Source organism: Rosa chinensis, chromosome 5, assembly GCF_002994745.2.
Source record: "Rosa chinensis cultivar Old Blush chromosome 5, RchiOBHm-V2, whole genome shotgun sequence".
In the NCBI taxonomy this organism is placed as follows: Eukaryota; Viridiplantae; Streptophyta; class Magnoliopsida; order Rosales; family Rosaceae; genus Rosa; species Rosa chinensis.
Genome location: NC_037092.1, coordinates 36,647,978 through 36,720,066, shown reverse-complemented (window position 1 = coordinate 36,720,066; position 72,089 = coordinate 36,647,978). Strand labels below are relative to the sequence as shown.

Genomic DNA, 72,089 nt, shown 5'->3' with positions numbered 1-72,089 from the left:
GCAGATGCACTCAGTAGGAAACCCTTCGTGACGTTGTCTTATTTAAGAACTGCTCGAGTGCCGTTATTGTCTGAGTTGAGAACTATCGAGATTGATTTGTCCATGGATAAAGTTGGTACCTTGGTAGCTAGTTTTCATGTGAGGCCAGTTAAGTGCATGAGGCACAATCTCATGACCCAGCAATTAAGCGGATTAAAGGAGGTATTCATAGCGGCTCGCAGCCCAGTTTCTCTATTAGAAGAGATGTGACTCTGGTGTTCGGAAAAAGACTTTGTGTTCCTAATGATGAAGCACTTAATTAAACAAGAAATACTTGAAGAAGTTCATAATTCTGCGTATGCCTTGCACCCTAGTGGCACAAAGATGTACTGAACTCTCAAGGAATACTATTGGTAGCCGAACATGAAAAGAGAAATTGCACCCTTCGTGAGTAGAAGCTTGGAGTGTCAACAAGTAAAAGAGGAAAGATAGAAAACATCGGGTTTGTTGCAACCCTTATCAATTCCGGAATGGAAATATGAGCATCTCACCATGGACTTTATTTACAAGTCACCTCGTACTCAAGATGGTAATGATGGTATTTGGGTGATTGTGGATCGACTCACCAAATCCGCTCATTTCTTGGCGGTTAAGGAAACATTTAGTGTAGATAAGTTAGCAAAACTATATATGGATGAGATTGTGAGGCTTCATGGTATACTTGTGTTCGTTGTCTTTGATCATGATGCCCACTTCATATCAAAATTTTGGGGTAAAGTACACAAATTTATGGGAATTGAACGGCAATTTAGCATCGCCTTCCACCCTCAAACTGATGGGCAATCTGAGAGGACTATTCAAACTCTGGAGGACATGTTAAGGGCTTGTGTTCTACAATTTAAGGGAAGTTGGATAAGTACCTAATTTTAATGGAGTTTGCATATAACAACAGTTATCACTCGAGTATTGGTATGGCTCCCTATGAAGCTTTATATGGGAAACAGTGTAGAACGCCCTTATGTTAGGATAAAGTGGGAGAAAGGCAACATGTTGGCCTTGAAATTATTGATATCACAACTGATAAAATCAAGGTGATCAGGGAGAGACTCAAGACAACTCAAAGTAGACAAAAGAGCTATGCTGACAATAGCAGGAAGCATCTTGAATTTCAAGTTGATGATTGGGTATTCTTGAAGTTATCTCCCTGGAAGGGTGTTGTAAGGTTTGGTAAGCGTGGGAAACTAGTCCAAGGTACATTGGTCCTTATGAAATTGTGGAACGAGTTGGTCTTGTTGCCTATCGCTTGGCATTACCTCTACAATTATCTGGAATACATGATGTCAATTCAATTGCTCTTGGATTGGACTTCAGGTAAAACTAAGTATGTTAAGCTCTAACCACTCACCATTGTTGCTCCCAAGTCCTACATGTTTATATGTTGTGTATATATTTTATTTAACTCTCTCAAAAAATACATGATTAATTCTTAGTTGAGTGCTATTCTTGGTGACATGTAAGTATGAAATTTCTTAGACAAATATGTTGAAGGGCACTAGCGTAATTAGAGTCATTAACCTTGTAGACGTTTTGAGTCTGTTTTTGTTTTTCGTTGGTTTTGTTTTGTGTTTTTATATTTTCGTTTTAGGTTTTCCATACTTAGTTGTTTTTGTTAGTTCTTGTGTCTTGTAATTTTCATTTATTTTAAGTCTTAATTTTATTTTGTTTTGTGTTGATTTTGCTAAGGGACTAGTAATGGCTAAGTGAGGGGGTATTAAGGTATTTGATGAGACTAATATTGACTATATTTTTAGTGCATTTCTCTCTACATTTTGCTTAGTTATTTCTTTAACATTATCATTTCTAACTTAGTTTTATGTTTTTATGTAGTTTTGAGTCTAGAAATGGAAGGCAAGGAGGAAATGACGCAAAAATGATAAAGAAATGGAGAAATGAAGTTTTCCTAGTTCTACTAGGAAAAGGAATCCTAGTTGAAGTAGGAATCCTAACTCGACTAGAAGTGAGCTCGGAAAAATGATGTTCGGAAATGAAGAAATGACAAAGTTCCAGTTGGACTAGGAAACCTGATCACACTAGGAGTCCTGATACTGCTAGGAGACCTGGTGAGACTAGGAGATGCTATGTCTTCAAGATGACTCAAGATTGTTCAAGAATTTCTAGAATGCACAAGAATTTCTACATATGTGAAGAATAGGTTTTGAAAATGCCCAATTGAAGAAGCCTGGCCTGAAGATTGAAGCATATGACTTGCACATGAGTCTCTAGAATAATCCATGACATCTTGAGAAATTCTTGGCCCATTAATATTTGATTTTTCCGTGAGAATTAAAGAAAATAAAAGAAGATTTGGAAAACACCAAAAAGGGAGAGTTTTGGAGAAAATCTATATAACGTCCCGAACCTTAATTTACGGTTTTACTGGACATTTGGACTGTAAACGACTTTTACTTTTACTTTTATTGTCGTTTTGGTACTTTTAGTGACCCTAAAGTTGACTTTTTTCTTGGGCCAAAATTTGAGAAAATATTCTTCATGAAAGTCGTAGGGGACGTTAAACCAAGCGCGTGCATATGTGGTACGCTAAAATCGGAGTTCGTACGTGAAAGTTATAAGCGAAAGATTAAAGTTACTGTTTATGGTTACTGTTTACGGTAACTTTCTATAAATAGCTGAGTTACTGTGGTAGATTTCCATTTTCGGAAATCTACCGAATTTTCTCTCTCCTCTTCCCCGATTTTCCTTCCCCTTCTGCCGTTTTCTTCCACCGGTGAATTCTTCCGTTTCCGGCCACCCCACGACTGAATCCGGGCACCGGCAAGCTCGCCTCCTCATCCTTGTCACGCCTGTGGTGGTGTTTTGTGGTGGCTCGGCCGGTGGAGCTCAGAATTGAGCGGTGAAGTTCACTGTAGCAGTTTGGGAGTTTTGTCGATTTCCGGCGATTCCGGCCTTCTCCGGCCACCAAACCGGCGTCAAAGGTGCGGTTTTTGCCAATGATCATTTCCCCTCTAGCCTTGAGCCACGATTTGCAGTGTAGAGGGAGAATTGATCAAAACCCGATCCTAGGGTTCTTGAGTTTTCTGGGTTTTTCTTCACCGGCCGGATTCGACTGTTTAAAGGTAAAATTGGGATGTGTTGTAGTTGAGAAAAATGATCAGTGTGTTGAGTAGGTGCTGTTGTCAAAATTTGGTGACCATTGGAGGTGGTGGCCACCGGCGCATGAGCCCCACGCGCCGCCACTGTGGGTGGCGCGTGGAGGCGTGAAGGGCAGTGCTTTGACTCCGGTTTTTAGCCCATTAAATCCTATAAATTGTGTAGAGATTGTATGTGAAGTTTGGTAATTTTTGGAGAAACTTGGAATTAATTATGAATTTTTGAAGTTTAGGGTTTCGATTATCGAATTACGAGAATCCGACCGTCGGATATCTCCCGATTTTGTCTTGGAACCTTTAAATTAACGAATTGGTATTAGTGGTATAATTTGGGCTGAATCCGAGGAGAATGGGAGATGTAATTTATGAGGAATTGAGTTTAGGAATCATATTAAATTGTTGAAGAATTATTCACGGAATATAATTGTGTACAGGACGACGTACCGAGCTATTGCTCGATGACGAAACTCGAATGCGTGACCGTCGGAATAGTACTATGAGTGGACTTTTGTTTTTAAGTAAATGATGCATGCATTTATTTCTTGATTATGCTCTATTTATTTATCAATTTACTTTTTCGAGCATATGGTTATTTTCGAAAATGGATTTGGATTTATGATTATTTAAAGATTTTATGGCGTGCGGGGTCACGTCATTGGAATGCTTATTTCCCTCCTATTTATTTTATTAATGAGATTTTTTAGAAAGATTTTCGAAATGGGATTTCGATGAAGTTAATGCTTATTTATTTATCGACTTCGGTTTTGGCATTGGGAATGCCTTGTTGATGATTTTGGAAATTGATTTTGTTCCGGTTTACGAGTAATATTATTTCTCTCCTATTTATTTTGGAATTTGAGATTATCTTGGCGTGTGGGACACGTCGTTGGAAATTCATTTACGAGAGATGGGGAAGCTTTATGTACTTATGGATTTACTTGGTTTTCGGGTTTCTTTTGCCATACTTTGGGTGACTTATCATTGCTAGCATTGATTTTCCGCCTTTGTGGCGCGGTGATGGGATCACCGTAGCCCTCCGCCTTTGTGGCGCAGGTTACTGTCTCTGTGACAGTAATTCTGTAGCCCGGTATCCTATCGCTACACTTAGTGGCGTAAGGGTATATTACGGGAGTAATGGGAGTATTTTAGCCTGGGAAGCTATCACCCGAGCCTGGGAGGCTCACTCGTATGTCTATCGTCTTCCCCTACTCATTATACTATTTTCGACTAGCGGGGCTAGTCCGATTTATTTTAGCCAGCGGGGCTGGTTTTATTTCCTTGAGTATCAGAGTTTCAACCTTTTCTTTTAATCGTTTGAGACTAGCGGGGCTAGTCGGTTTTTACGAGCGGAACTCCTCTTGTTTTATTTTCGTTAATCATTGCATGCATCGGGAATTTTTAAAGAAATAAATGTGGGAAAGTATAAAATCCCTTTTGTTTAAAATTGTTTATTTTTGTCCACTCACATTAACGTGTTTTTATGTACTTTCCCCTGGGCCCTTCGGTTTCAAATGCCCAGTGTGCAGGTGAAATTAGTTGAGGTCGGGCGTACATGGAGTTGAGGCATAGTCAACAGCATGGCTTCCGCGTTTGCCTTTGAATTAGGTTTTCCTTATTTACCTTTCTATTAGAATTGCTCTGATTACCTGAGGAATTAATGTTATTAAGTTGAGATTTGTGTGTTGTGAATTTGGTTGATGTTGATTTGGGGAGCAGGGTGGCTCCAGGAGAATCAAGATGGATGATTTAGAAGTGTAAATATGCTTTCTACAGGTTTTGGGTAGTCCATTTTAGGGGAAGTTCCGCTAAATTTTTGGCAGAATTTCTTTTAAGGTGGGCCCCGCAGGGCCACCTCAGATTTCGGGGTGAAATCTGGGGCGGGTTATGTCAATCTACTTCGTGTGAATTATGGAAAGGAAAATTAAGAGAATAAATATTGGATTAGGTATCCTGATTCCATGGAGGCCGAAATATGGTCTAGATACATGAAGAATTCGGCAAAAAGAAAGGTGACTTGCTCTATACTTCTCATGGAATATTTTCATTGGCCGAATGATGCAGAAGAAGAGAAATCCTTGGAAACCCTAGCCCTTGCTGTGCACTATATATAGGGAGGTTTGTGAAGACATTCTACACACCACAAAATTCAGAATCAAAAGCCACAGACACTTCCCATTCTTCTCTAAAGTTTCGGCAACTTCATCAATATCCAAAGTTCAGTGCCGTGAGCATCCATTCTTCCATTCAAGCATCCTTGCCATGACCCTCATCCATTCCATCACCTTTTGAAGGTTCTTGCGTCCTTAAAGATCAAAAAGTGTAACCATGAACACCTTATTTTGTTTTATGTTTTTGAATGTAAAACAATTTCGGTTTCTATGTGATTTGCAATTTTGTTTTCTATTTTGGTTTTATGTTTTGCGATTTCTATGGTGGATGAAGTATTGATTTTAGATATATAGCTTTCGAATACTATGAAGCATGCTTTAGGTTTTTAAAGTGAAATTTGCGATTTCTTATGTGTTATGCATGATTGTTAATTTTGAAACAGGGGAAGACCATGAAAGGGACATTTATTTTTTAGGTTTTGACTTTACCTCGTTTTAATGTGGCTTATGTCTCTTTTCAGCCCTTTTATCTCCCTGGATCTTGATCTATCGGTATGGATGACTAGCAAATGGACCAATGAAATGAGAGGCCACCTCAACTCTCTTTGGGGACTTGATTGTTTGCCTAAATTCAAGGCCATAGCTCAAGAGCAAGGTCACATTTCTATATCAGAAGGGTTTTGGGAAGAAAGCCATTTTGAAATTGAAGATCATTTGATAGGTAATCATGACCAATATGGTGAAACTTTCATGTTCACTAGTGGTCATCATGGACAATCCCTTGGTTATGATTTTGATGATGGAGAAGTTGCAGCAGAGGGACATAAAGAGAGATCCTCTCACAGTAGGGTCGGAACTACTGTTCGGCCTAAAGGGGTCCAGACCCCCCCTAGCTTTTCGACTGACACATATAATTATATATATATATATATATATTATTAGTTAAACAAGTATGTTGTAATCAATGCAACCTACAGGACCCCCCCCCCCCCCCCCCTCCCAAAAAAAAATCAAATGTATCAATTATATATATAATAATGCTGACCCCTCCCACTACCCAAACCATACCGTCAATCTCTACTTAAAACAAATAAAAAAAAATAATATTTATTCTATAAAGATTAAAGAAGTAATAAGATAAGAGATAGAAGTCAAAGTTATTATTTCCTAGGTCATTAGGATTTGAACGGAAATTGCTTTGATCAAGGAATTTTGGTAGTTGTCTATATATTTTGCAATCCGTGCTTTGTATTCCATACTGGTAACTTGTTTTTTTTTTTAACTCTCTTAATCTGCACCAAGCCACCAAGCCTGCGAAAGGTATTAAGGTATTTTGTGGTACTTTTTTCTTTTTGCTGTATCATATTTTTGTTACTTTCTTATATAAATGTACTATTTCATCGATCAAACCCTCGACAAGATTCTTGTACCATTCTTTTTTATGCTTTGTTCTACTGATTTTGGTTTTTGATGCAGCTTTGAGCAAGCGCATAATTTAACCCTGAAATGTTACCGTTAGTATATAGTAAATAGGGATCGTTCTATTCCGGGGATTGATGGTACACCTGTAATTGCAAAAACAAATTAATAAAAGTAAAAAGTATTATTTACAAAAATAAAACAAAGAATAAAAATATATACAAATGAACACAAAAGGGGGTTTTAGGATTATTAAATTAAAAACTAAAATAAATAAAATAAAGAAAATGTAAAAACATATATACACAGGTGGAATGAGAGAACAAAGATCAAAACCGAAACTATGATCAAATTCGATTAAACCCTAATATTGTTCATCTAAGTCATGAGAAGAGAGTTGATCATGTGAAATATTCGAAAGCAAATAATTTCCCATTTTTTACTTTTCAGTGCTAATTAACTTAAGTGAAAGCACAAAGATTAATCCTATCAAACATGTAATCAAGCCCTAGAAAGCTAGTCAATCATGACATGTTTAACGCATTAAGAACAAAGAAAGGCTATCAACTCAAGTGTGCAACTTAGTATGAAAAAGTCCACCTAATTGCAATCCTCTTTAATTAAATTTGGTTTTTGTCCAAAACCTTTACTACTTCGATTCAAGTTACACAAAACAAAAAGTTGATTTCATGTTCTTAAACCTAGCACCATTCATATCAAAACCCTAAGTGTTTCGAACCACATAAGATTAAAATACAAAAGATATCTATAAAGCAAATTTAATTAAACAAACTCACATAAGCAACTCTCGAATTACAATATAAGAGTCGAAATTCTCATTTAATCATAAAAATTCCAGAAATAATAATTTTGTTCAATCATGAATGTCAACTAAAACAAAACCAACGAAATTCAAACAAAGGTTACAAAGTAGAGGTCGAATTACACCGTGGATGGAAGATGAGGATGGATGATTTTCGTTGTGATCCTTGAAGCTTGAAAACAAGTCTTCAATGGTGGATGGTGGAGGAATAGGTCACGGCTCCTTCTTCTCCCTTCGGCCTTGCTTGAACTCCGTGGCTTGCTTTAGAGGATGGAGAGAAGATGGGAGAAGCTCACGGCAACAATATAATTTTTCTGAATTTTTCTAAGGTGTGTGGAACCCTTCTCAACGTCAAAGAGGTGGGTATATATAGGAGCACGGCTAGGGTTCACAAAGCAATCAGAATTTTCCACATAGCTTCAACCAATGATAATTCGCCAAGTAAGCTTGTGATGTGATCCAACCAATCATAGAATGCCAAGTAAGCCTTGTGATGTGTTCCAACCAATCAAAATTCTCTAAAATAACTCCCTAATATTTAATTGCCAAATTTCCTTGAAATTATTCTGATTTTCTTCATGAATTTCGGCTAACATTCCTTTAGGGAATTTAGGGATGAATCTAGACGCCTTTTTAGCTTTTCCTTGGTGCACACATATTTTCCTTCCATAAATATCTCCCTTAAATCTCTCTTGGCGTCATCTCCTTGATTATTTCTGATTTTCACGTTGGCAATCACACCAAATTATTCCTCCAACAATATTTCTTTCCATAAAAGTCTCCCAAGAAAATCTCTCCTTGAAATCCTCAATCAATCATCTTTAATTCCCACGTTGTCACCTTGTTTTTCCTTAAGTATTACACGGCAAATTTAATCCCCAAGGAAAATATATTTTCCTTTTTTTTATAAAAACTCTTCCTTGATTCTCTCCTTACCATGTCATCTTCATGAAGCTTCTCGTTCCATTTATGAACTCAATTCAGCTTCTTTATTCCAAAAACCTGAAAATAGAAGCTTTCTAAAATAAGAAATGGAAACTTTCTTAAACTAAAATGGAAACTTTCTAAAAATGGAAAATAGAAACTACAAAACGGAAACTTTCTACAATTAGGAACTTTCCCATTCGAAAAATGGAAACTTTCCTAAACAGAGTTTTATTAAGGAAATAACGCAGAAAATATACGGAAATAACAGTTAAAACGTCGCATTAAAATGCTCCTATCAGTTTTTTAGATTATTTTTTTCAATTGAATTTTTTTGAATACTCATTGTTTATATGTGATTTTTTTTTATTTGTAGATGTCCACGTTGAGTTATGTTTTGAGTCGATCGAATTATTGTTTTATTTTTTCTTGATTGTTGGCTTATTGCTTACGAATTCTATTGAATGAGATTTTTAAATTATTGTTATACTGTTGTTTTTTTTTTTTTTACTTCAAACTTAATAATTCGGTTATATGATCGTTACTTTATGTATGGACCCTGGTTCCACCCCTGTCTCAAAGTGGTAACAAAGAGAAGTTATGATCTTAGTCTTCTTGGCCACTGGAATAACCAGGTTCATGAGACTTGAGGATGGTTGCAATGTGGTGACATAAAAGAGCATGCAAGGGAAATGATTGAATTGTCACTCAACAAATGGAAAGGCTTTTGTTGTCACTCAACAAATGGAAAGGCTTTTGGTAGTTGAGATGTAAAAGGAAAGCATGGACACATCTAGCTGTGGGTTGGCACCACAAAAATTAGAATTGCTTCGGGATCTAGTATGCATAATAGAATTGCTTATAGGATTGGTAGCTTGGCCAACACTAAGATGATAACGTTACAAACTTTCTCATGGGTGGTGATAGGCCTTCGTGGGAGTCATCGATGGTCTGTCGGTGCTGCAGAGTTTGGAGCAACTGTAATGAGGAACAACATAGAGAATCAGATACTAAAATAGTCCTTGTGTGGTATTACTTGGTGTAATAACACTCATCCTCACTGATTGTAGTAATAGTCTTAAATAATTATCCATTCTAAAAATCAGTATCAGCTGTCGCCTGTCGGTGTAATAAGCCTTGCACCGGATTGCAAGATGAGTGTACATATTGGAAGTTTTGTAGTGCTTGGTTACATTTCGTCTTTGGTATTTAATTTTCATGAGTAATTTGTTGATATTGTTTGTCTATGATTATTTTATAGTTGTTAGGATTTAAAGATAAACAAATTATTCTATCCATTGTTTTTCTATATATAATATGATTAAGATACTGTTTTCTATAAAAGGTGATGGCTGCTTCACTCCTTGTATGTTTCAAAACAATTTTTCTGAAGGAAATATAGCGTCAACAATGATGACACCCTTATAATTTAATATTAGGGTGTCCAAAGCAATTTGGGTGCCCCAAATAGGCTAGGGCGCTTCTTGGATGTGGGTTCAAGTTTGGACTAGTGTGATGGGCCCTTATTTTCGAGGGTTTCGTATTTGAGATAACGGGGAATTGTTTCATGATAATTTGTTCCGTTTAAAGTAGATTTTGCGAGTTTGCAGATTATGGGATTGTTTTTACACCAAGTAAATGAATTTGCTAGAGTACCACAATTGAGTGCATCGATGAAGGGAAATTCAAGTTTTTTTTTTTTATATATATTTTGTGTGGAATAACTTTACGAAGTCATGCAGCCTCTTGAAATAATTGAGCTTCCTTGTCCTAGTTGGCGGTACTAATTTTCCCTTACCTACTTGGCCACTACTTTAGGCACAAGCACATTGAGGTGTTGTATGCATCATTCTAGCCTTGAGACTAATGAAATCTCTATTTTGATGTTGAAAAAAAAAATCACGGGTATAAAATCCTCAACGTGAAGGAAGAAATTGGCGCGCATGATTATGTAAATTTATTTAGAAATGCTTTTACTAATTTTAACGCTTTACTTTTTACCATTCTTAAAAGCAAATCCCAAACGAAACATCCTTACTAAAAAAATAATTTTCTTATTAGCATATTAATAAGGATATAATAAAGACATGGTTCTCCGCCTCTCCCTATCTTTGATAAACCCTAGTCACCATGGTCGGGGACTCTATCAATGGTGCACAACGCCAACACCACACAGATCGGCCCTCTCTGCCCCTCGCTGCCTCCTCGCGTCAATCCAACGGCGACTTTGTTCGACGAATTTTCATTCGATTATTCTCTCCATTGAGAATTGTCAAAATGAATTCGGAACCAAGTATGGGGGTACCGCTGCTCTCTCGAGCAAGACGGCGGAAGATCAGATTCGATCCAGGCCAGGTAGGAAGTGACTGAAGGAGGAGATTCAGGCGATCCAATCGGGGTACAACCATGGCCTTTGTACTTGGAGAAGAGTGGCGGCGGACCTTGCAGAGGGGATGGCGCTGACCAAAGCACCCCATGGTGTGAAGATGGAGGCTTACCGCCTAGTTGGAGTGACGATCCGATCGGAGCCCTGATCGAGGGATGTTTTGGAGAGCATCATTGACCACCGATCTGTTGGTCGAATGAAGGTGAGGAGGTTGGTGATGGTCTGGAAAGTGGATCCGGCCAGAGAGGAGTTTCGATCTGCGAGCTCGTTGGAGTGGTCTGCTAGTCGCATGCCAGCGATGGTGGTCGCGATCGGGACAAACGCCGGTGACGGAAAGGGCGTGGTGCCTAGTTCTTGTTGGGTGCCAAAATCACTTTTGGGGCCCATATCAGATTGGGAGCCCAAAGAGAGTTGGAGGCCAAGGCCAAGGGCCGGGAGGTGGGCTCAAAGCTGGAGCTGGGCTCTTTCATGGGTCAATTTGATGGATTCCTATTCTCTAGGATTTCGAATATGGGATCCGGGTGGTGTCGATCCAGCAAAATTTGTTTACCTTAATATTTTTGGTACTAGCGAATTTTCTGGAGTAGTACTAAAAGAGGATTCAAGCTATTTAGTATTGGCGGAGCACTGGTTGTTCAATGAGTGGACATATTTCTATGTACCATCGTGCTACCACATCTTTTTGTCTTATCCTTAGATGATAGTGGAATGGTATGTAATGACTACTTTGGCTTGAGGCTAGCACAAATTTCAAATCATTTGTTAATACTCCTAGAACTTTTCTGGATGTATTACAATACGATTGTAATCGACTCTTTGAGTCTTTCTATTATATGAAGATAATTCCCTTATTCAAAAAAAAAATAATATAATAAAGACTTTTTTGTGTTTTGCTATTAATGTTTGAAAAAAAAAAAAAAAAAATTTGTCACCATGTCCTTTCCCCGACGGTGTCAGTAACCCAATAAAAAGTAAAAATCGGTCGGATGGGTATAAAACCCTGCTAGTGCATATCAAGTTTCTAAGTTTAATTACCGGCTCCCCTTCGCCGTTCATCGATCAACAATATACCAAGCCTTCAGGTAAAGATTCCTTGTTTCCTTCGTAATCCTTTGTTCGCAAACTTCAATTTTCCCAGAATCGAAACCCTAGGCTTTCCCTATCTTAGGTGCTTTAATTTCCGGCGATTTTCCGGTGCTCTTGTCGAGTTACTGGTTTTACTAGAGAGCTCCCTCTTTCAATTTTGTTTCGGAAGAAAATCCCTATCTTTGGTGGTTTAATTTCCGGTGATTTTATAGTGACTTGGTCCGGTTGTGGTTTTACTAGAAAGCTCGTTCTTTGAATTTTGATTTTAGGGGTGAAAGAAGTGTTTGAATTCAAGGAGGAGATGGAATCGTCAGATGATGAGGCTGAGGCAATGCAGCTTTCGGTTTCGAATTACTACTTTGTAGATGGCAAGGAAGATCCTATCTCCTTTCATGTACTGCCCATTCAATGGAGTGAGGGTGATAGGCAGGATGGGAAGGAAGCAGTGTTGTTTCTGCATGGCAGTGCCGACAATGGGCTCGAGAAGATTTACAAACCTGTTGTTGCTTGGAAGTTTGATCTTTCGAATGTGAAGCCCGAGATTGCAGTGCTTTCCAAGGAGAATGATTGGATTCTGCTCCAGAAGCCGAGGAGGAGCTATGAGGGGATCGTAAGGACTGTCTTGATAACTGTGCAGTGCCTTAGTTATGCAATGTGGAATGCTGAGGCGTCCGGAAAAGCTGTGTGGGATCACTTGTCTAAAGCGTTCAGGTATATCTTCGCAATCTAAACAGCTTTTGCTTCTAGTTTGGTAGTTTTGTCGGGTGAAAGTCTGACAGAAAAAGTGAAATGTCGCAGCATGTATGAGAACAGGCCTTCGCAGCATGATTTGGGTGATCACAGGAGTCTGATTAGTGAAGCTCTAAAGCGAGATGATGCCTTGGCAAAGTCGAAGGTTTGTCTGCTTGTTTTCTTGTCATTGTAATCAAGTGTTTGGTTCTACTTCCTAATGTCATATTTAGTTATACCAGCTCTTAAACGAGATAATGCCTTGGCAAAGTGGAAGGTTTATCTGCTTGTTTTCTTGTCAATGTAATTGAGTGTTTGGTTCTATTTCCTAATGCTGAAAGCATGTCTGAGATTACATATTTAGTTACACTAGACACCGCACCACCCTTCAGTTAAATGGATAGTATTTGGTATGAGCTTCAAAACTTCTTAGAACCACCATTGGAAACATCAGATCATGCTGATTTCTTTTAAAGGCTTTTTTGCATTGACTATGGTAGTCAACTGCATACTCTCATAGCAAGTTTCTTTTTTTTTCTTTTTTTTTTTCTTCTTTCTTTTGTTTCTTTTGCTTTATGAACAGTATGGGTTTTAGTCTCAGATAAGTTGTGGGAAACATTTTATTAAAGTTGAACAATATCAAGATTGGATTTGTTAATTGGTGGACGTCTTTTCTTGGGGTTCTGGTTGGTATTCTTCAGAGTAGGTTTTCAATCAATTATCAAAACTGGAGTGGGCACAGGACGACGCCGTCCTCTCTTCAATGCTTTTGTTATAAATATGTCCCAAGTTTGAAAATTATAAATTTTTCGACCTTTGCATTAACATGTCGAGCTCAAAGTAATTGCTTGTTCTTCAATTCAGTATGAACATTATAAGGGCAAAATTGAGTTTTCAAGTATGTGAACATCATTCAGATTCAAATTTTTTTTTTTTTTTTTACACTCTTCTTTCACTTTGTTTATTATTTATTTTATTTCAGTTGTAATTTCCTGTTATCTGATTCATTGGCTGTCATATGTATCTGTATGTAACTTCCTTGAAGCCAATTTTGTATACTCTAGCCTGCGCTATGAAATATGGACACTATACTTTGTAATTTCCTGTTAGCTGACCCATTGACCATCACATGTATATTTATCTAACTTTCCTGAAAGCCAATTTTGTATACATTTAGCCTTCTGCATGAAGTATAGACTCTATATGTTTATATCAAAAAGTGACAGTTTGTGTTTGAACAGTTTATAATTGACTTTCTTAAAGAAGAGCCACCCACAAAGAGGAAACTATCTGATGAGGTCAGATCCTCCTGCTGATCTGTTTACCCTTCTCATTATTATGCTTTTATTTTTGAGTTGTTTTTCTTTCCTAATTCTGCTGTTTAGAGTTCTAGTGTTCTGAGTATGATCTCATTGGATGTTTCAGGATATTCAAGCTACAGCAAAGCTTGGATTTATAGTTGATGATGCGGAAGATTATATAATTGATGATGAAGATGAGTCAGATGATGATGATGATGATAACCTGTTTGATTCTGTTTGTGCCTTTTGTGACAATGGTGGCAAGCTGTTATGGTATGCTTTTGTATTCGCTAATTCATGTGAAACTGAAGATAGTCTTGATACTCTGTAAAGAATTTCATTTGGATTTTATGTTTTTTTCTCTAATACAGTTGTGAAGGGAGATGCCTAAGGTCCTTCCATCCCACGGTAGAGGACGGCGAGGACTCAATGTGTGAATCTCTTGGATTCACTCGGGAGGAAGTAGATGTATGCTCCTCTTTTATGTACATTCTCATAAATGATATTTCCTTCTTGTTGGTTGTTTTTCTTTGGCATTCTTATTATTGATCATTTTAATCTTATGTTGGTAGGCAATGGCAAGTTTCTTCTGTAAGAACTGTCAATATAAGCAGCATCAGTGCTTTGCTTGTGGGAAGTTAGGCTCCTCAGACAAATCTTTGGGTGCAAAGGTATGAATTTCAAATAATAGGTTCTTAGATTTTCTGTCATACAAGAAGTCTTTTTTTTTTTTTTTTTTTTTTTTTTTGGGGAAAACGAACATCTTTTACTGAACACACAAGAAAATCATGGTACAACAACATGGACAAGGAGTCCATGAAAGATAAAGCTAGACAACCAGCCTAGACAAAAAACCTCGACTATGCCTGCTTTCCAATCTAACATGATAGATAGATAATAAATTACAATTCATAAATTCCCCAGAAACAGAAGCCTTAAAGACTCCCACCTTTTGCCACTATAGACTTCTAGGACTTGTTACCATTCTTTAGTATCTATATTTTTTTTTCTGTAATATTTTTGTACCATATTGCCTATATTGTGGGTAATCATTTATGTGAGTGAATTGTTTGACTGTCCCTTCATTTTTCATTGTTGATTTTGTGCACTTCCCTTCTGCTGATAAAAGTTTTAATATGTTCATTTTACTTTTGTGGCACCATCTACAATGTTTGAGCTTTCTTACTTTGATCAAAACCCATAAAGTCAAGTTCCTAAGATGCACGGTAATCATGAGTAGAATCCCGAGGCAGATTATTCAATGAAAGAGCATGTACCTCATCCTAGAAACCACTGCAATTTGGTTTTGATTGGAAAATCAGTTTATTTGTTAAAGAGAGTATCTTTTTGTTTTTCCTTTATGTTAGATTTACAAACTAGTGAACATTCCTTTTATATCTTTAAGTTTGTGATGGAAGTTCTTTCTTCTGAGAAAGCTCTAAAAGAACTTTTGTCAATTGCTTTTAGGTCTTCCCCTGTGTTTCTGCAACCTGTGGTCAATTTTACCATCCTCATTGTGTTGCACAACTAATTTATCAAGACAATGGAGTTTCTGCTGAAGAACTGGAGAAAAATATCTCTCTGGGGGAGTCTTTTACGTGTCCGATTCATAAGTGCTGTGTTTGTAAGCAAGGAGAGAATAAGAAGGATCCCGAGTTACGGTTTGCTGTGTGCAGGCGTTGTCCTAAATCCTATCACAGGAAATGCTTGCCCAGGTACTTTTAGATTTTTATTGCTGTTATCAGATCATGCTCCTTTGTCGTGTCTAAAATTGCTCATGCTTGAATTGAATGTACCAGTGAGATTCGTTTTGAGAAAACAGAGGAAGATGATGAGGAAGAGATAGAGGATGAAGAAGAAATAGAAACAAGAGCTTGGGAAGGTCTATTACCTAATCGCATACTAATATATTGCACGTAAGTAGTACTTTGTATCAGCTGCATTAGTTCTTTGTTTTGTTTGCCATATATATATATATATATTTTTTTTTTCTTAATAAGTTTGATTTTTCTTCTGATTAGAGAACACGAAATAGATGAAGAAATTGGAACTCCAATAAGGGACCATGTTAAATTTCCCGATGTTGACGGAAAGAAGACTAGTATTGTGAAAAGGAAGACTGCTTTTGAACAGAAAAAGAGAAGACTGACATCAGAGTCCCTTGTGGTCAGAGATAATTCTCTGTCGAAGAAAAGAAAGCTTACCTCAGAGGGATTTTATAGTGGAAGAACTGCACCTCCAATATCTAGGCAGAAATTGAATTCGGGTGAAAAAGTTGGCAGTAGCAGAAATACTGAAAAAGTACCTTCTCGGTTAGACGTATCAAGAAAGGTGATGGTTAATAAGACATTGAAAAAGGAAGTTCAGACTAGCGTGGAAAAGAAGACCTCGTTGGGTAATAGACTGTTTACCTACATAAAGGGATCTGGGTCAGTAAAGTTTGGGAAGCAGGATACACCTGATGATGCTGAACTAAATTCTAAAACGAGTGCAAAAATTGATCCTACATCAAGAACATTGAGTGCGGAAGCTTCCTTAGATCCTGCTAGAGAAAGGAGGTAAGTCAATTTGAATACTAATTATTTACCAATTCTAGTTGTATTTTTATGAAGATACTTTCTCTGTTAAACTTAGGCTTAAATGCATCTCCCGAGGTTTACGTAAGTAGTCAACGTGCCCCAACCTTTTAGTAGCTGACAATGTTCCTCCCTTGTATTTTTGAAGGGTTTCATCCAATTTACCTAAAAGCAGATATGTAGCAATCACATGAGGAGCAAAAAAAATTTTGAAATACGTTTTATGAAATAAAATGTTACGTAATAAATTTTGATTACTTCAGAAGTTCAGATACTTTTTGAAATAGAAGGTTAGGGGACATTGACTATATGTGTAGACCTCAGGAGGCCAATTTGGCATTAAACCCCATAACATATATGTATATGTTTGTATATACTGTTACACCTCCATTTAACACACACACACACACACACGAGGGGCCCATTCTAGGTGGGACGTTCACACTGCGGACCATCCTTAGTGTGAATGGAGGGGCTGTTTGCACAATTTTTATATACTGTTCGAACAGTCTTGTTATACTGTTTGTTAATACACAGATATACTTGTGTTTGGACAACATCACAAGGACCTGCAATTGTTGCCGGCAATCATGATTTGAGGTTTGGATTAGTTATAAAATATATATAGTTCTCTGATTCTTTCATTGTAATTCAGATTACATGCTTTAATGAAAGACGCTGCTTCATCAATAAGATTGGAAGATGTTATAGAAAAGCACAAAGTTCCATCCACTCATGCATCCTCAAATAAATATGCTGTAGAAAGGAACATAACACGAGGAAAGGTGGAAGGCTCAGTTGAGGTAATATTTTGAATTTCATTTATCACTTTGGAAAAAAAGTATGATTTTTATTATGATTTCTCGTGACACGTGTTTCCTAATGCCATCTATGTATACTTAGGCTGTTCGAACCGCATTAAAGAAACTACAGGAAGGCTGCAGTACTGAAGATGCAGAGGCTGTCTGTGCTCCTGAGATTCTTTCCCAGATTTATAAGTGGAAGGTGGTTTTCTATTCTTATTCTAAAACGTATCTTCAGTTTAGTTGTAATTTTATGCAAAGTTTATTCTTGGGGATTAGTTCCTAGGTTTCCTGAATTAATGCTTGTATATCTATGGATGGGATATTAGACTTAGGTATCTTAGCTTGTGCCTCTTTTAGGTTAGGCGGTTATGCTTGGGTTTGGCTCGGCTATGCTCAACGTAGGTAAACTAGCCGAGTGGTCAGAGCATCATACTGCTTGGCTAGATTAACCATGCTGTAATTCATGTTTGTCTGTTGAACAAGTGAACCTGAGCTTCGCTTGACTTGGCTCGTATATAGATTGAGCGAATTATGGCTTTGGTTCAACTAGACTTTTACAAATGAGGGAGAAAGGAGAATATATGCGAGTAAAGAATAAGGAAACACATGTAACAAATACAAAGAATGAAGTACAGAAACTAAGAAATGTAATTGAGAAGAATGAACAATTTAATTGAGAAGGTAAGAAGAATGAGCCTTATAAGCGAAGCTCAAATTGACTAGCAAATTAGTAGCTAAAACTAGAGTTATTTTGTGATGGAATTCGAGCTCTTTGGACTCTAGCTGTGTCAAATGGATCTATTACTTGGGCACAGCTTTTAAGTTTGAAATCTTGTAATGCTGAAAAGGAATGCCTATTATTTGTCTGTTTATACATGCTTGCAGACGCCTATTCACAGAGAATCCTATACGTTTATATTAAGTTTATGAAATATTCTATATTGAAATAGTACAAAAATGCCCTTTGCTTGAGATATGAAATGCGTAGTGAGGATCTTGCTTGCCCCACTGTTAGCATTCCCATTCCCCCTCCCCCAAAAAAAAAAAAAAAAAAACAAAACAAAAAACTTAATGAGTTCCCCAATTATCATAGGTATTTCTCTGTCAATCTGTTTGTTATCCGCTTTAATTTTATTAGTTGTCCCTTTAGTTTTTTTGGTTGAATTTGTTACCACATCTAACTTCATGCAACATTGGTATGGTCTAATGTTCTGATTAGTGTTACCGGTACTTTTTGCAGAGCAAGCTTAGAGTATATCTTGCACCTTTCTTGCATGGAAAGCGGTACACGTCCTTCGGTCGCCATTTCACAAAGGTGGAAAAACTCGAACAGGTAATCTAATTTTGTTCAGGTCTCAGTCATTTCAAATTGATATTAAACTTTAATTTAATTTTATTACTTGTGTTTGCTGTCTTATTAGGTTGTCTAGAACAGCGGTCCGGTCTGTTTAGGTCTCAGCTATTTCAACTTAATGTTGCACTTTGGTTTTTTGTTACCCTTTACGTTATTGTATTTTTTTTTTTGGCACTCACATCAGACTTGTCTTCCATAATGAAAATTTCATGAACTTGTCTATCCAGTAGTAGTCATGTGGATCAGTTATATGGTGTCTTGATGTTTCAATTATGAATCCTTGTTGTGGTTTCAGCAATCATAAAGATGATAGAGCAGCATATGGTTTATTTGTTGTTTTTGATGATAACTTTATTAGTAAACGAAGTCAGAAGTTTCAAAATCATGTCTAGTCTTGCAAAACTGGTCCACCATTACACAATAGTTCAAAGACAAATCACATGCATACTACACTAAGAACATGCCTTTAAAGTTAACAAATTGCTGCACCCCACCCCAATCTGAATTTGAAGGGGATATCAGAAGAAAAGTAAAGGAATAATGTGTCTAATATGAGCCAATTGTGATGGCAACAAAAGAAGGGTATAACCTTGCCTATAAAAGGGACACCTCCCTAATCTAATCTTAAGAAATTTTATTATTCCTTTCCAATTACATCACAAAAAAATTGCCAAAAAAAAATAACATAGTGACCTGGGGTCTGTATTACTTCCAATTCTGCATATTGTGTGGCTGATCAAATATTTCAGCGACATATAGTAGTCATCTTTGGCTACCTCTTTTTTTTTTTCCTTTGTTTTACCATTTAATTTAACTGGCCTGCGCCTGTTCCCTTTATCAAATGATGGAGTCTAATAAATAATTTTGATTTTGCAGATTGCTGATAGGCTCCATTCGTACGTACAGAATGGAGACACGGTAAGAATATCTATTGGTATTTTTTTTGAAATAATTTTAGTAAATGCGTATACATGAAATAAGTTACATCTTGTAACATAGAATATTAGTTGGATGCTGCTTTGCTTATCTGATCTTTATTGATATGAATGTACTAAAATAATCAAATCATGGTCAAATGTATCTAATACCTTCTGCTTAATTTATTTTTTGCAAAAATGCTGTATTTTCTTGATTGCATCCTTTTTTTACAACCTAAACCAGTACCGTAAGGTTGTATTCAACTGTTCTTCTCTCTCTCTCTCTCTCTCTCTCTCTCTCTATCTGATGTTAAGTACCTCATCAAAAAAGTGTAAGAGTGCCTGATTACTTATGGTTCCCAATGAGCAGATAGTGGACTTCTGTTGTGGCTCTAATGATTTCAGCATCGTAATGAAGAAAAAGCTTGAGGAGACAGGGAAGAAGTGCTATTTTAGAAATTATGACATTATTCAACCAAAGGTAACATTCGTTTATTAAATACTTTTATTGGTCAATCCATGGTTCTTATTATCGACGTTATGTAGTTGCACTGGTTTCCAGTGCCTGACACTTGCATATTTCCTCACAGTTGGGTTTGGGAAGTAGAAATTTGACACAGTTGATGTAAAACTCCTGATACCCTAAGTAGCATTGCAGCCTAATTTTTTCAAAGGAAACATGGGGAAAGTCATATGATCACAGGTGATACAATTGGGAACTCTAAATCAATGTTTTAGATAGCAAAAACATGTAGGTGAGGGTTTTTGCTCAGATCTTGAAGCGTATAAGCATAAGCTTCTGGCACATCAAATTATTATAATAATAAATAAAAAAACACTACTATAATAGACATGACTCATCCTAATGTATCTCTCACTACCCACTTGGTTGCATCCTTCTTGACCTTTGCATCCCCCCACTTCACACTTTGTTACAGAAGCCAGACCTCATGTGGCAACCTTTTTGCTAGTCTTCTGAAAGGTTTTATTAAAGACAGGAGCTTATCAAAGAGGATTCTTGAGAGTTTATAAAACACAGGGAGGTTATAAAGATATATGTTCCTAAAACATTCAGTATTTATTAAGTTAGAGAGTTCCTAAGACAGGACTTAAAATTAAAAAAAAGAAAAAAAAAAAAAAAGACTTTGAATAAGTGTAGAAAGTGCTCTGCTTCCTTACACGAAGTACGCTTCTCATCATGGAATTGTACCTTTCTATGTAATTTATGAAACACCCTTACACGTTCTTCATTTCCCTATTAGCAAACAATTTTGTACTAAATTGATTAGTTACCGCTTGTTTGGAATACTCGTGTGCTTCTATTGTGGTTCGTGGTTGCCTACTATGCTGTTGACTTGGATTTTGTTAGATTTGTTGGGTACTGGGTAATAGGACTTTGTGTGTATGCATGGTACTAGGTGGTAGGACTTTGTGCCCATGCATTTGCTAATTTACAGGCTTATTGATGAAAAAAAAAATGTTGGGATACATCACATGTTATGGAAATTTACATTTGCAGAATGATTTCTGTTTTGAGAAGAGAGATTGGATGACTGTTCAAAAAGGTGAATTACCGGATAGTAGTAAATTGGTAAGAAATGGAGGCTTGGTTATATTTTACATCAAGTTGTTTGGATTCCTTAAGCCTTGTGCTAATTGTTTCACTATTTTCTAACTTTGCTGCTTGAGCAGATCATGGGGTTGAACCCTCCTTTTGGGGTTAAAGCATCTTTGGCAAACCAGTTTATTGATAAGGCTCTGCAGTTCCAGCCGAAGCTCCTTATTCTTATTGTTCCACCAGAAACAAAAGGGTAGATAATCTCTCTGACACATATGCGCATTCATGTGGAAGTATGCTGTCTGCTTTTGTTAAATTTGACTCAAATTTGTGTATATATTGGTGCCTTTCATCAGGTTACAATGTTATGATCTGATATGGAAGGATGAACGGTCGCTGTCGGGAAAGGTAAACTGAGAAGTATTTATCAGTCACCTGTAGTTGATTGTTAACTAATTGAATGTAAATTTTAGAATGTTTCTCACTTGTGTCTGCCCTTTCAGTCCTTTTATCTTCCTGGATCTGTTGATGAGAATGACAAGCAAATGGATCAATGGAATGTGACGACACCTCCACTCTATCTTTGGAGTCGTCCTGATTGGTCTGAGAGACACAGAGCTATTGCTCAAAAGGATAGTCACGGTTCCATGTCAGGGTCGGTGGAAGATGGTCATTCAGTTGAGAATAAGGATGAAAATGTTGAAAATCTCATGTTGAAAAATGCTTATCTGACACCGACCGGTAATTCCAGAGATTTTGTTGGTGGGGCAGTCGCAGGCGAGGGACATGAAGATAGATCCGCCAAGGGCAATGATGACAGAGGTTACCATGCGAGTTCTGGTCACCAGAAGAACCAGGTTAGTAAGATTTCTGAGAGGCCGCGGTGTGGTGGCAGAAAAAAGAATGGGAGTGGAGTGGTTGAGTTGTCGCCAGACAACAAATGTGATGGTGGCAATGTTTCTAGTGAGATTCAGATGGAAAGGTCTCCATCTACTGAGCGACAGCGGAAAGCAAATCAGCAGTCTGAGCCCAGCGATTCTGGTTCAAGTATGCATTTCAGAACTGCTTGTGGGAGGACCACAGCCAGCATCCCTGATGACACTGGCAGCAATGTCACAAGCAGTGCTGACCCTTATTCAAGTGTGACTCATAGATGGTCCAGTGGTGCCAGTCCTAGCTCTATATATAGGGATACAAAATTGGAGGAACCTGTTTTGGGTTACATGAGAGAGACAGATAACTTCGGTTATAGACCGTATTCCATGGGGATGGAAGACCCATATAGGAGAGACTCTGATATACGCGCACAAGTTCGCCATTACGGGCAGCAAGATCCTGATATGTTCAGAAGTAATTATCTAGCAGGTCAGGATTTGTTACGTGGTCAGGTTGGATCATTTTCGTCCACGTATGGCCATGCTCATCTAGGTTCAGCAGTTGACTCATCTTACAGAATGAACATGTCAGCCATGCAGCGATATGAACCTCGGCTGGATGAATTGAACCACACAAGAGCGAGTGCCTTAGGAACCCAACCAGCGTTTGGGTATGATCCACGCACATACAGTAGCAACATGTATGATCCCAGGGCACCCCGACCTGGTGACCAAGGGGGCCCCTATGGTTTTGCTCCCGGTTCTCACCAAAGTTTCTCAAACCGGAATTCAGCAGGTTGGCTGAACGAGTGAGCCCCATGGGTTTTGCCTCATCTGCGTAGGAAAAGGTTTTAGGTGTTACAGATCTTTTGCAATGTATTATTACCTGCGTTTTTCCTTTGTCTGCTTAGGAAAAGGTCTAGGTGTCATAGATCTTTTGCAGTGTGTTTTTGCTTCTTTAATTGCTTCTTGTAGTATTCTTCTATATACAAACTTCTTAAGAATTGTCGGATCGCCTGTAAATAAATTTCTAGTGTATAGAGTAGTAATGTATAATCTTTAACTATATAGGAATTTTTGAAGCCAAAATCAAAATGGAGATTAAATGTCGAGGCAAATACACAGGTGGCCTTTACCTAGCATGACGATTTGGGTTCTGCTTTCGGTTCCTTGGAATCATTTATGATCTAATTCGACCATCTATGACCGACGCTGTACAAATTCATGGATCCTCAATTAGAGTGATCCGCTAGGTCTGAATCGTATTATGCGGTTATGCACTTTTCAAATACTAATCTATTTTCTGGAAGATCCTAGTTTAGGTGCTTTTGGTGGGTCTTCCGGGATCCTTTCACTGACTTGTGATGTGTTGAAGGGATATCTATATGATCTGATATAATGATATATTGTGTGTAAAGCCCGTGGAGATTCTGGGAAAGTGTGTATTCTCTCATACACGGTTTTGAATGAGAGAAGTGAGGATTTCTGTTTTCGACTCTTAACCGTCCCACTCCAGTTACTTGTTGCTCTCTAAGATCTGACTTGTATCATTGATACCAATAAGAATTGAACTATTATGGCAAGAAAAAGTTTGATTCAGAGGCAAAAGAAGAGACAGAAAAATGGGGAAAAAATATATCATTTGATTCGTCGATTCTTAATAAAGAGATGAGCAAAGTTCTGCCGTTGATCGAGAAATGGGAAACCATGTACTATAGCTCAAATCTGTAGTCAATCTTATTTTCTATAATAACAGTTAACAACCTACTACTTTGGTTGGAGTAGGCTGGAGTATTCGTAACTGTATATTTACAATATGGATGTGGTGATTAATTGGAATTTTGAATAACATCCCCTTTTTTATTAACCTCCTACTTCCTTTAATCCACGAAAGGTTAAATTTTGATTGGTTTAGTTTTTTTGGTAGTAATTTTCGACTCCACGAGTAAAAGCCTCTACAATTTGTTGACCAAATTGAGAATCCCAAATGGCATGAGTTATAGGTCTTATATGAAAAGGATTTGTAGTCATTCATTGAAAAATAAAAAATAACGCATGTTGGATGAAATAGTTGTTGCTATCTCTACAATAACGACTCACTAGTTTAAATTTCTATACACATATTGATAGACGAGAAACTAATAAAAATTTAATCCATTATCAGTTATTTGATTATACATGTCCTGTGAAAGTGAAATTATGTGAAATATCTAATAGTCTAAGAAAAGTTTCTATTTTGCATGTATTGCTTCAATTGAACCCCCATGCCAAAATAAAATCAAATAAATCTTTAAATATTTGAATTATTTCTTTAGGTTCATGTATTTGCTTGCCCAGTATTGTCCTCTGTGTACGAGGAGTGTTCAGTCATTCACTGCTCTCTTTCTATCTGTCAGAACTGAAAAATCTGAAAGAAAGCCCTCTGAGGTTCTTAGTTCCCACCCCAGTGACCCCACTGTATCCGAGATGCTGAAGATGCTGAGGGCAACTGCTTCTTCTTCTTGTTATTCTTATTGTTGCAGCAGCACACAACGGAGAAGAAGAGGTATGCCTTTTCTCCTTGACTCTACTACTACTACTCTTGATGTTTTCCTCAACAGTTTTCATTCTCGCTCCTCAAATCCAAGTACATCTAGAAACACCCATCTCGTGACAGACCCAGAAATGCCCAAAGTAGTGAGTAATCTTGAGGATGCCTTGGAGGTTTTGGATGAAATGCTTCAGAGGCGTCCTCTGCCTTCCATTATCCGTTTCAATCAAATCTTGTGTCAGCTCGTGAAAATGAAGCACTATTCCCGAGTCATTTGTTTGTATAAACAAATGGGTCTGCGGATTATTCCTAATGATTGTAGTCTCAACATTATCATCAACTGCCATTGTCGTTTGGACCAAATGGGATTTAGTTTATCCGTCCTTGGAAAATTCTTCAAATTTGGTCTCCAACCAAATGTCAGGACCTTCAGCACTCTAATCAATGGATTCGTTATGAAGGGTAGAGTCCTTGAAGCAGCACGGCTTTTCAGTAAAATGGTCGACGTAGGTTGTAAACCGGATATTGTTACCTTCGATACTCTAATAAAGGGATTGTGCATCAAAGGCAACACTCGTGCAGCTCTTCAACTGCTTAGGAAGATGGAACTATCTCCGGATTGTAAGCCTGGTGTGTTTTCTTATAGCACCATCATTGATTGTCTTTGTAAGGAGACACTAATTGATGATGCATTCGACCTCTTCTCGGAAATGATCAGTAAGGGTATTTGCCCAAACGTCGTTACCTATAACACTCTCATCCACGGAGTTTGCCAATTAGGCCAGTGGAAGCAAGCTACGAGGTTGTTGAATGAAATGGCGAGTCAAAATATCTATCCGGATGTGCGGACCTTCAATGTGTTGATAGATGCATTTTGCAAAGACGGAATGGTTGTGCAAGCAAAAACCATGGTTGAGATGATGATTCAAAGAGATCTTGAACCTACTGTAGTTACATATAACTCGCTTATGGATGGTTACTGTTTGAGAGGAGAAATGGAGGAGGCAAGAGAAGTGTTCAATCTAATGGTTAGCTTGGGATCAATGGTCGATGCTCAGACTTATGGCATATTGATAAATGGATATTGCAAGCACAAAAATATCAATGAGGCCGTGAGGCTTTTTCAAGAAATGTCTCATAAGGGACTGTTTCCAGATACTGTCACGTACACCATTCTTATGGATGGTTTTTGCAAACAGGGGAGAATACAAGATGCAAAGAAGTTGTTCATTAGGATGCAAGCTTCTGGCCTACTTCCAAATGTTGAGACTTATGGTGTTTTGCTGGATGGCTTTTGTAAAAGGCAACAACTCAGTAAGGCAATGGAGTTGCTTAGAGAGATGGAAGGCAAGAAGTTGCATCCAAATATTGTAATTTACAATATTCTTATGGATTATTTTATCAAAGCTGGAAAAGTTGAAGCTGCAAGGGATCTATTTTTCGGTTTATCATCAAAAGGACTTCACCCCGATGTTAAGACATATAATGCAATGATTAGTGGATTTTGTAAGGGGGGCTTAATTAGTGAAGCAGAAAATATGCTGAGAGAAATGGAAGAGAAAGGTTGTTCTCCAGATGGTTGTACGTACAACACAATTATCCGAGGGTTTATCCTTAACAATGAGATGTCAAGGGTGATGGCACTTATTCATCAAATGGTGGAGAGGGGTTTCTCAGCAGATGCATCAACAATGAAAATGATAATTGATTTATTGTCTAGAGATAAGGTGGATCCAGCTTTGTTGCCCTTGATAAAAGGATAATTATGAAGTTAATTTACATTTTTGGATGTTGAAACTAAACATTCTCAATGTCTCCTTGAGCTTTGAAACTGTTGAACTTTAGGCAACCATTATGTATTTAATCCATCATGTATGTGTAATTTGTCTTAAAAGTTAGATGAAGATTGTTCCAGTTTGGCTATAATGATGTCATTACTCTATTCCTCTCTTGCATCTGACTGTCTGTTTTCAGAATGACAAAATTTGTGTTGTGCTTTATATATCCCACCATATTTCAGATATTTCCCCCTTCATTCAAACTTTTCAACTCTTTCGAGTTCTTTGTCTGTTCAGTAAGATGTTTGGATTGATAGCTCAGATTGCATTGTAAGATTTATACAGTGGTAATTATGCAATGCAATCTTTTAACTTTTGAGCTTTCTGGGTGGCTTCGGTCTCTTTTGGCAACTTCCAGACTTCTGCCCCATTGCTGTTCTTGAGATAATGTAAGCTGTATAGGAAACTGAGAATAAATGTAAATGAATAGTTTTGTCAAATTTTGATTTAAACAGCTAGCTCTTGAAATTTCTGTTCCATATCATTTTTCTTGAAATGACCTGGGTAATGATCTTCCTGACATAGATTCAAGAAGCAGAAATAGCACATCTCAACAGAACTGCAGATTCTAGTTCCACCATTGTGACACTTTCTGGCCATCTCTGAGGCGCTGAACACAAACCACCTTGTTGTGAAAGTTTGAGCTGCAGGGGTGCGAATGATCAACATATCCGAAGTGGCGGCTCAGACGGTCTAATGAACTCTGGAAGCACTAATAGATTGTGATCATACTTGTCACGAGTCATGGCAGTCCAGCTGCGGACAAATGTGCACAAAGTTGATGCAAAAGCAATCATGTGTGATGGAGAGACTGCAATTGCAATTCCTCTACAGTTAAACACGGTGAGTTGAACAAGCAGAGCAACATCCATGGCATCATCAGTAATAGTACTGATGGGAAGAAAGTGTTGAAGTAAGTTGGATTCAGGTTTTGAGAGATAATCCAAGAGGTGGTGGTTAATTTTTGCCAGTACAAAATCAGCTCGTTCATTGTTGCATTTGATGTTACATCATCTTTGAGGCTTCCGGAGAATGGATACAAATGAACTATAAGGTTTTGCACAACCAATTCTGTAAATCATCAACATTGCTCTAGTTGAAGATGAAATTTGCACGTACAGGTGGAACTCTTGTAAAAAAAGAGAGGGCTTGAAAGTTTGGTGATGAGGAGTTGGAGAGGATGGATTGATGGTTTTTCTTGAGATGACCTCTACTCTCAATTTTTCTATCATTTGTTTTTCCTTACGTTGCTTTGCAGTCTCTGCATCCAAGTATTTTTCGAGTGTTTACCTTATTGCTTGTGCATACGAAAAGTGATGTTAAAATATACAGGTGAGCACAGGTGCTTGATCGAGAATACATGCATCGGCAGCAACTGTTTCAAAGATTGCAAGTATATGAATTTTCTTAGCCAGTTGTGAACATATTTTCGCAGTTACATAGTGATATTTGAGGACTAGGAATCGAACTATTGGATTCTATTGAATGAGCTCATAAACTCTACAGTCTGTTTTAAGTTTACTTTGGGTTAGTTGAAAAATATATATTGATGAACAAAACAATTAACTTTTTTTTTTTTTTGACAAGATGAGAATTCATTTAAACAACCAAACCAGATTACAGCAAAAGGAAAAGACGAACAGCAGAAGGGAAACAAACTACTACCTAAACTAAACTGAAAAGAAATCTGGAGTAGAAAGAACTTTTTATTATATTGAAAAAGCGTTACACATTTATAATTATAGCTTAAGAAAGTCATGACGTGTCTGCTTGGCATCCAAGAGTCTCGTCCATCTCCACCTTCTTGCTGCCTTTGCTCTTATGATGACGGTTTGGTTCATATTCCACCGCTCCGTTCATGGCAAGGACGATGTCAGATGCCCAGTACGGGCGGGTCTGGTCTAAAGTAATGCACATAGGTACTCAACATTATAATCTTCCCGGCCACTTCTTGGTGTAATGTAGCATAAATGATGTTGGTGTAAAGCAAAGATAAGACAGAAGGAGGTAAGATTTTAGCTAGGAAGGAATTCATTGATTTACATCACACAGAAAACGTACATTTTGTTAATCAATGTCATTTGCTATGAACTTCTCAACTTTCATGAGAGGTTAGGTTCATGGGGCTTTTTAAGTTTTTTAATTTTATTTTATAAGTTTTTTAATTTTATTTATAAGTTTTTTTTTTTTGTAAGAAATTTTATTTATAAGTTTTAGGGAAAAATTCACCAACGATGTCTGGACACTTTGGTGACTTTCAGAATGATACCTGAACTTACTAAGTTATCAATGTGATACCTGGACTCATTTTTTCATATCAACGTCGTACCTACGAACAGTTTCCGTCACGGAGCCGTTAAATTTTGCACGTGCAATGCACCTGAGTCACTTAATGAAGATAAAAAGACCGATTTACCCTAAAATTTTTTTGGAAAAATTCACTAACGGTGTCTGGACACTTAGGGGACTTTCAGAATGATACCTGAACTTACAAAGTTATCAATGTGATACCTGGACTCATTTTTTCGTATCAACGTCATACCTACGACCAATTTCCGTTACGGAGCCGTTAAATTTTGCATGTGAGTAACTTGATGAAGACAAAAAGACCGATTTACTCTTAAAAGTTTTTTTTTCTTTCTTTCTTTCTTTCTTTCTTTATTCTTCTTCTTTCTTTCTTTCTTTCTTCTTCTTCTTTTTTGTTTTCTTCTTCCCCTGATTTGAATCATGAAGATTCAAATCATCTTGCTCGGCCGATTCCCACCGCCGATCGCTGATCAAACACCGCTGTTGCGTCTCAATCCACCTTCATGCACCGCAGATGCTTCTGGTTCCTTCCACTTCAAATCTTACGGCAAATTGAAATTGTGCATTGAGGCTTCACCGCTCACTCCAAGTTCATCCCCGCCGTTGACGACTTAGCCACCACCACTCTTGTTCTCTCCTCCGACCCCCTTTTATACACCATTGATCAGAAACTCAGACCCCGCCAGCCCTCCACTCTCAAATCACAGCTCCAATCCCACCCCGCCATCCTCTCCGTCATTCCTGACATGCAACACCACCTCCACACCATCCTCACCTGCAACTTCAGCGGTCTAGCCGGCAACTTCGACCTCTAGCCCAACTTTGATCAGAGGCAATTGTAGGCAGATAAAGATTAACATTAACTTCAGCCTCCACACCATCCTCACTTGCAGAAAATTCAAGCTATTCTGATTCACCAGCTCCGCCACTCCGCTGCTGCCCACCATTGCGCCTCGCCGATTAGCAAACAAAGAACTCGAAGCCTCCACCATCGAGAAATGGAGGCTCGCGTTCTGCATGTCCAGCTTGGCGGATATCGGGACCATCGGAGAAGATGTTGTCTGAACAGAAATTGAGTTCGGGTTCCACGGCGGCAGCTCGTCGATTGCGGCCTTGGCTTTCTTGATGAGCCAATCGACGGCCATACAGGGCCCGTCGTATCCGAGCCGGTCTTGCACTTCGTAGAATTGAATGGAGGTGTGGGCGGCGAGCCGGACGAGGTGGTCCTTGGGGCCTTTGGCGGTGCAGACCTTGCTGTAGCGGTTCTTCCGGCCGGTGGCCCTTAGAATGTGGCCTCGAGCCTCACGATTTCACTAGCAATGGAGGAAGAAGCAGTCCTTATCCCCAAACCCAATCAAGAAGCAGCGGAGGACGACGTCATTGCGCGGTGGTGGAGGTTGTTGTGGCTCTCCCCCATTTTTCTTCCTGCATATTCGATGGTGGCTTCTCCGAAAGCGGTGGTGTTGGCAAGGAGACAAGGAGAGAATAAAGAATCTGAAAAAGAAGAAGAAGAAGAATAAAGAAAAGAAAGAAAGAAAGAAAGAAAGAAAAGAAAAGGAAAAAAACAAACTTTTTAGGGTAAATTGGTCTTTTTGTCTCATCAAGTTACTCACATGCAAAATTTAACGGCTCCGTGACTGAAATTGGTCGTAGGTACGACGTTGATAATAAAAAATGAGTCCAGGTATCACATTGATAACTTTGTAAGTTCAAGTATCATTCTGAAAGTCTCCTAAGTGTCCAGACACCGTTGGTGAATTTTTCCAAAATTTTTTTAGGGTAAATCAGTTTTTTTTATCTTCATTAAGTGACTCACGTGCACCGCACGTGCAAAATTTAACGGCTCCATGACTGAAACTGTTCGTAGGTACGACGTTGATATGAAAAAATGAGTTCAGGTATGACATTGATAACTTTGTAAGTTCGGGTATCATTCTGAAAGTCCCCTAAGTGTCTAGACACCGTTGGTGAATTTTTCCCTAAGTTTTAACACACCTAAAGTATCTTTTGTTCTATGTTTTTTTTTTCCCTTCAATAAGAGAAATTATATGCACACATCTCTATCTACTTGATGCACACTCAATTTTTGGAAAATTTTTAAATACTCTTTTGCCCTTTTAAAAAATGTAAGAGAGGAGAAAATTACAAACTTACACACCTTCATGGCAGTTCTATCCAATCTGATCCCCCTCTCACTTCTGTTCATCGGTGTAGGTCATTTTATTCATATAATTCATTCATCGAGGTTCTTATTTTAAATCAATCCTTTGAATAATAAGATGATTATTCAATCTACTCTAGCCTACACCTTTATGCATTCCATTGATTTAGATATTTGATACTGCATATATATCTGTAACACCATTCCCCCACCCGGGGGCTTGCCGCTTGCTTGCTTTTATCTATTATTTCTCTAGCTTTTTCGTTCCTCTGTACTAGTTTTCTGCGATCTTCCATTGAGGCTAATTGAATATCATTTCTTGGCTAAAAAGAAAAACAAGGAAGTTAGGAGAATAGTGTTTCTATGATTACACACGACTAAAGGACAGTTACTACCTTAGTCGTGTGTAATCATAGAAACACTATTCTCCTAACTTCCTTGTTTTTTGGCTCATAAGTATCCCCCTATTCTTTAGTGTTCCCATTGTCTATCATCATCGTCTCTTTGTCAAACCCGTAACCTCTATGGTAACTCTTTTTGTTAATTTTTGTTTTTCACATGATGAGGGCATAAGAGGAAGTTTAAAGAAAAAATTTGACAAAAAAAATTAAGGGGGTGTGTATTTAGTATTTAGGGGTGTGCAAATAAAATTTCTCCTTCAATAAACCACTTGCAAAACTGCAAATTGTAGTAAATAACAAGGCCATCCAAGGCATACATTACAAATTAAGAGTACAGCGATAAAGCTTAGAAGTAACCTGCCAATGCATGATTGAGAGTTTTCAGATTACTACTCATTAACCAGTACAACTTTATTTGACAAACAAGTACGTGCTTCAAAGTTCATACTAATAATACTCATGCAGCTAGCACGCCTGACATTAGGCGAGGCAGCAAACGGTATCTAATTCTCAGTTTCATGAGCACCAGGTCCATGCCCTCCGTGTCCTCCACGGCCTCCATGGCCACCATGTCCTCCGTGTCCTCCCTGTCCTCCTTCGCCTCCATGTCCATGGCCACCATGTCCATGATCGTTGCCGTGGAAATGGTCAGAATTTTCTGTACTCAACAATAAAAATTGTACTTTAGAAAGAGAGCAATATACAATAGCTAGATGTCCATAGTAAATGAATAAACCAAGATCTGGTTTTCTAACAAGAAAATGCTCAATGAGTTTGCAGTTAATATTCATGTGATTGGTGGCCCAAATCGTAATGCGTTACCCATCGAAATGTTGAGAATACCCTAATCAGAAGGGGAGAATATATATCACTCACCATGAGCTGAGACCTCAGAGGAGATGAGGAGAACAGTAAAGACAAGGGCAACGAGAAGAATAGTCTTTGAGAATGCCATCGATCTCTCTCTTAGTTTGCTCAACAATAATCTGTACGAAGGAAGTGATTTGTGAGTGAGTACATTATGCAGCTCGGCTCCCCGTATTTATAAAGCTGCTAGAGAGTGGGTGGTCAAGCATTTCCGACGGTTGGTCGGAAGAAATTTATTTCCGACCATGACATTTCCGACGACAACTTTTCGTCGGAAAGAGGTATTTCCGACGAAAATGCCCTATTTCCGACCATTTTTCTTCGTCGGAAATTACGGTCTGTGTTGTAGTGAGAGATGGCTAGAGATAAGAGCTGAGACAGATAATCTGTGAGAGTGAGACCCACCTTTTTCCTATTATTTACATGATGTTAACACTTAATTTACGGGGTTCTGACAGGATCATGTAGCCACAAAAATTTGGTTGGAGTGACGATCAAAATGACGAAAGTGCGAGGACGAGAACAGTGACAAGAGAGTGAATAGGACAACTTTATTATTATTATTTTGTTTTATATACCAAATTTTACCTTTACCAACCTGCGTGATTATATTTGGTCCAAAAATTAAGAAATTCTTTAATATGCGAAACATCGTTTATGTAAAACCCTAAAATCCTGATTCCTCAAGCTGAAGGTCAAATCGAGTCTCTTCAGGGACATCTGATAAATGGAGTCATGGACTCATGGGTAGACTGGGGTGAAGAATATTGATGCAAGATATAAAAATAATTAAAAATAAATTAGATAGAAATGTAATTATACGTACGATGAAAATGAGTTTGTGTACATTTCAATGTCCTAAAATTAGGCGATTAATAAATTAAGTAATAAATACGTTTATCCATAGACTCATCGTGCATAGGACGGCAATAAATTGACATCAATCTCTCGTAGAACTTACTTAGCTAGTCAATAACTCAATATGCACATGAGTCATGACCTTACTCATCAAGTCCAACGAAAGTGGCAAATTGGATGAAAATTAATTAAGAAGAGAATCATACATCATCTTTGATATGATCGACTGATCGACATTGCATGTGATCGAGTAGATTATGAAAGTTTTGGTCGTTTTCTTACTAGCTAGCTAGTTGGTAACATATGCATACATGTAGCCGCAGATCGGGTTTGAACAGAGCTTAGCTTTCACACTTTGATATTTAGACCAACATGAATATGATCCAAGCATGTACACGTCCCTCGTGACGTCATATAGTTATGAACAAGTACCACATTGATTCGATCGGTCCCAATGTACCAACCAGTTTGCTTTCAACTGAGCGTAAGTTCGCATTCCTTGAATCTCACCGACTGGGATAGCTAGGTTTATTACATAAAAGCATTTCCTCTCGCTTCATTTTGAAATCCACAGTAGTCAAATAAGACTGAGATATATAGAATGAATTTTCTGATATCTATTCTTCTCACATATGGAGGTATATAAAGAGAGATACAATAATACAATTGATTTACGTCTCTATTCTCCACCACACACAGAACAGCTAAGTACTAACTACAATATAATTACAATATATTCAATTCCTAATATTGTGTCATGACTCACGCTAACACTCCCCCTCAAGTTGGAGCATACACATCAACCATGCCCAACTTACTTAGTGAGTCATAAAACGCCTTCCTGGAAACTCGCTTGGTAAGTATATCTGCAAGTTGTTCTTTAGTTGGAACGAAAGGAAAACTAATAATTTTGGCATCCAGCTTCTCCTTTATAAAGTGACGATCAACCTCTACATGCTTAGTACGATCATGCTGTACTGGATTCTGTGATATGGCAATAGCTGCCTTGTTGTCACAATACAACTGCATGGTACTTTTGAGTTTGAAACCCAGATCACGTAACAGATTTCTCAGCCACAGCAATTCACATACTCCGTGGGCCATACCTCTATACTCGATCTCAACACTAGAACGTGCCACAACCTTTTGTTTCTTACTCTTCCATGTAACCAGATTACCTCCCACAAAGGTAAAGTAACCTGAAGTTGACCTCCTGTCTGTAATATTTCCAGCCCAATCTGCATCTTTGAAACCACAAACCTCAAGAATGTTGTTGTATTTAGAAAACAGTACTCCCCTTCCTGGAGCAGACTTCAAGTACTTCAAAATTCTCATAACAGCATCCATGTGACTCTCACTTGGGTTATGCATGAACTGACTCACCACACTCACTGCATATACAACATCTGGTCTAGTATGAGCCAAATAAATCAAGCGCCCAACTAACCTCTGATAGCGAGCTCGATCAGTAGGTACCTGATCTGGATACTCAGCTAAACAATAGTTTTTTGCTCAATAAGAGTATCAACAGGTCTACAATCCAACAAACCTGTCTCTGTCAGCAAGTCAAGAACGTACTTCTTCTGCCATAGATAGATTTCTTCTCTCCCCCTAACTACCTCAATTCCTAAGAAGTACTTAAGTTCACCCTAGTCCTTCATCTCAAATTCAGAGGCTAGCTGTCTCTGCAGTCTATCGATCTCAACAGTATCATTGTCAGTGATTACCATATCATCCACATAAATAATTAGAGCTGTTACCTTCCCTTGTTGATGCTTGAGGAACAAGGTATGCTCTGAGTTGCTCTGTCTATAACCAACCTTCCGCATGAACTATGAAAATCTCCCAAACCAAGCACGAGGTGACTGTTTGAGACCCATACAGAGACTTTCTCAATTTGCATACAAAATCACCAGGAGAAGCAACTACATACCCAGGTGGAAGGCTCATGTACACTTCCTCGGCTAACTCTCTATGAAGAAATGCATTCTTGACATCAAACTGTCGGAGTGGCTAGTTTAAACTAGCAGCGAACGAGAGCGTAACCCGAATAGTGTTCATCTTGGCAACAGGAGCAAACGTTTGATCATAGTCTATACCATACGTCTGAGTAAACCCCTTTGCTACAAGGCGTGCTTTGTACCGACTCACTGATCCATCTGCATTATGCTTGACGGTAAACACCCAACGACAACTACAGCCTTCTTGCCTTGTGGTGGAGGCACAAGCTACCAAGTATTGTTCTTTTGCAACGCCTCCATCTCTTCCTCCATTGCCTTCCTCCACTTTGGATCCCCCAACGCATCCTGCACTTTGTTAGGTACTGATACAACATATATTTGATTCACAAATGATTCATATGACTTAGACAACCTCCTAGTGGACATATAGTTGGCTACTGGGTATTTTGATTTGGCAGTAAGAGTAGGTTCATATCTTTTGACTAATTGACCTCGAGTGGTCCTATTTGGTAACACATATTGCCCAACATTAGACTCACTACTACTAGTACCAGTGGATGGACATACCTCAAATGAGTGATCTTCAGTACCAGGAAGCTGTGGGTCAGGGGTAGAGGCGATGGCAGGAGGGGCAGTTGTATCTTCAACCTCATGTTCAGTGATTGAAACTGGTGTCTCGATGTCTGGAGCTTCTGCTGCTGGAAGAGACAAGCTAATGGTCTCAACTGAATTAGTCAAAATACTCCTTGCCTGTGTGACTTCCACTCCTCCCTCTGATTCCTCCCCCTCTCCATGATACAGGTCTTCAAAATATGAATTCTCCCCCTTGAAGAGCTGTATCTGAAGAGGAAAAATAACTCATGTCCTCAAAGAAAGTAACATCCATAGTGACATAGTACTTTCTGGTAGGTGGATGATAGCATTTGTACCCCTTCTGATAGCCTCCGTAACCAACAAACACACACTTAAGTGTCCGGGCTTCCAACTTAGACCTTTGGTTTTTAGGGACATGGACAAAAGCAACACAACCAAAGACACGAGCTGGAAGATTATGAAATGAAGGTAAGGAGACATGAGATGCAAGAACCTCAAATGGAATTTTTCCCTAAAGGACACTGGATGGAAGACGATTGATAAGATGGGAGGAAGCATGTATAGCATTGCCTCAAAGATACTTAGGCATATGAGCACTAAAGAGAAGGGCACGAGCCATATCAAGTAAATGACGGTTTTTCCTTTCAGACACTTCATTTTGTTCTGGTGTTTGTGGACATGTAGTTTGGTGAACAATCCCATGGGTTTTGAAAAACTCTTAGAAAACATGATTAACATATTCTCCCCCATTGTCAGAACGAAGGACTTTAATGGTGCTATGGTATTGTGTTTGAACAAGAGTGCGAAAGGTTTGAAAAGCTGGAAATACTTCATCTTTGGTTTTAGAAGAGCAACCCATGATAATCTCGTACAATCATCAATAAACAACATAAAATATCTCATACCCGATACAATGGGTTCTCTAAAAGGTCCCCAAACATCAAAATGAATCAACTCAAAAGGATTAACACTTTTATTAGAAATACTAGGAGAATAAGTAGCACAATGACTCTTTGCCAAAACACATGTTTCACAATGTAAAATAGACTCATCCATACCAATAAACAAAGTAGGCATGGTTTTTCTTATAAGACTAAAAGAGGGATGCCTAAAACGGCAATGCCACAACCAAATTTCACTTAGCTTATCAGAAATCGAAGTCAAAGCGGTGCGGGACTGTGCTCCTAGTTTCTCTCCTGCGTATGTCTGATCCAGATGGAACAACCTGTCCCTCAGATACCCCCGACCGATTATCTCCCTGGTGAGAAGATCCTAAAAAATCACATACATGGATAAAAGGTTATGGAGCATTTAGACTCAATATTCAAATGGGGAACATATATCAAATGGTGAGATAAGTCAGGCACATATAACACATTATGAAGTTTTAAGGTGGGAGTAATATGAACTGACCCTGACCCTAATACAGGAAATGCCTCACCATTGACATTGGTTATATAGGACATTGGTGGGAAGACAATTCAGTATAATATGATTTGTCATAAGTCATATGATCGGAGCACCAGAATCAATAATCCATGTATCAGAACCAACAAAGTTAGAAACATTTAAAGCCATACCAATTTTACCTCGACCAGCTATAGAGGCTGTAGGAGTAGCTCCACCTGCTGTATGATGATCTTGGCCAGCCACTCCATAGAAATCTGGTTCTTGGACCAATTGAACAGCAGCTGCTTTCGCCTTAAGACAATAACCTTGCTTTTTAGGTTTAAGGTATGGGTTCAACTTCCAACAAGTCTCCCGAACATGCCCAAGGTCGTTGCAATAAGAACATTGAGGACGAGGGTGGTTGGTGAAACCTTGTGGGAAACCTTGCTGATGAAGTGGGGCTGAACTCTGCTGTTGAAGGAAAAGTGCCGGTGACTTAGCTTGAATGGCTAGGCTAGATACTTCAACCTGTGCATGTTTAAAACTTTCCTGCTGAGACTCATCCTTACGGATGTATGTAAAAGCTGTGTTCAAACTAGGAGGGTCTGTCATTCTGAACAATTCTCCCTTGGCACTGCTATGCTTCTCATCAAGCCCTCTCAGGAATACATGAACTCTTTCTAGCTCCTTCTCCTTCTGGTACCACACAAGATCTTCCTGATTCTTGATCTTGCAAGGACGCTGATTACAAGTATTTATATGCATGTAATTGTATCTAAAACACTAGAAATAAGCTAATACTTGAGACAATTATAATGTAGTTAATCCAATTTTATTTATTTTGTAGGTAATAAGTGGAGTTAAGGAAATTGAGAGAAAATAATGCAAAAAGAGCGCAATTTGGAATTTCCGATAAAAGGACGAAGTGATCGTTATGGGTTAACCATAGTCAATGCCGGTGAAGGAGCGGAATATAAATCCATAACGTTACGTGCGGCGGGATAGATTTTAGAAATAGAAACAGAAATATATATATATATATATATATATATTTCTATATATATTTATATATATATATATATTTATATTTATATTTACATATATAATAGTCCATGCATGATGACACAATCATTTAATTAACCAAATGGTTAATTAAACAATGCATCATTGCATCTGCACCGCCAAGACCAATTTTGGTCATGCCACGTGTCCTGGCCAATATCATTTGATTGTCTCCCGACCAAAAGAAAAACCAGCACGTGCTCCTATACATTCACAGCAGCCATCACCGTTAAATTCTCTTCCCCTCTCGACCAATGGAAAAGATGCATTCATTTTTCCTCTTTCTTTGATCAACAGCCACCACGACTCCAAATATATAGCACCAACCCTTATTCCCAGGGGGAAGAAAGAAGGAGACCTACAGTTGCCGCACCACACCTAAAACAAAGCAGCCCTTTTGGGCTGCTCTCTCTCTCCTCTCCTCCTCCTCCATTTTTCATAATAGTTTTAGTTTTCTTTTGGGTATTCATAGAATTTCTCACACAAACTTCAAGGATTCATCAAAAGCTACAAGATTCAAGCTTTAGGTATTTGTGGGAGTTGTAATTCAAGAGAAGTCATATTAGCTCCCTAGCTAATTGTGGCTACCTTTGTGTTCTCCTACACTTCTCTTCTCTTTTCTATTTGAATTTTGTAATTTTGATGTCCATGATTATGGGTTGTGAGTAATTTTCTTGTTGGGTTTTAGGGTTGTGTCCCTAACCCAAATTTTGTGTAAAAGATGTTTAATTTAATGTAATGATGCAATTTTCATATGATGGATGCTTATATCTATTTTTGTTGGGTTAAAATGCATGTCTAGGAGCCTAGTCAACTCTAGGGTGTGTATTTTGAACATGTCTAGAATGGAGTTAGGGGCTTGACTCCCTCTAATTCCTAAGCTAGAAACCTCCAATTTCGTATTCGAGGGGTTATAAGCATGGTGATTTACACCCGTTGAGTGATTGCGCTGGCGGGTCGCTTAGTAGTCTAATTTCTCGATCTCTACGCCTCTTGATGTGAATTAGTGACCCTTGAACCGGCTCTAATTCATGCCAAGTGAGTCCCTACGACCCTTGAATCTGAGTAGGAATACCATGAAAGGGAATTTCGGTCCTTGAGCCTTGAACCGCCTTGGATACGACTATCGCCAAAATAGGAAATATGCATCTATATTAGATTAGCTTCCGACACATGAGATTTGGGTGAAGGAACCTCCCTAACACCCAACATTCTCATTTTTATTGTTTACATTTCATTTTTATTTTTATTTCTTTACATTCATTATCTTTTTGTTAAGAGAGCCATCACAGATCCATCATCATTTCATTTTTGATTAGCACTGCTATGCTTCTCATCAAGCCCTCTCAGGAATACATGAACTCTTTCTAGCTCCTTCTCCTTCTGGTACCACACAAGATCTTCCTGATTCTTGATCTTGCAAGGACGCTTCTGATCAATTTCAGCCCATACATTCTTCAACTTGGTGTAATACACAGCTACTGGTTTCCCATTCTGTTGCATACTAGCAGCTTTACACATCAATTCATGAACCTGTATAAAATCAGACTCATTGGTATACAAATCCCCCAACGTCTTCAATATTGTTTCAGCAGTCTCACACTCTTCCACCAACTGTAGCACATCTTCAGTCATGGCTTTGAATAAGAGAGCCATCACAGATCCATCATCATCCTCCCACTTAGCATAGGCATCCGCATCTTCCTCACTAGGAGCTTTGGTTGTTCCAGTCACATGCTCCATCTTGTGTATGCCCCGAAGATAGACAGACATAATCTTCTTCCATGTGCGAAAATTGGTACCGTTGAGTTTTGGACCCCCAAAAGAACCACTGTCTGAACTTCGAACAGAAACCTCAATCTTTTGGACCTCATTGGTCTTAGAACTCTGACCTTCACTATCATCACCACACATTGCAACAATATAGTAGTATAATCACACAAAATATGCAGCGGAAAACAAACAAAAGACTTAAAAAGAATAATAATAGAATGTGCAGATTTTTTTTTTCCTTTTTTTTTTTTGGAACCTGTTGCACGGGTCGGGTTGACCCGGGTTTGACTTGTTGCACGGGTCGCCTTGTCGCTCGGGTCGGGTCATTTTGACTGCAGACGCTTTGATTGCAGACACCGATCTGGATAGAAAAACCGGCTCCGATCTGGACAGAGAAAGTTGACGCCGGTCTGGTAATCGAGGGGGAGGAACGATTCTGGGCTGGTAACCAACAATGACACCGGGCTGGATCAAGAGAGGAGGACGCCGATCTGGGTTGATGAGAGATGGCGGCGGCGGTTTCGGGCTGAAGACGAAGCCGACTGGGCAAGATGAGCGACGGCGGTCTTGGGCTGAAGACGAGCGACTGGGGATGGACGACTATTTGGTCTGATGCCGGATCTGTTGCAGAAAGAAGGTGATTGGGTATGAAGACGTTGAAGTCCAAGAAGAAGACGATCGAGAGTAACGTCGTTTAAGGAAAAAACAATAACCCTAACAATGGGGTTTTTTGAAATTCTTCGAACTAAGAAAATTAGAAGTAGAAAATAAGAGACAAAGTCCTCTCGGATCTTTGCTCTGATACCAAGTCAAATAAGACGAGATATAGAGAATGAATTTTCTGATATCTATTCTTCTCACATATGGAGGTATATAAAGAGAGATACAATAATATAATTGACTTACGTCTCTATTCTCCCCCACATATAGAACAGATAAGTACTAACTACAATATAATTACAATATATTCAATTCCTAATATCGTGCCATGACTCACGCTAACAACAGTAAGTAGTGGCTAATTTGTCATTTTTTATATGTTAGTGTTAGGCACTTAGGCTTTACATGCAGTCAAATTATGTGCCCTCTAGATTTGAACAGGTGACAGTTCGCATAGATATTATAATTTAGTATCATGTAGTTTCTAGCGAGAGAGCTGTTCTGATGAGAATCACTAAATTGATGACTATTTGAAAACCATTTTGTTAGACTCACTTTTAGATCACATTTCCGTAAATCAACCGTTAGATGTACAAATATTTATGTGTAGATCATCTATGCAATTTTTCAACCAAATTAAAAATCGTTAAGACATTCATAATTGTGATTTATCAGTTATGAACATGAACGATTCATGTTTGACAGAGTTGGTTCGTCCATTGATTTGATCTAGTTTGGTATCTTAACGATTAGCATTTTGGAAGAAAAATTCAGAAGTGATGTACTCATGCATACATAAACATCTGACGGTTGATTTGCCGTAATGTAATCGAAAAGTGAGTCTCCTAAATCGTTAATTAAAAAGTCATCAACTATTCCTCATTTTTGTGGTCCTCATTAGAAGTGTGAGGCCTCAGAAATTTTATTTAATTTTTGAAAGGTAATTTTTCACCAATAAGATTTTTTGCAAGGTTATTTAAGTGAAAGAATTGACTTTGGAGATTATTTTAGTGTCGAGATCACAATATGGGCCTTATAATTTAAATTTGGGCCAATGTTCTTCCATTTGGGCCAGAAAGATTACCAGAGCTTATTGAGATAAGGATTCTTGAAGTTAATTTGAAGAAAGATGAAGTGGGTGTTACGAAATCGAGTTTTGGGCCTAGGACGGAGTCATGAAATAACTAAAGAAGCTTCCGACGAAAAATGAATAAAAGAAAAGTTACGAGTTCAAAACGCGGAAGTAATCAGCTAGGAGAGTTTCATAATTCGTCGCAAAGGGCAAGATGGGTATTTTCACGCACATAATTATAAATAGAAAATTTGGTTAATTACATATAAGGCCATTTTTTAATGTTCTTTTAGCCATTGGGCCACCAACTTTTTTCTTTCTTTCATAAAACCACTAGATTAAAAATTGTGTTAAATTTTAGATATAAAAACCAACATATTTACATAAATGCCACTAGAGTAAAAAGTCAACAATCATTATCTCTCTCCTCTCTAGCGAGGTCTCCGGCTAACCCTCGACCAACTCCGGCGAGTCTTCGGCCGATCCCCGACCAACTCCATCAGGTCTCCGGCCAACTCCGGCAAGATCTTCAGTGATAATAAAAGCTACTATCACCAACACCAAAAGCTACTGTCACTAGCAACAAAAGCTACTTTGGTAAGATTTCCGGCGAACTCCGACGATGTCACAAAAACTATGTCACCAGCAACAAAAGCAAAGATAAGTTTTAATACACCAAAGTATCTTTTGTTCTATGTTTTTTTTTTCTTCAATAAACCACGTGCAAAACTGCAAATTGTAGTGAATAACAAGGCCATCCAAGGCATACATTACAAATTAAGAGTACAGCGATAAAGCTTAGAAGTAACTTGCCAATGCTTGATTGAGAGTTTTCAGATTACTACTCATTAACCAGTAACTTTATTTGACAAACAAGTGCTTCATAGTTCATACTAATAATACTAATGCAGCTAGCACGCCTGACATTAGGCGAGGCAGCAAACGGTATCTAATTCTCAGTTTCATGAGCACCAGGTCCGTGCCCTCCGTGCCCTCCACGGCCTCCATGGCCACCATGTCCTCCGTGTCCTCCATGTCCTCCATGTCCATGTCCTCCTTCGCCTCCATGTCCATGTCCTCCATGTCCATGGCCACCATGTCCATGATCGTTGCCGTGGAAGTGGTCAGAATTTTCTGTACTCAAAAATAAAAATTATATTTTGAAAAAGAGAACAATATACAATATAGCTAGATGTACATATATAGTAAATGAATAAACCAAGATCTGGATTTCTAACAAGAAAATGCTCAATAGTTGAATAAGTTTGCAGTTAATATTCATGTGATTGGTGGCCCAAATCGTAATGCGTTTTAGTTACTCATCGAAATGTTGAGAATACCCTAATCAGAAAGGGAGAATATCACTCACCATGAGCTGAGACCTCAGAGGAGATGAGGAGAACAGCAAAGACAAGGGCAACGAGAAGAATAGTCTTTGAGAATGCCATCGATCTTTCTCTTAGTTTGCTTAACAATAATTTGTATGAAGGAAGTGATTTGTGAGTGAGTACATAATGCAGCTTGGCCCTCCCTATTTATAGAGCTGCCAGAGAGTCGGTGAAGAATTGAACAAGAGAGATAGCTAGAGATAAGAGCTGAGTCAGATAATCTGTGAGTGAAACCCATTTTTTCTTATTATTTACATGATGTTAACACTTAATTTATGGTTCTAAAACAAAATCATGTAGCCACAAAAATTTGATTGGAGTGACGATCAAAATGACGAAAGTGCAAAGACCAGTGACAAGAGAGTGAAGAGGACAACTTAATAAGTGATTATTTTTATACCGAATTTTACTTTTGTCAACCTGCGTGCATTTGGTTTAAAAAGTAAGAAATTTCTTAATATGCAAAAACCTAATTTATGTAAAAACCCTAAAAATCCTGATTCCTCAAGCTGAAGGTTGAATGGAGTCCCTTCGCGTACATCCGATAAATGGAGTCATGGGTATGCATTAGCGAATTACGGTGCGACTTCTAGTGATCTGACTTGGTGGGATCTAGCTCCTCCTTTCATTGACAGACATTGTCAGAATGACAGTTTGGGAATGCCGAATTTCCGTTTTTGTTAGTTGTTTTTTCCTATAGCTGTTTTCTGTTTGGTATGGGAGGTTTTGGTTTTTGTTCCCCCTCCCTTTGTGTACTTTTTCTTTCTTCTTTAATAAATTCTCAAAGGTTAAGGTGGCTCCTTGCCTCTATTAACCTTTAACTTCAGCCAAAAAAAAAAAAATTGGGGTGAAAAATATCAATGCAAGATAAAAAAATAAAATAAAAAATAACTAAAAGTAAATTAGATAGAAATGTAATTGTATGTGCCATTAAAAAGAGTATGTATAGGTTTCAATGCCTAAAATTTAGGCAATTAATAAATTAGGTACGTTTATCCATATACTCATCGTGCATAGGACGGCAATAGATTGATAGCAATCTCTCATAGAGCTTACTTAGCTAGTCAATATGCACGAGTCAGGAGGTCCAACGAAAGTGGCAAAATTGGTTGAAAATTAATCAAGACGATCGAGAATCATAATATCATCTTTCATATGATCGAGTGATCGACATTGCATGTGATCGAGTTGATTATGAAATCGTTTTCTTACTAGCTAGCGCTATTAGGTAATATATGCATATATACATATGTAGCCGCAGGTCAAGTTTGAACAGAGCTTAGCTTTCACACTCTGATATTTAGATAATCCAAACCAACATTCATATGATCCAAGCACATATACGTCCCTCGTGACGTCATATACGTTCCACATTGATTCGATCGGTCCCAATCTACCAACCAGTTTGCTTTCAACGTACTGGATTTGCTTTAATTTTCAATGTAAGTTCGCATTTCTTGAATCTCACGGACTGGGCTAGCTAGGTTTGTCCTCTCGCGTCATTTTCAAATACACAGTGAGTAGTGGCTAATTTTCATTTTTTCATATGTTAGAATTAGGTATTTAGGTTTTTTTTTGTTTTTTTTGTTTGTTTTTGTTTTGGATGACCACGTATTTAGGCTTTACATGCAATCAAATTATGTGCCCTCTAGATCTGAACCGGTGACAATTCGCATAGATGTTATAATTTAGTATCATGTAATTTCTAGCCAGATAGCTCTTTTAATGAGAACCACTAAAATGAAGATTAGTTGAAGACTTTTTTGTAGACTCAATTTTCGATCATATTTCCACAAATCAACCGTTAGATATATAAATATTTATGTGCAGATCATTTATGCAATTTTTCAACCAAAATGAAAATCGTTAAGGCATTCATAATCGTGATTTATCAGTTATGAACATGAACGCTCATATTTGACAAAGTTGATTCGTCCATTGATTTGATCTAGTTCGGTATTTTAACGATTAGCATTTTGGAAGAAAATTTTCAGAAGTGATCTACTCATGCATACATAAATATCTAACGGTTGATTTGCCGTAATGTAATCGAAAAGTGGGTCTCCTAAATCGTTAATTAGAAAGTCCTCAACTAGTCTTCATTTTGGTGGTCCTCATTAAAAGGACTCTATTTCTACCCATATACCAATTGATTTCCGTATTTTTAATTTAAATAATAGTTTATCATTTTATAGTTTCAATTTTTCTCATTGTGAGTTGTTGATAAGTTTTCCATCCAAATAATCAATTAATTGACGGTGTGGCATATTTGGTGAATAAATTATTATTAAATGGTTTGACTCAAGTTCTATCCAATCGATCACAAGGGTTTGATTTGATCTATGTTTTGGGGTTTTATTGACATTGTTTTCTCAGAATGTATCCCTGAATTTTGGCTCTTCTCGCTACATCTTGGTCGATTATGGTGCAACATTTTGTGGCTGCACGGTATTGCTGGCGACAGCGAAGTCTAGTTTTAGGATATTTTTGTTTTAATTTTTAAGGTTACTATCTTTTGTCCTGATCTCTGTGATATTAGGTTAGAGATGTAATTTTCCTATATCAAATTTATCTTGTAATTGGGTTGCTTTGGGCTTATTAATGAAGTATTATTACTAACAAAAAAAAAGTGTCATCTCAAGTGATTTGATTCAATTAAGCACCGTGTCCTTCCTTGTCTGTCTTGTCTGCTCTAGGTAGGCAACAAGTTCCTTACATTGATAAATGGTCACAACGTACCGCCTAGTGGCAGCAATGTGTTTGCTTTAGGCAGGCAGTGAATTTCTTGATTGGTCAAATGGTCACAACCTCCTAGTGGTAGGATGAAACTAAGTGTCACTGAATTTATATTTCGGTGGCAACATAGTGGGAAAACTATGCAAGTTGTAATGATGTTTCTTCGTAATACAGTTATATTTCAGGTATGTCACCACAATTATGAAGCGAATGAAGTTGCTAGTAGAGCACTTTTCGTTAGTTGGTGCTTGCTATAATACATTATTTTATTTGAAACTAATGTTATTATTTCATAAAGTTCTCTTGATGCAAATTGTAATTTGGGATTTAAGCACAATGTCCCCTCCATGTATTCTGTTATTTCATTAGTCCGGCCCTTTTTGAAAGAAAAAAAATAAAAAAATAGAACACTCTACACTCCTTAAAACCCGCGTGTTAGTGTGGTCCAATCAATTATTGAGTGGGAATAAATTTTCGTAATATGTAACAATAACAAGAAAAATTATTTTGAATATTAAAATGTCATGTGTCGATATTTGATGGTACATATATTCGATGAATCTTTGCTTGAAATGGTTAGTGTTAAGGATTTTGGACAATGAGTGTGCATTATATAACTAGAGTACGTATGAGTTTAAGGTTGTGATAAATCTTAAACCCTAAGTAATGAATCAGATAAAGATATAACACATTGGCTCCAAGTTAAGTACAACTTGTTAGATACACATTATATTGCATCTGATCCCCTTACTCCCTTAGGGAAGTGTGATCTGGTGGATTGAAAATATCACCAAAAACGTACATAATTATTCCTCTTTTAATTGAAATTCGAATGAGGTGTAGAGTTCGAAGAGTAAATGTAATACAATACCATAATCGTCTTAGAATATGGTCAATCACCAAAGAAAGGCAAAAAAAAAAAAAAAAACAAACAAACAAACAAAACACATCAGAATTGTTGACGGTTCCTCTCCTTAATTCACCGTCATGGGAAATTCACTAGAGAATTTGAGACCAGTGGTAGGTTGATGTCGTCAAGAAGAACCAAATGCCAACAATTCGACGTCAATTAGTGGACGAACAGAGGAGATCTGATCATTCCTGGATTAATTACAAATAAAACCATCAGCTATAGGGTGTTTTTCACTTTCATACCCAACTTCTGAAAATTTCATTTTCGTATTCAACCTAACATTACGATTTGTTAGACAATTGGTACCTCGACCACTAACTCCGTCATATTTCTTTCAAATTTGCGGGATCATTTTCGTCCGCGTCTCTTGGGGCTCGAACACAGATCTCGACGATGCAAAACCAACCCTGCTGCACTAATACTCAGATGGATACAATTTTTATATTTATACTTGATATAACACATCAACTCCATTACTTAAACATAAGATATATCATGAACCATGAAAAGTTACTATGGCACCTGAAGTCATGCTGAAAATTGTTTATCTTTAGATGACTAGTTGTATTTGTTTTAGCCTGTATATATTTTTTTTGGTCCGATAGCCTGTTGGTTTAAATGAACTAACTTTGATTTTTTCTCCAAATTTTTATTTTATTTTTTAATTGTCATCTTTGGTTTCTGTAATAGTGATTAGGGAGGCAGTGTTGATGATTTGAAGAGCATATCTAGGTATACATTCACACTAAGAACTGGTGTATTTTCTTGAGCCTCAATTGCTTTATCTACAGCTGAAGTTGAATATGTTTCTGCATCAATAACCACTTCACAAGCAATTTAGCTCAGAAGAGTCATTGATGGTAAGAAACAAGGATCTACAACATCCATTTTGTGTAATAACAAGTCTACTATTGCCATAAGCAAGAACCCTATGCATCACAGTTTGGCAAAGCACATTACCTTGAAGTTTCATTACATAGAGGATGCAGTTGTAGAAAATGAGGTGGATTTGGTCTACTGCAATACTGAAGACCAAGTTGCAGATATCTTCACCAAAGCACTACCAAGAGAGAGGTTTGAATACCTCAGATATCTACTTGGAATGGAGAAGTGAAGCATTAAGAGTGAGTGATGAAGTTAATGCTTTCCTGATGCAACTAGGAAAATGCTGAAACAAGTTGGAGCTGCTAGTTGCTACTGCTCTTACCTCCACTCAAGTATAACTAGATATTTTGTTTATGTAAAGTTCATTTTAATCTAGTTTATTAACCTCTTATCATATATAGAAGTTGGTTTGGTAGGTTATTCTTGTACCCTATATAAGAGTTAAGCTTGATCTAAGTTGTTGATGTAATCTCAAGAATTCTTGATCTAAGTTTAAGCACACAAGTTTGCTAAACTTTGCTATTGTTCTTATTGCTTCATCTGCTACTGCGTTTTAATCAAATTATCCAAGTTGTGGTTTTGATTATATTTTGTTATGACGCAGTTGGAAGTAACCTGAGTTTACAAGCAATAAACCCTAAAACAAGAATTCTGGAGTCCACCAGAGATGGATGAGAAAACTCTCAATTTGATTGATAATAAGATAAAAGATAGGTTCTGCAGCCATTTAAGATTGCTTATATATGAGAAAAGAAACCCTAAGGAGACTAACAATGAAATCCTAAAGCCTACAGGTTAAAACAAAACAAATCCAAATCGAACTAGAAAACCTAAAATGCTGAAAAATAGTAAATTGCAGTTTTGCAGCCAGAAAAGATTTCGAAAGCCTGAAAAGCTCACACGTTGTGGCAATGTGACAAGTTTTGTTCCTGGCACCGTTCCCTTCTCAAAAAGATATAGCAATCACAATTCTGACGCCAAACGCCAAATTTGCAGCAAACGGAGTTTTCCCTTTTCACAATCAAGCTGCTCTTCGATCCTCGTTGCCCTTCGTTCTACATCATGTTACAAATACAATGTAGAAACTAAAGTTCTAATAGTTTTAAGATATTAGATTGGCCAATAAAGAAAAGAAAGAGATATTGGATCTGTTAGATTGGAACTTTGCAACACGAACTCAATAATGTTATACAGCTACCCAGTTCTTAATGTAAAAGTAATGTAGCATGAATCATGGTAATTAAAATCCGGGTATTTCTCTTTGTTATTTGACGAAAAAACGCACAAGGACTTTTAACTAGGCTTGGGCATTTTAGCCCGAAAACCCGGACCGTTAGGTCCTGGCCGGGCTTTGAGAGAAAAAATAGACAAAAAAATAAAGCCCAGACCGTTTGAGTTTTAATGGGCCGGTCTCGGGCCCTGATATCCATAACCCCAAAAGCCCGAAGAAGAGCCCGATTGAATATATCCCTTTGACTTTCCACACTTCTGCTAGTCTTTGTCTTAAGACTCTGAAGACTTTCAGTCACTATTTAACCCTCAGCCGCAACACTCAAACACAACACCTACCCCGAGTCCTCAACCCTTTCTCAGTCAACACTCAGCTTCGGGGTTTGATTTCCTTGGAGCTATCAGAACTTCAGAAGGGTTTCAGGTTTCCGTTTTCAGTTCCCTTTGAAGCTCAAACCCAAATTTCGAAGCCCTCAATCGATTTCCCGAAGCTCGAAGCCCTCAATCAATTTCCAGATTTCGAATTCGAAGCCCTAATTTCTAGAAACCCAGCAGCAATCCCCTTTAGCCTTCTTCACTAACTCGAAACCCAACAACAATTTCAGTTTTCCATTTCGAAACCCCAATCCTAAGGTGGAACCCGAAGCCTCTCTTCATCAGTTTGGCAATGGAACCCGAAGCTGCCGTTTGTGGGGACGAGTTGGTGATGGCTTCGTCGGTTATTGTTGGTTTTGGTTATACTCTGATAGAATCCTTCATTTCTATACTAATGTTTTTCGGTGGTAGTGGGACTTTGAATCTGGTACTGTCATATACTAATGTTTATGGGGAGTTTGTGACTGTTGGGCAATGTTTATGATTCAAGGTTTTGTAGTTTGTGCTTTTATAGAACTGGAGTCTTTGGGACAAGCAAGTTGTAAGATAATTTTGATTGCAGCTGGCTAGAACTGCAGCAAGCTTAATAGCTTGTTTGTTCTTGAAATGCAAAAATCTGAAAATTTTTCAGTTTAGTTATTGGGCCCGAAAAGGCCATAGGACCCCGTTTAATAATGGTCCGGACCGTAGTGGTCTCTGAAAATGAAAAACTACTTTTGAGCCTGGCCCGAGATATTCAGGCTTGGTTCCGGGCCTTGTAAAATCCATACTGGGCTCGGCCAGTGCCAGGCCTACTTTTAACTATTCACTTGTTAAAATCCGGGTGACGTCCTTAATGGTTTACAAGGACGGTGAAATAAAAGAACGTTGTTGTTTCTTTTAGCCAAGTGTCTTTAAACTCTGTTTCTGTAGTAGTGTGTTGGTATAAAGCAAAGATAACGCAGAAGAAGGTAAGATTTAGCAGGAAAGCAGTCCATTAATTTCCAGCGTTTTCAGATTTTGTCATGTTGACTGACAAACGTTTATGATTCATGACTTTAATCTTTTACCAAACTCATACATATGCAAATCAAGTCTAGATGCAAATATGTATTCTCACAGGTCCCTCTCATTTAGCTCTGCAAAAATAAACTGGTCTGGATTTGGATTTTGCTATTGGTTCCTTGAATATATTTATGTCGACTGCCTGCTAGTCTATAACTGATTGTCTCACTCTGACCTGAACCACCATATAAATTTTATTTTTTCCCACGTGATTTTTCGTTTTTTAGCAAAGTTATAGATTTATGATTCATCTCTTTAAGCAGCTCAGTAGCCTCATCATGATCCACACGTACTGGCCCCTATTAGGGCTAAACTACACGTCGGTACTCCTCTTATATTGCAATATCATTTCGCTACTCTCTATATTCTGAGTTTCCAAACGAACCAATTAACTACTAGTCTCTCTGCTTCAAGGGTAATAATGTTGAAGGATTACACTGACTGACTGACAAGATTGATGAGAACTGAATATCCGTTGGGTAAAAATCGATTACTTCCATCAATGGAGATATTTTTCACTACACTAACCAACTAAAGTTACATACATTTGTTATATATTTACCAAAGAAGACATATATTCGCATGTAAATATATTCCAGACACATAAGACTAGCAAGATCTGCTATTTAGGTTATCATCAGCTCTAATCACACTCATAGGATCATATCTCACAGTGAAACAGAAGTGTCTGGAGTCAACAATGCTCGGCTTTGGTCATGGCCACAGAAGAGATTTGGGGTTTGCGAGCAGCATTTAATGTTTAATATCATTAAGGCTGCCAGCTATCATTAATCAGCATCCTCACTAGATTAAGTTCATGAATGAAAATTTCATGGTACTTCGAATATGATATAATTCTGAAATCCAGTATTTGATAACAACTAGACATAACGTGGAAGGTGGGAAAAGAAAAAGAAATCCGCACGTCAAATAAAATTGATATCACCAATTTACAAAATAGCATGAAGAAAATCGACATGTCCATATGGAACCTTGATCGAATTATTTTAAAGATTACAAGACACTGCTTCACTTGTATGTCATACACACGTACAGCTTGACTAACCACTGCGAAACATCTTCCAGAACTTGTTTACACTTCTACCTAAAGCTTCAGAATAGGGATCGGCAGGTCCTTCCAAGAATTTCACCAAACGAATTCAGGGAGATACAGAGCTGCGTTAACATTTTCTCATCTTTATGAGGACTTTGCACATGCAAGGTGGTGCTGATGAGCTGATTACTCAATTGCCTTACGCTCACCAATATCATGTAGATTGCATTATCAAGTGGCTGCAGATGAGTCACATGTGTCCTTTGTGTCGATACCCAATGCCAAGCGTGGAAAAGGGCCAGCTGCCTTCAAATTCCTTATGGAGGCTAGGCTAGGCTAGGCTATATAAAAACCTGCTCGCCTTGCTCAACTGGGCGCTTTGCTAGCTGCAGTGTTCCCAAGATTTATGTCTTAAGAAGTACTCTTGTATGAGGCTTTATTTCTTTTTCTCATGCTGTATTGATCAAGTGCTTTCAGGTGCTCATTCTCCCTGACCAACTCTCATATTTTGTGTTTTTAATGATTATATTTTGGTTTTTATGCAGGGAATGTTTAAGTTGCTTATGGGTTCGGATTTTTGCCTATTTGTGTCTCTGAGGCTGGTCTTCCTCTTTCTCCCTTTGATTATACTTCTGCTCTCTTGTTTATGTGAAATTGGCAGGATTTAAATTTCGGAGAAAATTTTGATTTCGGTGGAAATTTCAGTTAAAAATAAAGAAATCACATCAATTGCATTTATAAAATAATATTTTTAAATGAAACTTTTACATAGACTAAACTGACCTATAATAAACCTATTTACAATATAACATCTCTAAAATTATACATTTATAATAGAATTGTGATATTTAATATGAACGAGTAATTAACTAGTACTGTAGTAGGTTGCTAAACTATTGTTTTTATCTATGTGTAATTATAAATGTATTGTATATTGATAATGTGAATATGAATGTGATTTTTTTATTATTATTTTTTTATGGCTGGAACCCAGTGAGAGAATAATTGGCTATCACCCCTTTTTCACTAACAATTAGAAAATTAAAACGGGGCAGGTCCGAGTGGGGGACGTAATACCAAAACTCCGTGAATGAAAATAAACAAGTACAACAAAAGGAATATAAAAGCTACTACGATGTGGTTCAATCTAGCTGGTTAAACCGCTTCCATTTAGTATCATACAATACTGCTCCCAAGTACATGAATTTTGGAAATGATTTTGGTACTTCATCATATGGGTATTGTATGTGTGTTGATCTCTTCCCACATGCAATCTATATATCGAATATTGTAGAATTACTCAATATGGTGTTTCATTGTATGAAGCATACGACATTTGAAAGGGAAATCATGTTGTCATTCAACTTTGTGGCAGATAAAAGCAAAAATATTTTTTGTTGTATTCAACTTGATTGCAAAAAAGTTTATTGGGGCACGGGACCCAGTTGGTCCCTTACTGCCTCCGCCCCTACTTGGTCTTCTGGTCAATTGATATGCTTGATGCTCCAGTGGAAAAATATATGAGCCTAAGGGTGCGTTTGGGCCGGGGGGCTTTTTAGCTCCCCCGCTTATAAGCAACAAACCCAAAGTGTTTGGTGACTTGGCTTCTTGGCAGCTTTTTCCAGAAGCAGCTGCTTTTTTTGTTGAATTTGTTGAAAAGCAAAAGCCGGCTAACCCCGGCTTTTAGAAACAGAAGCTACTTGGGATACTGTAGCGCTAAATACTGTTTATTAATGACTCTTTCGTAATACAGTCTCCTACCCTCCCTCCCTTGAACAAATTACACACAACCATGGAAGCAGACACCGCTTTTCTCTTCATACGCACTCGAATCTCTCTCTGGCCTCTCTCTCTTCTGTCTTCGTCAATCAACAATGCGACTCCGAGTTCAAAATCGTAGCCTCAATCGAGCAATGCAGCACGGAAATTTGATTGAGGGTTAGTGTTCTTAAAGTTTACGACTTTGTTGATCTTCTGAAATTTTGATGGCCATAAATTGTACTTAAGGTTTTATGCATTAATTGGGGCAATTCTATCTTTAGTTGAATGTGGAACGCACTTGTTTTTGATATATCTAGATGCTTATTAAGATCTGATATATGGGTTTGGGCATTAGTGTTAGCATTGAAGCCACCCTCAAGTGCAAGAGGACAAGTTATAGAATAAGGGATTAAGTAAGGATGTTGAACCCATGAGGATTGGTAAATCCTTTCCGAGATAGGGAAAACCTAAGGAAAAACTAGAAGAATATGCAAATGTACAATCACAAATAAAGGCTCACAAGTGAACCAAAGTTCATGGTGAGTATGTGCAAGATGGTGTGTAGAGATTTAATTTTGATTTTGAGATTGGTTTCTATTCAAATTGAAACAATGAAAGCAAGTAATATAAACTAAGCTAAACTAAACAACTTGTTATCAAATGGATCGGAGTTAGGGCATCGGATTTCACCTTTTGCCTCCCTTGCAAGCATTAAAGAAATTGAATATGAATGATGCAAAGCTAATTGCCCAACTACCCTCTTAGCATTTGGATATGACTACTAAGGCTTAAACTCCCTTCATTTTATTAACTCTAACTGGATAAGTCTAGAGCTAACTACCTAGAGACAAATTCAATTACCGGATAGGTCTCAATCCTTTTCCCCTAAATGCATAAAGCTTAGAGTTTAGATAACCAAGCAAGCAAACCAATCATATCTCTAGGTGATTTTAGCTCACTACCCTTACATGCACACATGGTGTGCTTTCATGCTCACTTTTTGCCTAAAGGTAATCAATCTCTAGGAAAAACTTCATGTCGTGGAAAACACATAACTCAAATTGATTAGGTCTAAGTAATGCATTCAACTATTGACTTAGCATGTGAGAATGACAACATGAATTTGCATCAATTTATAAACAATAGCATCAATACAAACAAGTTTGGCTAGGGCTTTCAACGCTAGCACCAACTAATTCACCACTCACACATAGCTAGATACACAAGCTTCAACATTTTATTAAACATCAAATACATAAAGAGATAGGGAGTAAATGGTGACTATTGATGATGCCGGAAGAGGTGGTGGCCCAAGCCAAAAGCAGTCTCGCGGCGCCTCCATCCCTGTCTCCCCACCACTGTTGTCGGACTGACAACACGACACCATTGCCATCTGACCCCCGGCGAAGGACGCTAATGATCGCCGTCCCTAACCCACACCAAACCACATCTGGAAGCTCTGCCTCAAGGTCCAAACCAGCAATCCGATCACTATTGTCAACCAGCCAAACAACGTATGATCTATTCCATTAAACACAACCCGTCAACCTCTGACTTCCACCAGACACCGCTCCGCCCCAGGAGAAGAAAAAGTCCTTGTTGCTGGTTACGTGAGTAAATGCATAAAAGAAAATAAAAGTACCCCCCCTCCCATAAAATGAGCGGTTAAGTTCTGACCATTACTCTACCTACTACTAGATGAGTAACTCATTTGTCGAGAGAGACCAGCCTCCTTGGATTTCCCGGAGCTAACCGACAGAATATAGGGTCGAAGAATCACCCAATATATTCCTATAGACCCTCCTAAGCCCACTATGATCCTAGTCTGCAGCCACAAAGTAGCTACTCCTTTCAACCGAGAGAGAGAAGTAAGTACCTCCCCCAATCTCCTCCTCCGAGCCTGAAACACGGCATCAAAAAAAACCACCCGTCTGGCCGCACCCAACGTGCATTGGCTAGGCCAGAGGCCGTCACCATTACCGAGGCGTAGCTGGATAGACACCAGTACAGCCAATGACGTCTAGAGCGAGAGAGTATTCTCTAGGGTTTCTAGAGAGTGAGAGTAGTTTTACATACAAATATAATTAAAAAGAAAAGATAAAACAAATCCCGAGAATGTTCACCTGGTCAGTTATTGACCAAGAAAATAATGCTCAACCACCCTTGGATGTAAATCCAATGGCAGAGAGAATTATTATTAAGTTGAGGTGTTTTGTTTTCCACGTTTGGATATAAATTTAAGGGTTATTGAGCATAAATTCTTTGGTCAGCAACTGACTGGGTGAACACCATTGAGACAAATGCAAGTAATAATCGATACAAAACATAAAACCAAAGAACGTTTTAAACTAAAAACCAAAATATGTTTTCAATTTCTTCAAAACTGATGGCTGTATCAAATTTACTTGAGTTGTATCTGAATGTATCCAGTAATGCATCGCCACCCATGTTACTTGTAATAGTTCGAGCTATGAATAAATTGTGTTTTTCATGACTATCTGGATTCAACATTTGGAACTTGATTTGTTTATGATGACCTATGTTGGACGAGGTTTATGAGGCAGATAAATCTATCGAATTTTGGAAGTAGCAGAATCTGGAAGATAGTTTGAACTGTTGAGATTAAGGTCCTCACACATTCATGTTTTAATCTATATTTGTTTGTATGCATCATGTATTTCTACCAGTTTAAATAATTGGGAGGAAGAATGCATATAGACATGTGTGCTCCCTCACTTTGAAAAGTGCAGGTCCTATCACTGAAATAGGATCAAAAACAATATAATAATCATCGAAAACCCAGGGAAAGTATGATAGACAATAAATGTTTTCCACAGTAAATCCATTTTTCTTCAGATCGATCTAAACCCACAACAGGAAACCTATTTTTCTTCACATCGACCTAAATCCATAGCAGAAAAACCCATTTTTCTTCTGATAGATCTAAACCCATAGTTGGTATCAGAGAGATGAAACAGATATGCAAGCCAATTTTTTTCGATTACAATCTGAAAGACATAGTTGAGGACGTAAGGGGTTTGAGGGAGAAAAAAAAAGTTGAGAAAAAATCTCAATCAGATGGAGGCACAAGGACTGGGAATGGGAGAGCACTAAGAGTGTGTTTGGATGAGGGAAAAAATGATGGAATTTAATTGAAAGTGAGGATTTTATAATTCCTAATAGCCAATTCCCTCGTTTGGCATTATCAGATCTAAAATTTTAAATTTCGTTGTGGAGGAAAACAAAGGAATTCATTATTTAAATTCTCCACTTCAATTTCCATCAAAATAGGTGTCATTTACGAATTCCTTTCCAGTATTCAATTTTCATTTCCAAAACAAGGCTTTTTTCTATTTTATTTTTTATTTTTTTAAAACTTTCTTCTTTATTACACATTTCAAATCATAAATAGATACAACCAAATAATAGAAATTGCAATTAATGGAATTTTAGATTGATGGAGTTAAAGATTCTATCATTTATAAATTCCTACGGACTTCATAATTTTCTCATCCAAACGCTTAATGGAGAGAGAAGCAAAATAACACCGTCAGTATTGGAAGAACCAAAAATTGACCCTTTAAGAGTCATTTGCTGACGTGGATCATTAGGAACCATTAGATTTTGAAATCGATGCTAGAAATAAAAAGTCAAGGACAAATGAGGATGGAGAGTAGCCAAGGAGAGGTATAGATAATATTGAAGGAAAAAAAAAAAACTTTGTCAAAACTGGTTACAAAAACATTAATTAATTGCCCAAAAATCAGGTAGAAAAGCATTAACTAACTACTCAAAAATCACGGGTTCTTTCTGAAATCGATGCATGTACACGACTACTCATCATTCCCCTCATCCTTAGGCTCAGGGCCAGACCCCTCGAGTCTGCAAGAAAATATGAATTTAATTAAATGACTACATCCAAGGGCAAAAAGTAAAAACTGAGGAGAACCACGTATCATGGATAATACACCTACCTGCATACCACCTCATGAAGGCAATGCAAGAAACCAGAATAATCCTTTCTGACTTCTTTGTCAAGGCGTTCCATCGTGCTTTGCCCAGGATGTCGATATGCATTTCTTATTAATTCAAGGAGGTCCAATGCGCTTTGACCATTATAACGTCTAACTCTACTCTTATCATCCTTGTGCTCAAAAACACTTCTCAAATCAGGTCCCATCTTAGTATCCCAATCCGAGTAGCGCGGCTTAAATGCTTCTTGTTTCAACATAAAAAAAAAATTGCATCCGTTTGGGAAACGTCATCCTGAGTTTAGCGTGCACTATGTTAAAAAAAGATTTCATCCTCTCATCAGCGGTAGTCATAAAAAATCAATGTGCCATTAGTTTACTGATGAATTCATTGTACCTGAGAAAAAAGATCAACATATGTATATGAAATCATTTTCATACAAGAAAGATAGTTATATTCATAATTCATACAAATGTTCTAATATAAAAGAAAGAAAGGAACAGATCTCGTTCACTCCAATCCACCCCGGGCTGCAATATGTGAATCTTTAACAAGTCTTTCAATGCCATAAAGTCATTCATCCTCAGGGTGTCATCTCCTGGCGCCGGAACGTCCTTCAAACTGTGCATGCCGATGTTGATAATTTTGACTTTGCCTGATAAAACAACGTAGTTTTTGGTTTGGTCTAAACCCTTGTGATAAAGACCGTTCTCATGCACGTATATTATGGCTTTTATAAGCAGCCTACATCAATAAGTCACAGATTAGTTTTTTTTTTTTTTTTGCCTCCTCATACATAAATTGCTATTACAAAATTTTAAAATTGATTTAGTCAAGAAAGATGACAATATCTTACAGTATCAAATTGCAACCATAGGGAAGCAGAAGATCAGCGTGTCTCATCTTCTTTTGAATATCTGGTTTTTTTACCCAATCACCTAGAAGGCAATCAAATCGATCATAACACAAAATCCAACTCTCTATTGCATCGCAGTATGATGCGAACCACACTTTCAATATTGCCTCATTATGTAGATCATAAGTTGTGGAAAAGATTTTCTTTCCTACTTCTTCTTCTTATTTCAAAAATCGAACATCCCTCTCTTCACCATGTTCAAAGACTATTTTCCCATTAAACAAGGTTTGAGATGGTCCATCACAGAGGAATTCATATCTGATAATATTTGCACCTATGAGCTGCGGAAGAAGTTCAAGTAAGAGAAAACTGAAATAGATTCAGAATACTCACAAACACGGAAGAGAAACGTCAAGTGAAAAGTCAACACTGTTTAATAATTGTATATCGTACTCTTGTTGAGTCTAGCCTTGATTTGCTCTTTGGTATCAGTTAAGAATTGTTTCTGACGCTGCATATAATTTTTATCATCATCCTTCTTTTCCACCTTCAGATCCAGATCCACAACTGTCTCTTTTCCTTTGATATGCAAAGATGGAGTATCATTATATTAATACAAAACCAGTAAATTCAATGAAATGGGACAAGATATGTGGGTACAAGCAAGCACAGAAGCAATAAACTGACCAACCATTGTAGAATAACAGACAAATCTAGGAACATATACATCTATATCTAGATTGGTACACACACACACACACGTACATATACCACTACTACACAAGATTATATCACGTTTAACCATTTAATGGCGCCATCCCCAGATGCCGTAATCACCAAAGCTATCATTTCCTCGGCAAATTAATGGCGTTTTCAGAAAAAATTCAATGATGTTTTGAAAACACCATCAAAAATATTCAACGACGTTTCCAAAATGCCAATAAAAATCCTCATATGGTATCTGGACTATTGTCTAATACACATTTTGGTACCTAAACTTTCAAAATTACCCATGGTACCTGAACTATTGCTCCGTTTCTCCATATGGTATTTCCATCCAATCTGCCGTTAACTTTGCCTATGTGGCTCATTCTTATATGATGACATTCATCTCCAAAAAAAAAATTTAACAGGCAAAGTTAACGGCAAATTGGATGGAAGTACCATATGGAGAAATGGAGCAATAGTTCAGGTACTATGAGGGTAGTTTTGAAAGTTTAGGTACCAAAATGTGCATTGGACCATTGTTCAGGTATCATTTGAGGATTTTCCCCTAAAAATATTTCCATGATGTTTTCCAAACGCCATGAAATTTTTTCCAACTTAAAAAAAAAAAAAATAGATATATTGATTTTCTGATTAAATGCAAAAAATCAATTATAGTATTGGCTAGAATATTACACCTCACTATGATAAAATTCTATTACTATATAACTCTGAATTAATAAAATCAGAAATATCCAATCCACAATACTTCCGTCATTGTAAATTTTATTAATAAATTCTCAAACAAGTAAGCTAAGGGAGGAAAAAAAAAAATAACACAGGTTGCTTTAGACTAGCTAAACCAGAGTATATGGAAGTGATCAACTGGTCGGCAATCCCCATTGGTTGGAGAAACAAAAGTTCAGTTTCATATCGATCACACACATCTATTGGTTGCCCATGAAAGCCAAATTGCTATGTATGACAGCAAGCCTGATTGTTTACGCTTTGTAAGTTATTCACTAGACAGTCCTTACTATTTAATCTTGAATTTTCAAGTGTAATTTGATAATATTGGTTTGGTGGAAAAACAACTCTTACAAGTTAGAAATGAGCTATTTGTATGAAATTTTGTGTAGACTTATCCGTTCTGTGCCATAGCCAATGTAGCATCTCCCTTTTCAATGTAAACTCTGTGTGAGGCACATTTTTATTTTCACTGTAGCACTACTCAGTAATGTAACGATTTATAGAATCTCTTGGGTTTAACTCAGGTAAAAAGTTATCTGTCTAGAAATGCTTGAAGTCTTGAACAATGAGATTTACTTATTTTAATCTATCATCTTTTAGAATAGTAAAATATGTACATCTTTACCGTAATTTGACTTTTCTTTCTTCCTTCCCCCGTATATTGGCTCCCAAAGATGCACTTGCTACTCCCATCTCATGTGCAATATATTCATGCGATGGTTTGTTGGTTTATGCTACTTTTTGTGACGGTGCTGAGGGAGTTTTTGATGTTAATAGCTAAAGATTCAGATGTCGTATATCGCCTTTTGCTTATATACCATCATTTTCTCTCAGGTGAGCACAAAGTATTATGCTCTTTGTTGAATAGAAACCCTGTTCCTTATGTCTTTTTCTCTTACTATACTGAACCTAATTTGTACATTTACAGCGGTGGCAACCCCTCCTATCCTCTGGTTGTAGCAGCTCATCCATCTGAACCTAACCAGATTGCAGTTGACATGACTGACGGGTCAGTGCATGTGGTTGAACCATCTGATACAGAGCTGAAGTGGGGTGGCACACCCTCTCAAGATAATGGTCCTTCCAATTCATCAAATTCGTCTCCTAGTGGTCAAGCATCAGATAGAACTTCCTTCAAGTTGATGAATATGGCTAGTTAAGTTATGTTCGAGATGAGAAGGTGCCTCTAATCATTATTTAAGCTGTTAGGTGACCATGACTTGACATCATTTGATACGAATTCAGTTTCATAGAAATTCAAAAATAGATGTCTCTAATCATTAGTTTAGCTTTTCATCATTTGAAAAGCATAATTGACCTCGAGGGACATTTTATTGATAAGAAAAGTTTCACATTCACCAAGTGAGGGATTAGGTTGATTGATATTCATAAGATTTACCTGTTAGGTGACCATAACTTGACATCACTTGATACGGATTCAGCTTCGTAGAAATTCAAAAATAGGGTGCAAATGATTCAATACTATATGTTATGTTATATATGGAATTAAAATCGTTTAGGGATAATTAGTGTTTTTCCCTTGTGATTGACACACTAAAAGGAGTATCACCTTTTAACCGCATTAAGGTTTAAAAATCATTACCCCAGTTATATTGCTTATTTTTATCTTTGATTTTCATATTTAAAAAAATCATGTTGCACATGAGAGTGTAGATCCAAGAAGTCCAAGCACGAGATTGCTGATGGTGAAGTTAGAGGCATACTAAAGGTGATTGCATCCACTGGGAGATTTTGGTATGCTGTTATCTCAATATGAAATTTCCCTCCTTTTTGTTTGTCATACTGATGCATTATTCTGGGAGCATGCACGCATGTGTCTTTAATTTGTTTACACTAGTTAAGACTTAAGATGCATGGAAAAGAAATGTACATTTGTTTTTGCTTGGTTGTTGACTTTCTTGTTATGTACATCTTACAGGCATGATTGTGACAAATCAAAGAGCATGCTATCCTTTCAGCTGAAGCAGGTACGTGGGTCTTCAAGTATTTATGGATGTCGCATATATTCATGTACACACGGGCACAAGCATGATTCTATTTCCTGTCTCTATCTCCCAGATTATGATTTCTCTTCTTGATTGTCTGATTTATGAAGGTTCTGTCAGAGTATCCTGATGCAGAAAAGACTATTGATAAGCAAAATACTACTTTAGGAGAAACCTACCTAGAACTGGTCGGTGAAGAGGTTGGATGAAGGTATCCTCATTCGCCTGTATCATATATGATATCCAATTTATTGTTATGTCCTTATATCTGTTGCTCCCTTTTAATTTGTTACTCCTTGAGAGCCATGTGATCTTTACACCATACACTATCTCATGTACTGACAATCTAGGCCATTCTGGGTTTGTGTGAAAATGGCTTGGATGGTACTTACTAATGGCAAATCAAGGTTCAGGGTTCTTGGGTTGACTGATAACCGAATCTGGGCTTTCTAAACACTAGATGACTTGGGGGATAATCGTTCACAGTGGAAGACTTGAAGCTGCAGTTCTCTTTTAATTTAGTTTATATTTTTTTTTATAAGCTAGTTTGGTTTATGGTGTTATGGGATTTATAGTTTCATAGGATTTTCAGTAACTTTTGTTTTTATGGTAATTGTTTATAGTATGTTTCTTCATTGCAGCTCTTCATGGTTTTACCGAAGGTCCTTGTTAGCCAAATAGCCACCCTCAAATATAAGGGCCAAGTTAAAGTGTAGGGGATTATGAGTAGGGGATATCGTACCCAAGGGATTGGAAAACCCACTCTAGCTAAGGAAAACCTAAAGAGTGCTAGATGAATATGCAAATGTACAAGTCATAAACAAGAGCTCACAAGTGAACCAAAGTTCATAGTGAATATATGCAAGATGGTGTAGTGGTTTGATTTTTGGCTTTGAAAATGGTTTCGAATCAAATTAACACAAAATGAAACTTGAAATGTAAACTAGGCTATGTTAAACTAGATGTGATAAAATGGATGGAAGTTAGAGCTTTAGGTTGTTCACCATAGCCTCCCTTGCATGCATTGATGTTCAAACTATAAGTAATGCAATCCCAAATATCCAATTACCCTCTTAGCATCCGGATAAGACTACTAAGGCCTAAACTCCTTTTATTTTATTAATTTCCACCGGATAAGTGCGAAACTAACTACCCAAGAACAAGTTACATTACCGGATAAGTATGAATTCCTTGCTCCTAGATGCATAAAGATTTGAGTTTAGATAATCAAGCAAGCAAACCAATCCCAGATATAGGTGATTTTAACTCACTACCCTCACATACACACCTAGTGTGCTATCATGCTTTCAATGTCTAAAGCTAGCTATTCTCTAAACATTGTTCATGTAATGACAAATACAAAGTATTCAAATTAGCTAGATTCAAATACAAGCATTCACTTCTTGAATTAGCATGTGAAGATGATCATGGAGAATGCATCAAATAAGACTCAAACATCAATTCATTACAAGTTTGGCTAGGGCTTTCAACCCTAGCCCCAACAAACTAACTACTCACTTATAGTCAAATACATAAGCTTCAACATGTAGGGGTCGTCAACGGGCCGGGCCGGGCCGGGCCTTGCTATATTTTTAAATAATTGCGGGCCGGGCCGGGCCGGGCTTTATTAAAAATCAAAGGATCCAAGCCCGTCCATATAAAGCGGGCATTGCGGGCTTTTTCGGGCCGGGCCTTGCGGGCTTTATTTATAAATAAATATTTAAAGACACAAGTATTTTTTTTTTTAATCAAGCTTTGGAAATTCAATGGATAATGATCAAATACAACCAAAGATAACAATCTATATAACTATATTGTACCAAAAAAAATCTATATTTATATATAGATACTAATTTGTTGATAAATAAATTTTTAAAGACACTAATTTTTTTATAAATCTATATTTATACATCATACACTCCAAAGAGCTACATATAGCAATTCAAAGAAAATGAGAAACCGACCGTTGGATGAGTTTATTACAATAAATTATGAGTGTGGTAAAAAATTCAGCCAATTTCACCATATTTTCGAATCCGATCGGATTTGTCAACCGTAGTCACTTATATGTTTTATTGGTTGACCGATGCCGTGACAACCGCGAAACGTGCTTATTTTTTCACATCACGTTTGTATATATTTCATCAATGGATGTGCGTGGACATAAGATAAAAAAAATTAATTTTAATTACAAACACATTGGTCTATACCAATTTTATTCCTAAAGTTGTATGACTTATACATTGCATTTAAATTGTTTAGGTTCATTCTAAAGCAACCATGAAGTAGAAAATGAATTCGGAGAAACCAACCGCTCGATGGAGAGATTGTAATGTTTTATGGTGATTGTAGAAAATCCAGCCAATTTGGTTATCGTTTCGAATTCGATCAACTAGATCAAACGTAGTTACGCATATAAATCTATATTTATATATCATACACTCCAAAGAGCAACCCCTATCAATTCAAAGAAAATGGAAAAACCGACCGTTGGATGAGTTTATTACAATAAATTATGAGTGTGGTAAAAAATTTAGCCAATTTCACCATATTTTCGAATCCGATCAGAATGGTAAACCGTAGTCACTTATATGTTTTATTGGTTGACCGATGGCGTGACAACAGCAAAACGTGCTTATTTTTTCACATCACATTTGTATATATTCCATCGATGGATGTGCGTGGACATAAGATAAAAAAAATTAATTTTAATTACAAACACATTAGACTATACCAATTTTATTCCTAAAGTTGTATGACTTATACATTGCATTTAAATTGTTTAAGTTCATTCTAAAGCAACCATGGAGTGGAAAATGAATTCAGACAAACCAACCGCTCGATGGAGAGATTGTAATGTTTTATGGTGGTTGTAGAAAATCCAGCCAATTTGGTTCTCGTTTCGAATTCGATCAACTAGGTCAAACGTAGTTACTCTTATAAACCTATATTTATATATCAAACACTCCAAAGAGCAACCCCTATCAATTCAAAGAAAATGGAAAAACCGACCGTTGGATTAGTTTATTACAATAAATTATGAGTGTGATAAAAAATTTAGCCAATTTCACCATATTTTCGAATCCGATCGGATTGGTCAACCGATACTTAGAATATATATATGTACATATTTTATATAGACAGTTACACACACACACACATATATGATATATTGATATATATATATATATATCTATATCTCTCTCTCTCTCTCTCTCTCTATATATATATATATATATAAACACACACACACACACACACACACACACACATATATATATCTCTATATATATATATAAACACACACACACATATATGATATATTGATATATATATATATATATCTATATATCTCTATATATATATATATATATATATCTATATAAACACACACACAAATATTAAATATATATCTATATGTGTCTATATATTATATATATATATATATATTTATAAACACACACACATATATAGATATATCTATATATATATAACACACACACACACACATATAGATATATCTATATATATATATATATATCTATATATATATATATATATATAAAATATTTTGCGGGCTTTTATGGGCCGGGCCTAGCGGGCTTTTACGGGCCGGGCCTAGCTGGCTTTTGGCGGGCTGGGCCGGGTTTTTGCTGGCTTTTTTTGCGGGCCTCCATCGGCCCACCAAGGCGGGCTTTTGCTGGTTTTTTGACTGGCCGGGCCGGGCCAAAAGCCCTGCGGGCCTCCATCGGCCCACTTGATCCGCGGGCTTTTTGATGAGGCCTATCAACATGTTTATGAACATCAAACTAAAAAGTAGGGATAGAGAAGGGACTAGTGATAATCAAGTTGAGGATGGTGTAGATGAACTCATGTGATGCTAGACTCCTCTCCTTCTTCTTCAAAGGTTGATGATGGAATATGAGATGTAGAGATGATCAAGTGGTGAAATAGTGGAGTAGTGAAGCTTTTTGTCTATGAAATGGAATGGGTAGATGGAAAATATGATGAAGGTTGTGGTGGTGGTAATGGAGGTTTTATGAAGGAGATGAAGAGAGAAAAAAAGATGTTAAGGATTTAGGGATTGGTCCTTGAGAGTGAGAGAAGAATGTGTTTAAATAAGGAAGAAAAAGAAGAGTGAAATGATGAGTGGCAGAAAAATAATAAAAGTGAAGTATGGAAGGGGTTTGTAAAATATGGAAAAGATGGAGTAATGATGAAATGAAAGCAAAGAATGAAGGTGCAGAAATATGGAAGTGATGATGATATATTAAAGAGAATGGAGTAGAAAAATATATCCAAGGAAAAAGAGAAAAGCTTTCTTCATGTGGGTGGGAATATGTTGAGCTGTTTTTCAGGTCACTTTCTGCCCCTTTATTCCTTCAATTATATCTCCACCAAGAATTCATAATGGGCCTCTAACTTCTTCATATCAAATGTTCCCCCATGAGTCTAGATCATCCTGGTAGAATCTCAGAGTTAAATTCATTGTGGTTCGACGGTAAATTCTTCTGAAATACATACAGGTCAGGTTTTTCAGTTTTCATCTTTCAGAAGATTGGACCGACTATTTGAAGGCTTTTCACTCAAAAATAGCTCTAGTACTCTTCATAACAAATGATCCTTGGGATGTCTAAGATGAAACTGGAGAGTTTCAACTCATTCGGAGTTTGTTTGGTCAGGCTGCTACCCCTCCTTTCTTGTCTAGCTCACTTTCTCCTAGCCGGAGTAAGAAAATGTTCTAGGGTTGACTTTTTAGTGCATTTCCATTATTCTCCATCATTTCCTAGCATGATAAGGAAAACATAATAAATATATATAAATAAACACAAAGGTTAACCAAAAGTACAAGATTAGGGAAATAATGAAATTGGATTAGTCAACATTAAATTTGGACTTTAGAACAAGTAATTTCCATGTTTTAGGGCACAAATATGTATATGAATTATGATCCAACAGTCCTCCGTTTACCCTTCAGAGGCTTTGAGAGGTGATCACTTCAACTTTATAGTGTGTATTTTTGTGATGAAAATGTCCAGCAGGTATTCTTAATTATTGTGTTTTGCGTCTCACTGTTAACAGTTTTCAAGCACTTTGATAGTTGTGTTAAATTGTCTACATTAGCTACCTTTCTGAAACTGCTATCCCTGTCTCTCCTTTCATCTTTGTGCACCCATCAGATGGTTCCACTATTATTTCTTACTGAAAAGCCTGTGGTATTTCAATATCATTTGGTACTCTTTGAGTTGTTTGTAGACTGTTATAATGAGTGCAAGTCTTTTGCTTATTTGATATGTTAAATATGATTAAAAAACACAAAATATATGTTTGCCAGATATAATTTTTGTTTTGAATTTTTTGTCAAGCAGATCCTATTATCCACGCGCAGCATCTACCCGAATCTCTCAAAGCTTGCTCTAGCTCTAGAAAAGGTATATTAACCCAAAACCTTACACTGTTTTCCTCCACTTCAATGGTTTCTTTTCAAAGTTTAGGATTCTAAGCTAAATGTTTAGTTGAGAGTGCAAAGGACAAAACACCAACAGTTGAGGGGGAAATCGTTAAACTTCTCCCTGTAAATTAAAGGGTGTCATTTCTAAAGTTCATTAATTAGTTTGATTTTATTAGATTTTGTATTTTATATTTTATATTTTATATTTTATTTCATAGCACTACCACTTGTATTTTTCTTGATTGTAGAACAACCTATTGGTGACATCTATTCTGACTATCTCAATGGATCCGTGTCCGCATTCAGTGTTGCAAAAGACAGATGAATCAGAAAAAGTAAGTGAAGAACCTAAACTTCACTCTGACGCAAGTGGGGTGGAACCTATGGTAGGTGACAGGGATGAAGTAATGGTAGAGGTTGAGCAGGCTGATATTGAACTCTAAGACTACATTCCAGACTGTTGTCCGTCCTTGCATTTTTGTTCTCTGGAGTTGTCTGTGCTCTATTGCTCTTCACCGTCATTTTCTGAAATGAAATGTCAGTTAAAAGATGGTACTAGATATCCTGACTTTTCCAGGAGGGGCATTGTTGCTGTTATGTGTTTTCAAGGGGGATAAGTATGAAGATGGTGATGAGATCATCAGATCTAGTGACAATGGCCTTTATACCCCTCTTAATGGTGAGTCCAATGGAATTAGTAAAGGTAATGAGATCATGCAACCCCATTTAGCAAAGCTGGATTGTTCAGTAAAATGTCATTTTGGTGTTTAAATTCATTGATGAAAGAAGGTAGGGAGAAAACTCAGGAGAATGAAGATATACCGAAGTTGCGAGATGAAGATCGAGCAGAAAGTTGTCATGGGAAATTCTTGGAGCAACTGAGGAAGCAGAAACAAATTAAGCCATCTTCCCAGTCATCAGTGTTAAAGACTATAATCCTATTCCACTGGAAGGAGATTTCACTATCTGGTTTGTTTGCTTTGCTGAAGATACTTACTACAAGTGCTGGTCCTTTGCTTCTCAATGCTTTCATTAGGGTTGCAAAGGGAAATGAAAGTTCCGAGCACGAAGGCACTGGTACTTCAGGTGCAGGCTTATTGGTTTGAAAGTTAGGTCTTTGCCGACAGTAGCCATTGACAACAAGCAATTGAGATTATCTAATGCTGCTGAGTTGACACATTCAGGCTGTCAGATTATGAATGAATTATGTTACTGTGGATGCTTGGGATTGGAGAGTTTCCATTTTGGTTCCATCAGACTTGGACTACTAGCATCCAGCCCTGTTTTTCTTTGGTAATCCTTTTCTGCGCAGTGGGCTAGCTACATTTGCAGTCTTGGTAGTGAATACTTTTGACTTTTGAGTGTGATTTATTATGCTTCAATTGCTGAGCTACAACATAAGTTCCAGACTAAGCTTATGAAGGCACAAGATGAAAGGCTCTAGTCCACTTCTGAGGCTCTAGTGAACATGAAGGTCTTAAAGTTATATGCATGGGGAACGCATTTCAAGAAGGCAATAGAAAAGTTAGCGAAGGAGGAGCACAAATGGATATCTTCAATGCTGTTAAGGGGATCATATAGTACTCATCTCGTTTGGTCAACTCCTGTTTTTGTCTCTACCGCAACATTTGGAGCATGCTATTTTCTCAAAATTCCGTTACATGCAAATAATGTATTCACTTTCATCTCAACTTTGCGGCTTGTTCATGGCCCCATTCGATCCATACCTGATGTTTTTGCGGTTGTCATTCAAGCCAAGGTTGCATTTACCCATATTGTGAAATTCCTTGAGGCACCTGAGCTGAAACTTCAAATGTTCGGAACTGCAACATGAAGAATGTAGCTCACTCCATTGAAATTAAGTCAGCCAATTTTCATGGGAAGAGAATTTTTCGAATCCATTCTGAGAAATATAAATTTAGAGGTCAGACCTAGTGAAAAGGTGGCTATATGTGGAGAATTTGGCTCAGGCAATCAAGCCTTCTAGCTGCAATTCTTGGAGAAATTCTAAATGTGCAAGGAAATGTAAGTTGCTACTCTTCTCTGTTCTGTTAGCATATTAATCTTTCTAAATGGGGTCAATCTAGTTGTAAATTTCTTTAAAAAGAAAAATGTAATAAATACAACCATATCATTTTCTTTATCGACTTTCAGATTCAAGTTTATGGGAAGATTGCCTGTGTTTCTCAACCAGCATGGTTCCAGTCAGGAACAATACAAGAGAATATTCTCTTGGGGTTCTGGTATGGATAGTCAGAGATACCGGGAAACGCTTGAGAGATGCTCACTAGTAAAGGACCTTGAGCTGCTTCCCTATGGTGATGTTACTGAAATAGGGAGAGAAGGGTGACTAAGTGGATGTCAGAAGCAGCAGATCCAACTTGCACGCGCTCTCTATCAAAATGCTGATATATATATCTGTTAGATGATCCATTTAGTGTTGTTGAAGCACATACTGCCACAAACTTATTTAATGTAAATTTACTTTTCTAAAATGGGCTGTGCCTTTTTCGATTAAGTACTTCTTACTTGTACTGAAAGCTTACTTCTACATTGGCAGGAATATGAAATAGATCGAAGCACTTTTAGGCAAGACGCTATTACTTGCGACCCATCAAGTTGATTTCCCGCCTGCATTTGATTCTGTTTTGGTCAGTCTTCTCTTAACTCTGAATCTTTTATACGCATTACCAATATACTCCAAACTTATTAATTGTCTAGGGCTAGTCATGTCTGGTATGTTCTGTGTTATTCATGAATATTAACATCAGTAGAGAAGCTGGTTTGTTAACAGTTGATGTTGGATGGGGAGATCCTGCAAGCAGCTCCTTATTATCATTTAATGGCCTCGAGCCAAAAATTTCAGGACCTTGTTAATGCACACAAAGAAACTGCTGGTTCTGAAAGGCTTTCAGATGTCACTTCTGCTCAAAACTCTGGAATATCATCTAAAGAGATTAAGAAGACTTACGTGGAGAAGCCACTGAAAGCAAGTAAAGGTGATCAACTAATTAAACTAGAAGAGAGAGAGAGACAGGAGACACAGGTTTCAAGCCATATATATTTGTCTACGCTTCACTTTCATTATGAGTCAGCTGATTGCACAGAACTCTTGAATGGCTGCTAATGTTGGTAATCCGAATGCTAGCTGTTGCCTCTGAAAATCACCTCGGCCTATACAGCCGAGGGATCAAGGAACAAATGTCCTTCTCAATGAATAGATGCGGAGCGTGCCAGCACACGGCCAGAAGGCCAAGTGTGCAACTGTAGGTGTAGTGGATGTAGATCTGACTTATCAAGCAATTGTTAGCCGAGGAAGGAACTTATTCTCGGCTGTGGTTCGATGCCTCTAGATTAAGGACTTGGTGGCTGAAGGTCGGGTGAGTTAGGTGCGGTTGTGAGAGTATGAGTAAATATAAGATTAATAACTACTAAGCGACAATGAACAGTAAATAGCATGATCAAACAAGTAAATCATAAAGACAATAAGGAGCAAATAAAAGATAATAACAACGAAATTGAAAACTGGAATGGCTGAAAATTATTAACTATTGTTTGAAAGAAAACAAAGAGAACAATTCAAAATCGATACTAGGTTATAAGAGAGGTAAAGTAAATGAGATTGTAACTAGCAGAGCAAATAAACTAAGGAAACAGACGGAAATTCTACCTAAGCAAAAGGTAAAACGAAGTAAGAAAAGCTTGATGGCTTGAGTTTCTGGAGTTGTGTGTGTTTTGTCTTCTGTCGATGCTTCTATTTATATCGGCTGCTTTATGACTTGAACTGATCTCTTGACTCTTTGAAGTTGAGTGGAATTCGGCCTTCTCTTGCCTCAGTGACTCTATCTTGATTCGGCTTCAATACTTATCGTCGGCTGACTTGACGCTGGACTCTATCCGGATTGGCTTTGATGGACGTCATCAACGGCTGCAATTAATCTTGAAGTAGGCTTATCTTGGATTGAACTCTCCTCATCGGCTGACATGAACTTCAAGTCGATTGAAATACTACTTGATCAAATTTCATCTTTATCGCTTATCGGCCTCTTCTGGCAATCGACCATTATCTTTCTAAGTTGAGTTCGGATTGGAAACCAATTAGAGTATTGGCCAACGGGCTTTTAGACAATAACCCAATGACTACGGGCCAGCCGATAACCAATAACCTAGCTTCGTCTGACTCATGTTGGACCAACTGAAGTGTCCACTTATTCATCGGCCAACATTTCTAGCTACCGGCCCAAATTACTTGTAGAGTGGCTCATTGTAATTATAAATCACTCAATAACTATATGCACATTAGCTATGTCCGAATGGCCATGCAAATGTAGGTACAAACACTAGCACATTGCGACTGCTCGTGGTTTACTTGTCAATTGGATTCTTTGCAATAATTTGATGTTTTGTTTAGATCTCTTTAGCAGTTGTTGGGGGTCTTGAGACATCAAAGTCTTTGTTTTCACAATTACTAAACTCCCTTTTTCGTGCAGCCATATCATTCTATGACTCAACATCACTGGGAAGGATACTTAGTCGAGTATGCATTATAAATAGAAACTTTGGTTTATAGACTAGCAGGCATGAAAGATACTAATAGCTTTATGTACTGCATTGTTTTATGTCTAGGTTTCATCTGATCTGAGCATCACAGATCTTGATATTCCATTCAGCATAGTATTTGCTTGTGTAGCTACCATGAATTATGAAAGTATGAAGTAAAAAATTCATTGCAGGTGACAGAAATTTCAGACAAAATTTCGGTGTGAATTTTTAAATATATTTTGTGTGTGCAGATATTTCAGAAATTAAGAATTTCGTAGAAATGTATGGAAAATTTCGGGAAACTCCTGACGGAAATGATATAGCATATGAATTTTGTTTCGGTACTTCAAAATTACGGAAATTTCAACAGTTTCGGAGAAATTTGAAACTTTGGAAATTGGGAGGGATAATTTTTAGGTCCACCCCCTTGAGTGAACAACTGAACATGCTCATTCGCCCCTTTTTTAATCAGCCAATCAAATGTTGACACCTGTATTATTATCTATAAAAAAATTACCTACTTTGGTGCTGATTCACGCCGTTACAGCATCATTTCTCGCATTCTCCCTAACCTCTAGACTTTGCAAACCCAAACTCTACGCTTAGCAAACAGATTTGGTCGATTACGTTAGTTTTATGACTGAAATTGCGATCGGTTGGGATGGTGCTTTTATTTTCTAAATGTTCGGTCTAAAAGCATTTTGTTTGGTCAATCCCAAAGTTGGAAGCTTTTTCTTGAATTTCTCTCTTCTTGTTTTTATCAATGTTTTGTTCCCAATGATTACATTGAAATAAAGAATTTGAGGTTATGATGGTGGAGATGTAGAAGATCGGAGTCTGCTTGACTGTTATCATTTCATGAATTTGAGAATCTGAGATTTTTGGTTGGATTGGTAGAAGGTTGGAATTGTTTGATCAATTATTGCTATTGATTCTCAG

The 72,089-nt window shown here is 37.5% G+C and overlaps 4 protein-coding genes and 1 pseudogene across 4 annotated transcripts; 3 read left to right on the top strand and 2 right to left on the bottom strand.

Moving 5' to 3' along the window:
- Window positions 1-11,767: 11,767 nt before the first annotated feature.
- LOC112202793 (protein ENHANCED DOWNY MILDEW 2) lies at window positions 11,768-23,150 on the top strand. Its single transcript, XM_024343804.2, has 19 exons — window positions 11,768-11,888; window positions 12,162-12,603; window positions 12,691-12,787; window positions 13,863-13,919; window positions 14,047-14,195; window positions 14,294-14,390; window positions 14,495-14,593; window positions 15,390-15,637; window positions 15,722-15,838; window positions 15,944-16,480; window positions 17,154-17,301; window positions 17,402-17,503; window positions 18,545-18,637; window positions 19,535-19,576; window positions 19,946-20,056; window positions 21,095-21,166; window positions 21,268-21,386; window positions 21,490-21,541; window positions 21,637-23,150. Exons 2-19 carry the CDS (start codon window positions 12,194-12,196, stop codon window positions 22,819-22,821), a joined length of 3,735 nt encoding a protein of 1,244 aa, XP_024199572.1. The 5' UTR covers window positions 11,768-11,888; window positions 12,162-12,193; the 3' UTR covers window positions 22,822-23,150.
- A 1,110-nt stretch (window positions 23,151-24,260) lies between these two features.
- LOC112202686 (putative pentatricopeptide repeat-containing protein At1g12700, mitochondrial) lies at window positions 24,261-26,464 on the top strand. The gene has a single exon (XM_024343696.2). It carries the CDS (start codon window positions 24,328-24,330, stop codon window positions 26,299-26,301), a length of 1,974 nt encoding a protein of 657 aa, XP_024199464.1. The 5' UTR covers window positions 24,261-24,327; the 3' UTR covers window positions 26,302-26,464.
- Window positions 26,465-31,498: 5,034 nt separating this feature from the next.
- On the bottom strand, window positions 31,499-32,279 carry LOC112166500 (glycine-rich cell wall structural protein). Its single transcript, XM_024303364.2, has 2 exons — window positions 32,122-32,279; window positions 31,499-31,903 (listed from the first exon to the last, which is right to left on the bottom strand). Exons 1-2 carry the CDS (start codon window positions 32,198-32,200, stop codon window positions 31,749-31,751), a joined length of 234 nt encoding a protein of 77 aa, XP_024159132.1. The 5' UTR covers window positions 32,201-32,279; the 3' UTR covers window positions 31,499-31,748.
- Window positions 32,280-42,225: 9,946 nt separating this feature from the next.
- LOC112201439 (cold and drought-regulated protein CORA) lies at window positions 42,226-43,011 on the bottom strand. Its single transcript, XM_024342321.2, has 2 exons — window positions 42,851-43,011; window positions 42,226-42,615 (listed from the first exon to the last, which is right to left on the bottom strand). The coding sequence occupies exons 1-2, from the start codon at window positions 42,927-42,929 to the stop codon at window positions 42,431-42,433; spliced, it is 264 nt and encodes an 87-aa protein (XP_024198089.1). The 5' UTR covers window positions 42,930-43,011; the 3' UTR covers window positions 42,226-42,430.
- A 16,855-nt stretch (window positions 43,012-59,866) lies between these two features.
- Window positions 59,867-71,327, top strand: LOC112203740 (annotated as a pseudogene).
- Window positions 71,328-72,089: the final 762 nt, after the last annotated feature.

Coding starts and splice junctions, on each gene's coding strand:
- LOC112166500 (XM_024303364.2), bottom strand. CDS start 32,200: ATGGCATTCTCAAAGACTATTCTTCTCGTTGCCCTTGTCTTTACTGTT. Junction 31,904..32,121: donor CTCTGAGGTCTCAGCTCATG/GTGAGTGATATA, acceptor TGTTGAGTACAG/AAAATTCTGACCATTTCCAC.
- LOC112202793 (XM_024343804.2), top strand. CDS start 12,194: ATGGAATCGTCAGATGATGAGGCTGAGGCAATGCAGCTTTCGGTTTCG. Junction 14,196..14,293: donor AATGGTGGCAAGCTGTTATG/GTATGCTTTTGT, acceptor TCTCTAATACAG/TTGTGAAGGGAGATGCCTAA. Junction 19,577..19,945: donor ACGTACAGAATGGAGACACG/GTAAGAATATCT, acceptor CCCAATGAGCAG/ATAGTGGACTTCTGTTGTGG.
- LOC112201439 (XM_024342321.2), bottom strand. CDS start 42,929: ATGGCATTCTCAAAGACTATTCTTCTCGTTGCCCTTGTCTTTGCTGTT. Junction 42,616..42,850: donor CTCTGAGGTCTCAGCTCATG/GTGAGTGATATT, acceptor TTTTGAGTACAG/AAAATTCTGACCACTTCCAC.
- LOC112202686 (XM_024343696.2), top strand. CDS start 24,328: ATGTATTTGCTTGCCCAGTATTGTCCTCTGTGTACGAGGAGTGTTCAG.